Here is a 72,089-nt window from a genome sequence, read left to right on the forward strand (position 1 = left end):
TTGCTTGTTTCTTCAATGAAAACATACGCTCAAACCTAGGTATGATTGGAAGATACCACAAAGACTTAGCAGGCGGGCCCCTCTTAGCTGAATTTGCCCCTTTGCGTTTGTAACGAGATGCGCCGCATGTTGGACACTCATCCAAATGTTCATGCTCTTTTCTGTAAAGGATACAATCATTTGGGCAAGCATCTATCTTGTCGACCTCTAAGCCTAAGGGACACATCAATTTCCTGGCATAATAGGTAGAGGTGGGGATATCATTCCCTTCCGGCAAAAATTCACCTACCCACTCCAATAAGGTGTCAAAGTGTTCATCTCTCCAACCACCTTTACATTTGAGGTTGTAAAGTATTGACACACATTCCAACTTGCTGAATTTTGTACAACCGGGATACAATGGAGTTTCAGCAGCCTTTGATACTTGTTCGAACATCTGAGGTCGTTCGTCCAAGTGATCTTTCAGCCCATCCATCATCTCATTTATTTCATCATCTTCTTCCTCATCATCATCCGTCTCATTATTCTCATAAATATCATCATCACTCTCATTACTCTGAACATCAAATTGATGGACACTAGAACTTGGACGATCAGGTATTGTTTCACCATGCCAAAACCAAACATGGTAATCTTGCTTAAACCCACGGCGAAATAAATGATCCTCAATTTCATCAATGTCACCTAACCGCTTGATATTGTTACAATCACGGCAGGGACAATAGATTTTTTCGGCTTTTGTACTCCGTTGGTGTGCTAAAGCACATCTAATGAACTCTGCGACCCCACTCAAGTATTCTGCCGTAGTATGGTCACCATACATCCAACGACGACTCATTACTAATAACAACAACAAAAGGTTCCACACATAAACACATATATTAAGAAGTCACAAAATCATTAAGAAGTTCCGCAAATCTTTGGTTACATCATTTAAGTTTATCAATGCTTCACTGAAGTGATATTAGAAGTCCAAAAACAGTCATAATAAGTAAAACGGAATGGATACTTAAGCATAGAATACTAATGTACACGTTTTATTATTACACTTACTATACTTATCCAAATTTTATTTATCGTAAAAATGATATGCACTTACTGTACTATTGATTTCAACTTTCAAAAGAGGAAAAGAGAAATTTTATGAAGATAATTAGATATATCAATACCTTATGCAATTGTTGAAATTCGAACAAGCACGATGATAGATTATGCTGGCAGTACGATCATCGCCCCTCTCTTCAACCATATGCGTATCTACCCATCTTCACAATTAACTGCAAATAAAAGAAATAATTGAAAAACAGCCAAAAAAATCAAAATAAAAACGAAAATCAAAACGAAAATCAAAACGAAAATCAAAACGAAAATCAAAACGAAAATCAAACGAAAATAGTTCGAGGGCCAAATTCAGATATTTCTCATAGAATGCATGTAACAGGAAATTAACTATCTACCACATCACCACATAGCAATCACATTATTCAAGTTATTGGCATTATCGCAGCATTCAAGTGCGGAACTAAGTGCTTACGTAACCTCGGGGAAGGAAGAAGGGTAATGCCAGAATAAAATCCTGTAACCTCGGGGAAGGAAGAAGGGAACTAAGGGCCTGATACTACTGATCTAAGTGATGTATTCAACACTTTGAGCATACTTGGAAATTAAAAAAATTAAAAAAAAAAAAAGGTAATCCAAAAGCCTCTTGGAAATCAGCAAAATAACATCCAAACAACAGTCTGAAGGGGTGAGTAGCAGTCAGCAACAGCCTTAGCCCATTCCCCATTACTTGGAAACATAGTGGCTGTGTGCTTTTTAAAGAAATAGATCTATACTCGGAAACATAGCAATCCCCATTTACTTCGTTGAGTCGTTAAGTTTCAAAAACGAAAATCAAAACGAAAATCAAAACGAAAATCAAAAACGAAAATCAAAAACAATAATCAAAACGAAAATCAAAAAATAAAATTGAACCCTAATCTGAAAACGAAAATAAAAAACGAAAATAAAAATTGAACACACCATACCACCGGAACCACGACGCCGAGCAACCACCGGAACCACGACGCGACGGGGAGATGCTGAACCACGGAACCAAGACAGCGACGCAGGGCTGAACCACGGAACCACGGAACCAAGACAGCGAAGCAGGGTTGAACCACGACGCGACGGGGAGATGAGCAACCAACGGAACCAAGACAGCGACGCGAGCTGAGCAACTCTTGGGTTCGACGGCGACGCGAGCTGAGTTCGACGGCGACGCGAGCTGAGTTCGACGGCGACCTTGGATAAGCTTGGAGCTATAGCAGAGAAGGAACAGAGATATGATTGAGCGCGGTTTGTACGTACGTTGCAACTAGGAAAGTAAAAATTTTAATTTGAAACGCGGACTTGTTGCAGCGGGCATTAACATGTACGCTGCAATAACTAAGGTTTGTTGCTGCGGGCTTTTATTTTGTACGCTGCAACAAACGCATTTGTTGCGAACAACTAAAATGTACGCTGCGATAACCCTTTAAAGGGTTTGACCCGCGTTGACCGACTGGTTGTTGAAGCGTATTTATACTTGTACGCTGCAACAAGGGGGCTGCAACAGGGGTTTTTTCTACTAGTGTACCTATTAAATTAAATAAGTCAATTCAGGTCCCATAAACTTTGTGCCGCTCAAACCGGGTCGAGTATTCCGGGACGGAGGGAGTATGTTCTGTTTGCCCTTACTTATGTTTCATTAGCATCATATTAGGATTGTTCGTTTAATAGAATCATGTTAGGATTATTATTGTGTTAGTATGTAGTACTCAGCTTTGCTGATTACGTGCTTTGTTTGTGTGTGTTGATCATGGCTTATGCCTTATTGATCATGTGATGACCCATTTTGGTGAGCAGTCTCTAAGAATCAATAAGCATTGTCCATCTACAGGTTTGAAGATGATGCATCATTGGGATCGGGATTAGAGAGCTTGTATTTATTTTGTTTTGCTAAGTAACTTGGTTTGTTAATTTGGACTTTAAACTTGTCGTACTATTTATATTTCCTTATTTTCGTTGATTGGTTTTTGGGATTAAACCTGTAATCGATTATTTATAAACCTAAAGTTAATTTTATGTTTTCCGCTGTAAAATTCTGAATAAGCCGTTACGTTTTCACACGGGCGATAACGCCTTGATAATTCTCTACATTTTATATTAAAAGGTTATTTTAGAAAAGAGAGAATTGTCGGGGTGCTACAGTCGGAGTTTTCTATAAAGATGGACGCATAGAAAATGTTAGCCGACTAGAATAGTAGTTCTGTTTCTTGAACTATGTGGACATGGAAATGTCGCAATCATTTGCATAAATACTTACTTTGGGAAGACTAGTATCGGACAGACCTATGAAACTTTACTGTAAGAGATGAAAATCTTTCATAAGTAAATTTCATTAAAATTATTAGACACTAATCCTCAATACCTGAGTGATTTGAGATTACTTGTTTGAGAACTGCTTACTTTGACGTTGTCAACCGTCGCACCGTAAAAGGAGGCTATAAAGGCATTGCTCGGGTAATCACTTATCAAATGAAGTCTAATCTCAAGATCGCAAGATTGGGATTGTCCTCCCAAAAATCGGGATGAGATGCTGAAAGTTGTACAAGGCCACTCGAAGAGCTAGAAACTGTAAAATGCATGGCCGTGCTCAGATGAATCATAGGCTATGATTATCTGTTTATTTGATCAGTTGAACTATGAAAGCGAGAAACACCTCTGGACATAATAAGGATGATAACTCTTACCTTATGTTCAAGAGCAAGCATCGAGTGACAAAGGAATTAGGAAATGCACACTTGTCCCTAAGGACAAGTGGGAGACTGAAGGAAATAATGCCCTTGGTCCAAGTATGCATTTAATGGTAAGTCTAATGCGGTTTAATATTAATTATACAAGTTAATAATTCAGTGAGATCAAGTGAACTGTATGCCTAGCTAGAGGCCGCTTCAGTTCAAGTGATCCACAGCTTACTCTTGACTGAACCCGTAGGGTCACACAATGTTAGGTTATGATTCATATGACAAAACATAAATCATGCGGAAAAACCATAAAGCCAGGAAAGCATATTATTTACACATAATCATTTAGCATAGTTTAGACGCATACACTTTGTTGCGTGCCCTCCCTAGCTGCGCCCGAACCGAACAAGAACAAGTCTTTAGGACTCCAAGTGTCGTCCCTCCGTAGATAGTCCACAGCACGTCCGGATCCGCCTTAAGCTTGACCAACTAGAATCTCCCTTAAGGTAGCTTAGGAATTTCGGCTATAATGGTGCAAGTGTATGGCTGGTTTTTTTCTTCAAAATCTTACCTTTAGAATACTTCAATTGTCTCTATAAATTATGACCCTAGGCACCTATTTATAGAGGTATGGAAAAGGAACTGGAATCCTATTAGGATACGAATTAATTAAACTAGAATCCTAATATAACTCTTATTTAATTAATTTATCCTTTTAGGATTAGGAATTTAATCATATATCGAAACATGATAGCTTTAGGATTCGTATAGCACACAAACACACACACGCACGCACAGCAGCCCACGAGGGGCGCCATGCGCGCGCACAGCCCGCGAGCTCGCAGCCCATTGCCACGAGGCCCACACGCTGCCGCAGCCTTGGCGCGCGCTGGGCCTGCCTTGCGGTGGGCCTGGCGCAGCCTTGGCTGGTGCGTTGTGGCGCGCTGGCTTGCTGGGCGATGGCCCGGCTTCGTGTTGGGCCTTCGTCTGGCAGGCCTCGTCCGATGCTAATTCGTACGATACGCTTCCGATTAAATTCCCGATTCCGGAATTTATTTCCGATACGAACAACATTTAATATTTCCGATTCCAGAATTAATTTCCGTTTCGAACAAATATTTAATATTTCCGTTTCCGGAATTATTTTCCGATTCCGATAATATTTCTGATTCTGACAATATTTCCGTTTCCGGCAATATTTCCGATTCCGGTAATATTTCCATTTCCGATAATATTTTCCGATACGTACCATGTTTCCGTTTCCGGCAACATCTACGACTTGGATAATATTTATATTTCCGATACGATCCATATTTCCGTTTCCGGCAATATCATCGTTTCCGGAGTATTCATTTCTTGCTTGTGACGATCTCAGCTCCCACTGAAACCAAGATCCGTCGATTCCGAATATCCATAGATGGAGTATTTAATGCCATTAAATACTTGATCCGTTTACGTACTATTTGTGTGACCCTACGGGTTCAGTCAAGAGTTAGTTGTGGATTAATATCATTAATTCCACTTGAACTGAAGCGGCCTCTAGCTAGGCATTCAGCTCACTTGATCTCACTGAATTATTAACTTGTTAATTAATACTGAACCGCATTTATTAGACTTAATATTATATGCATACTTGGACCAAGGGCATTATTTCCTTCAGTCTCCCACTTGTCCTTAGGGACAAGTGTGCATTACCTAATTCCTTTGTCGCTCGATGCTTGCTCTTGAACATAAGGTAAGAGTTGTCATCCTTATTATGTCCAGAGGTGTTTCTCGGTTTCAGAGTTCAACTGATCAAATAAACAGATAATCATAGCCTATGATTCATCCGAGCACGGCCATGCATTTTACAGTTTCTAGCTCTCCGAGTGGCCTTGTACAACTTTTAAGCATCTCATCCCGATTTATGGGAGGACAATCCCAATCTTGCGATCTTGAGATTAGACTTCGTTTGATAGGTGATTACCTGAGCGTTGCCTTTATAGCCTCCTTTTACGATGCGACGGTTGGTCAACGTCAAAGTAACCAGTTCTCAAACAAGTAATCTCAAATCACTCAGGTATTGAGGATTTAGTGTGTAATAATTTTAATGAAATTTACTTATGACAGATTTTCATCTCTTACAGTAAAGTTTCATAGGTCTGTCCGATACTAGTCTTCCCAAAGTACGTATCTATGCAAATGGTTATGACATTGCCATGTCCACATAGTCCAAGAAACAGAACTACTAGTCATCTTGCATTCTAGTCGTCTAACGTTTTCCATGCGTCCAATTTAATAGAAAACTCCGACCAGGGACCATTTTCAACTTTTGACATTCAAGTTCACTTGATAGACATTTCTTAGTCACAGGACTGGTCCTGACAGTCTATCTTGAATATTTCGTCAAATTGAAGGGACTCATCATTTAATACTAAACCAAGATTAAATGGAATATGAAAATACATTTCATATATGATAAATGTTCAACCCCAATGTTTTACAACCATGGGCCTCAAACCCATCTTTAAAACAGTTAGTGGAATTCAAAACTATGCTTGATTTCCAATGCCACAATGTGAGTGTTGTTTCTCACTTGCTGCATATGTTTAGTTATCATGCTTTGCCAATCTTAATATCCTTTTCATCGAATAATATTCGAGATATGATGATAAGATCTTTTGAGTTTGTTTATTATGTGATCTAATCTTTCTTACTTCGATAGAGGTTCTACGCATTTTGCAATGAAGAACCATCAAGTTAGCAGACATGTGATCCACCCAAGTTCAGTGAAGAACTCTTTAATTTAAACAACCCTGTTTCATTGCTTCTTAGGCAATAAGTACTTTTACTTCGACTGTATAGGTTGCTAGTGATGCTTTGTTTGGATTTACTTATCCAAGCAGTTCACAGATATGTGGAATACTTTCCAGCTGTATCTTAGAACATAGAAATTAATATTTTAATTTCCCACGCAACAACTCATGGTCTCCAATCCATGTTGCCATTTCAAAACACGATGCTCTATAGCTCGTCCTTATCAATGGTTAACTCCAAAGTGTCTTGCTTGATCCTTTGCCAGTGTTTATGCCTGTAGCATCAATATTTAGCATATCTTTATTTCCTTGAATCAAGAATGATTCCTATGTACCTTTTCAAGTACCATAAGTATTCTTGATCTCAATCTAGTTGATCTTCACTTACATCAATAAAGATTGGTATATGTTCGTTATGCCTAAAGTCATACGATACGTTTTTGGCGATCCTTATATTATATCATACATGATAAATTCTTTTGCAGAATAATTCCCAATTGAATTCTATTCATATAACTTTAGCTTATCTAGTTTCAGTAGATACTAAATCCAGCTAAATTCTTTGACATATAATATAGGTTAAGAATCTCACTTAGATCCTTTGATGTTTAACTTAGTAAATGCTTATACATAGTTCAAACATCCTTTACTTAGATTTATTCATATGGGTCGAATGTCTCCAATGGAGTCTTTCGTGTTTGATTTAGTAAATGCCATTACTTAATCCAGAACAATATTATAAGATCTTTGTGAATGGATCTTAATACCCAGTACGTACTAAGTTTCGCCTTGGTCCGTCATTGATGAATAATTTTCAAATCTAAGTCATTAGCATTTGAATGTTATTTCACAATAGAGAGATATGTGTGTGATACACATAGGACTAATTAAGTTTTATGTACTCCCACTAAACTTCTTATATATCTATAAGAATCATATACATTTTATGAAACTAAAATACTTATTAGCTTCACTAAAATACAATTCCAATTCTCAATTGCTTGCTTAAATCTGTACTTAGATTTCATAAGCTAGCATTCATTTCAAGCATTTTTTGGATCCACAAATCCTATGACATGGTATGCACATAGTTTTCTTCCAACATTTGATTGAGGAATACGTTTTGTCATCCAATGGCCATATGTACCAATATGCAATCATTACTTGAATTATAGACTTAAGCATTACGATTATGCATGAGGTTTCAACACAATCCACACCGTGAATTTGCTTGTAACCTTTAGCAACTAATCTACCTTTGTGTGTGAACACAATTTCATGTTTGATGGTTTTTATCCTTAAAACAAACTTGCAACCAATAGGTGTGAAACTATTCTTGCAAATCAAAAAAATTTCAATTTTGTCATCAAAACTTTGAGTATGTTTTATGGCCTCTAACCATTTAAAACATTTGAGTCTATATATGGCCTCTAACCATTTTAGGGAATCTGGATTTCGTCATAGCTTTCTTACAGGTCACAATCTCATTAATCTACATGATAATAGTTTGACTGCAAGTTGTAGGTTTCTTCACTATCTAATAGAAGAATCGCATAGCTTCAGTGACCTGATCTCCATGTTTCTTCACTATCTAATAGAATAATCTCATAGTTTCAGTGACTTGAACTCTATGCCTACTTGGGTATAGAACATCAAACAAATAGAATATTAATAGCCACTTGAAAGTCCTTTGAATATTCTGTTCCCTTTGAAGCACTTGTAAAGTCTTCTAAGAGATGTTTATTTTTTAAAGCCACTTCTAAAGTCCTTAAAGAATAAGTGTTCGGATTTTCTGAAGAACTTTGAAAAGCCTCCGGAATGTCCGTTTATGTTTGTTGTTCTCCTTGAAGACTTTCGAGGTCTATTTTCTCCCACTTGTCATTTTGGAAACGAATCTCCAAAAGGACATTATTTCGAGCAAACAAACATTATGTTCTCAAAAATTCGTGGTAGAAACAATACCCTTGTATCTCATTTGAATAAATCACAATGAAACATATATCTATGCTTGGACCTTAGTTTGTTGAATAACAAACACTAAGCTCCCACTGAGTGTAGCAACTCTTTAGATATATATATATATAATTGAAAAGATATCCTGAAATTACTTTTCAATAGCTTTGACGAATTTGGTTTAGTTTGGTGGTAGTTGAGCATTTTGTTTTAGAAATTATAGGAAAAGTCTTTATGATTCATCATTGATCGAATCAAGTACTAATTGACTTCGATCATTCCAACTTAGATATGTCATAACTTATGGAGCTAGATTGTGAATTTTACTACACACAATCATTGATGATCATTCTTGACTTAAGTAATCATCAACATGATCTAACCTAGATCTTTATGATTTCTTGCCAAGTGGGATTTATACTTCTGAATCTTTGAACTAGCCAAACAGATTCAAACTTTTATCACATTGAGTAAATAAACCTATATTCACTCAAATCTGTGTGAAATAATAAAGTCATAAAACCTTTCTTTAGCTTTGAACTCTATCGTCTAGGCGTTCTAACAATAGTTCATATCTTTTGTTACTTTCAACAAGTAAGATTAGTTGTCTTAGATTGATCTAGAAATCAATGAACTTTCAAAAGTCCATCAAAATAGAGCTTTTGAATGTTAACTTGTTGATATGGTCTAAGCAACAATGCCAAAGATTAGTGGAACTCAAATCAAGGGGTTGATTTGAACCTAGTAAAGTTCTTATTGTTAAAGAGTTGTTTATATTAATCAAGCATATTGACTCAACCCGTAATTGACCATTTCATTCAAATAAACAAACAAACAAACAAACAAACAAACATTGTTTTTTTTTTTCTGAATGTGAGTCTTTCTGTGTTTGAAAACAGAAATTTAGGTATGCTGATTGTGGAATAAAATAGCCATTAAGTTCCAGCCTTTGAAAGGACTTAAAACAAACTAGATGACCCTACAACTAATGTAGCATTGCCATGCTTCATTTCCCACTTGTAGGCCATTAGTGTAGCTTAGCTTCCATAGTTTGAGTTATTACCGAAGTAAGAACCTCAAGCGGTATATGATACCAAGGAAGTTTGATTGCTAGGTCACTTCTCTTTAAACATAAACTTAATTATAGGTAGAAACGAAATCGTAAAATTTCTTTCATTTGTTCCTTGTTTTCCTATTTCTTGTACCCTTTCTTATAGTCTTAAGAATTGTATTCTTTAGTGTTGACTTTTATACTTTGTTTAGACATGTCCAATGTCACTCCAACAAAGTTCTTACCATTTATGTTGAATATTCTGTTCAACTAGATGATCTTACCAGAAGCTTCTAAAGTTCTCTAAGCATCGATCTATTCGAATGTCTAGGGACTAGACTCAATCGAGCATTAAATGGAAAAAAATTAGGTTGTTAACCATTGGTAAAGCTGAGCGTTTAAACTCAATGCTTTATGATCTCAAAACTACATTGTATTTTGAATTCACAAGCACCAATCGGTTTTCCATTCGACTTTGATGTTCGAAAACAACCATAAAAGTCGCTATAAGAAACGTACATTTAAATTGCTCATTTTCTCTCATTTCCGTGAATCGTTCTTGGATTCATTACTAATCGAGGAAATTTACTGTTATCTTTCTAAAAGGGTTTACTGCAGTGCAAGATATTTAATTATAAACAATAATTAAAACATACATTGAAGCATGCAAAGTCTAAACATTTATCATGAGTAATAACTTGAAAATTAAAGCATTCATGCAATTTAAACAAGTTATTAGCATTTTATTCGAATTTATTGTTCCGGCAGGTGTGAATAAAATGGTTCCAAGACCCTAAAATCATTGAAGAATTAAGCACATTATGTTTGACTCAATTCTAAAATATTTTAGGTAAGTAAAAGCCTTTTGCTAATAGTCTAGAAACTACTCTTGGTTGATAGGTACGTCTAAGAACTTATTAGGAAAACCTATCGAATTTGCCACGACATAAAAGGACTCCTTACTTATATCGTTGAGTTTCACCAAAACTAACATGTACTCACAATTATTTGTGTACCTTACCCCTTTAGGACCAATAAGTAACACCTCGCTGAGCGAAAACTATTACTAGATTGATGTAAAGGATATCCAAGTAAGTGTTTATTTTGGCATGGCACCTTTTAACTCAATTTTTAAGTTTGGAACTTAAGGCTCTTACTATGTTGGTTAGATTTTAAGTGAACTAAAATCCTTAATCATGCAACATAATCAAGCTTCAATCTCATGCATATTTAAGACATATTTAAAAGCAATAAATAACTTAAAGCATGCATAAGATAAATGTGATCTAGTACGGCCCGACTTCATCTTGAAGCTTCAACTTCAAAGTCCGTCTCGAAAATGGAAACTTCGTCTTGAATTTCACCGTGGGAGGCGCCATTTTCTTCAAATAGGATAAGTCATAATTAAACTAATTACAACTATTTGATGGTACGCAGACCATATTTGAATTGAAAAACAAATTTGGTACTTTAGACCAATTACATTCAAATTAATGGTACGCATACCATATTTTCTATCCTATTTGGGCCATACTAGTCACTTCATAACCTGCAAAACAGTACATATACAATATATACCATTCACCCATTCATTATCATGCATGGCCCACATAGCTGGTTAGTAAAACACGTTATGCATCACATAAATATTTACAGCAATTAATTAAGGGCACCAATAATCTACCAATTATTCAGTCCTTATTAATTCTAATCAAGTTGTTTAACCTTAAAGGATTTGTAGACCTAATCAAGAGTTTATGACTAAAATGCTCCCACTTAAACCAATAAATTCATATGCTTTACTAATTTTAAACATAAAAATGTATTTCTAGTCTAACCGGAAACATACAAATTTAATTAAAATTTAAAGCTCATATAAATTTATAATCGAATCCATTAATTTAATTTATTTCAGTTGAATTAAACGAATTTAAATTAATTCAAGATTTAATTTTAGTAAAATAATTAGCATAAATAAAATTTATAATAATTATAATATTCAAAATTAAAATCCAAGAAAACAATTTAAATTACGAATTTTAAAATTAATTAAAATCGTTTCCAAACTGAAAATTAAAAATTAAATTCAAAGCGCATCAATCGGGACAAGACGAGGCCATGGGCTTGCGCTCATGCCCCGTCGAGTCCTCGAGGCAGCATCGCCCCACGAGTGATCGCACAGCAAGGCACGAGCAGCTGCCACGCGCAAACGCAGCAAGCCGAGCCACGCTTGCGCGCAGCATCGCTCGCTGCTTCGTAGCGCAGCAGTTGCTTGGCGAGGCTGGGCGAGGCAGCGCTCGTGCTGCGAGGCACTGCTCGCTGCCCGCGCGCGCGCCTGCGATGCTCGCTCGCCTTGCTTCATCGCCCATCCGCCCATGCATCATCCCAGCACTCGACGCAAGGCAGGGCTGCTGCCTTGTGCTCGCGTGCTACTCGCCTTGCTCGGAATCGGAAATATTATCGGAATCGGAAAATACGTAAACGGATCAAGTATTTAATGGCATTAAATACTCCATCTATGGATATTCGGAATCGACGGATCTTTGTTCCAGTGGGAGCTGAGATCGTCAAAGGCAAATAAATGAATACTCCGGAAACGATGATATTGTCGGAAACGGAAATATGGATCGTATCGGAAATATAATATTATCCAAGTCGTAGATGTTGCCGGAAACGGAGACATGGTACGTATCGGAAATAGAAATATTGCTGGAATCTGAAATACTGCCGGAAACGGAAATATTGTCGGAATCGGAAATATTATCGGAATCGGAAAATAATTCCGGAAACGGAAATATTAAATATTTGTTCGAAACGGAAATTAATTCCGGAATCGGAAATGTTAAATATTGTTCGTATCGGAAAGAATTACGGAATCGGAAAATTAATCGGAAGCGCGTCGTACGAATAAACATCGGACGAGCTTGCTAGACGCAAGGCCTAGCACGAAGCTAGGCCCAACGCCTAGCAAAGCCCGCGCGCGACCAAAGCAAGCAAAGCCCAAACGCGAGAGCAAGGCCAGCAGGCGCGCGCCCCTCGTGGGCTGCGAGCACTTGCTGGGCCTGGGCTCAGCGCGCGCGCGCGCGCATGGCGCCCCTCGTGGGCTGCTGCGCCTGCGTGTGTGTTTGTGCTTGCGTACGAAACCTTGATCGATTAGGATTCGTATAAGATTGATTTCCTAAGTCTACTAGATAAATTAAGTGATTGAATTTTAGATTAATTCAGATTCACTAAATCGTTTCCTAGTAGGATTCTAATATCCGATACCCATGCCCTATAAATAGGTGATCAATGCTCACAATTTATAACGAGTTTTCTAAGTATTCATACAAGTTTTAGGCATAAAACCCAGTCATTATTTGCTGCATAAAAACCGAAAACACATAGTACCTTTGGGGCAATTCTAGTTAATTAAACCTAAGGCGGATCCGGACGTGTTGTGGACTATCTACGGAGGGACGACACTTGGAGTCCTAAAGACTTGTTATTGTTCGGTCCGGGCGCAGCAAGGGAGGGCACGCTACAAAGAGTATGCATCCTAAATTATGCTAATTGTTATGTGGCAATTAATTTGGAATCCTGGCTTTTATGGTTTTTCCGCATGATTTATATTCATTTATATGTATCATAACCTAACATCTCGACGGTACTGGAATCTGGACCCGGTTGCGATGGAGGTGGAAGATCTGACCTGCGACTGCAAAGCTTCGTTCTTCTTTTGGAGGAGACTGATGCGTTGATCCATGGCTTAAATGTGAAGAGTGACATTATTGGATGAACTTGCGTTTCCGGACATGGTGTTTGGATTGGGATTACCGAGCTGCTTTTGATTGTCAGCCCCACGGTGGGCGCCAAATTGTTTTGGACACCTTCTACTAATTAGAGTCGAACTTGTCTTTAGAGAGGTGCTAACAATCGATTAAGCAAGATAATACCAGATAATGAGAGCAATTCGTAAGAGAATAAAGAGTGTATATTCTTAGCTAGTAAATACTTATGTTTACAAGGGAGCCATTTAGGCCTTTTTATAGGCCTTGTATAAAGGTGTAATGTACGTAATTGATGTACATAATTGGACATAATTAAGCCGGTTATGCTGCACTCCTCTACACATTTAATCACCCGTTTGTAACCGTTGCCGTCATACCCAACCGTTGAGGACAAGTTGTCCAGTCATAACTCATGCCTTGCTGGCTGCCATTTATACTTTGTGGTCGCACACTTGAGACACGTCACCAGGAGGGTAACCCCCCTAACAACATCCAAGGGGCAAGTTTATTGGATAATAGGATAGAAGTACAGATGGATTATATAGAAGCAATCAATACGTTAAGGAATCCTTTTCTGGCAAGAATGGAAGTGAATATGCTAACTAAGATATCCTTCGTGTGGTTAATAATCTTTCGTATTTCTGTTGCTCTAAGTTCCTAGAAGTGTTGTTACTGGGACTCATGGTGCTAGAGAAGAAGCCTAGTTTGTTGTTTGGTTTCTCTCACTACCAAAAAAAATATAGTTTGATCTTTCGATAGTTGACACAATTTTAGACATCTCATTTTATTCTTATACATAGGAATTAATGTAAGTTTGGTACACTCAAATGACATCTTGTTACTTCTATTGAAGAAAGTTGTCAACCAATTAAGTCTTCGCTCTCTCAAACATCTCTAGATTTCAATAGAGATGCAATAAGGACCTACTATTTTCTGCAATTCTATTTTGACTCCGTATTATTTATCTGCATAAAGTCATAGTTTATAATACCATACATGAGAGATACGTTCATCTATCATGATAGGTTATCAAAATAAGACACCACCTTTCTTTTATCTCCTTATCTCCCTCCAGAACGTACTCTTTGGTCCAATTCCTTTCGCGCATAACCTTTCCAAAATCTTGAGTCTAGATTAAATTATTTTTTATTCGTGTGCAATAAGTTGTGTTAGAAATACGTACAAGCTTAACAAGTAAGTAGTACGTACTTAGTTACAAGCTTAAAAAGTAAAACTATAACAGAATTGTTACAATGAATGAAATTAATTAAGCAACAGTGAAGGCAATTACCCTGATAACTATAAACTTTGTATTACAATATATGAATGATATAGTTGATTCTAATGTTATAGTTAAAAGCCAAATAAAAGTGGTGCTATCCTAAGCAAAGGCTCAAGTGTATTGGGATGAAATTTTCTTGCAAAAAGGAAACAGAAAGAGGCAGACACATTGTTATGTAAACAATCAGATTGACTTCTAACTCGACTCAAGAACCCTTCTGAAACATCCTTCCTCACAAACGTGGTGGGGTGCGAACCAGGCTTGGACCAATCAACCCAAGTAATGCTTCTGTTGGAGTTCAAGTCCATACCAATTTTCGTCACAAGAGTAGCTAAATAATGTTCATCCATATAACAAGGAGGCCTACAATGATCTCTAAGAATTGGGTAGTATGTCACATCTGATACTACTGCAATGCTAAGGTCTCGGTGAAGTTCAAACCATTGATTTCCTTTTCTCCAATCAGACAGTAATATAGCAGGTGCCATACGCTTGTTGTATCTGCCTCGCCCTACGTTTCTTGGGTCATCAATTGATCCCACAAAGCTGTGCTTCGAGTTTATGAGGTAGTTGTAAATAGTGGTGAAGTTGAATAATGGAATGCAAGATTCTGATAGTAATATGAATCTTTCATTAGAGAAGTCTAACAGGGCATTTGCTAGTAATCTTCTTTCTGCATCTACCATGCTTGCCTTTCCCCATTCCACTGCCTGCAACCGCCAAAAAAATCAAAGATATAGTATACTTACATTAGGTCCCGTGCACGCATTAATATTCTAAATTTATTATTTGGTCCTTTTTTATAATATATTTGACTGTAATATTCAGCTTTTTAGAGTTCTTGCATAATTAATAAATCTCGCACATACTCATTTAATCAATCTAATATGCAATATAATTCCTGTCTTATTAAATATTGCATATTTTATACGCTTAATATGTTAATTTGCTTAAAATATTGAATTAAATATGTTTTCCATTATCAATATACAGATTTGACTAAAGTATTACCAAACAATTATTTTAACAAATTGTTAATATGTGGTATCTATTATTTGTCATAATCTATTAACAAATATTGTTTTTTCTATACATAAACGGTTAATATAAAAATAGAAAACTAAAACAATAAATTAAGTAGATACTACGTGTATTTTTGAAGGAAATGAATTTTTGACGGGAAATTTCTATTTTATACATGATAAAATGTGCTTCAATATATGAAGCTAATCCGAAGTTAATTAACATTTTTGTTTTAGTTTTTTGGATTTGGAGTTTTGGACATAAGAGTGTATATACAAATATATGACATGTACACCAAAAATATGAAGAAAGAGAGATTAGGGACATGTTGAAATTCTAAAAAAGAGAAGTGCAAGAATAATAGGAAGTGATAAATGCAGAAGTGTAACAGACCTTGCTAGGTATTCTACGGTTGTAGAAGACAGATGATTCAAGAGGATGGTCAACAGTGTGGAATGATGATGATGTATGAAGGTATATTGAGTAAAAGCCTTGGTGTCCCTTAAAGAACAACTCCCACAATGGTGCTAATGGTAACATCTTCCTAGTCATGAACATAAACGCCACCTTACGAGTCCTATTATACGGGTTATCTTTAACTTGAGGTACCATTGAGGCACGCCACATGAGCTCCTTATCAGACATTGAGTGCCATAATCCCCTTGGAGCTACCCAATGATCACCAAACTCATCATTCATTGATTGTTCGATGCTAGAAGAAGAAGTAGTTGGCTTGAGTTGCATTGTCGTTGTGTAGTCTTCAGAGATGAGGAATTTCCTGAGGCGACCATTGACAAAGATTCCAAGGACTATCACAAAGAATGCAATTGTAACAGTTAAGATTATTGTGCTTGTTACTTGGAAAGCTGCAATCTGAGACCTGCTTTCCTTTACCATTTTTCTTATCCACGACCCTCTTCTTACTAATACATTCACCTTATGTTGCTCCATTGTTCTCTTCTCGGAATTCAAGGCAAGGTTAACTTGGATTACCATATTAATTAAGCATGCATGTTCTGGAATAATTAAGCAAGACAACATACATAGCTTCAAAGGTTGCCAAAGATATGGTAGAAAAGTGATAAGATTCACATTTTGACACACAACAATTTTACGTAATAATGAACATTAAACACCTGACCTGACCCTTAATAATAGTGTGAATGATCAGAGAAGTTTACCTTTCTCGTGTGTAGCTTGTGTATCTTGCGCCTCAATCACATATGTTCTGCATGCTGTTTTTGTTTATCTAACCCACTTTACTTGCAATATACTATAACAGAAATTAACAAGGAAATTAATATGAAATATGGAAGAAGCTAGCTTCGCCTATCCTGACACGACACTATAATATTCCGAAACTAACACGGCAAGAACACATAATTACTAAGTAAAAACACCAATTCGCCAGTCACACACGACAGGAAATCAACCCGAACAAGCCCCTTTCTTTTAAAATCAATTTGTCTTTTAATACAATCACATACATTTTACATGATTATAACTCTTGTGAACAATAGGTTAAACACGAACACAACACGTTTGCCAATTCTAGAGAAAACCAGGCTCAATAAAAGAATCCAATGCCTAATGAAAAATCTACAAGTTTGCGAATAGTTAAAAAATTACAAGGAAAAAATACATTTTGCCATTTGACTTCTAAAATAAAACCTACGTAGTATTTTCTTTACGCAACATTAATTACTTGTAACACTTTTTATTAGTAAGAACAAAGTGAAACACTTTGAGCTTGCTTGGAGTAAAAATCTTTACACTGAGAAAAACTAGGAAGGTTACACCATCTATATACATATATAAAAATAAAATAAAAAATAAAAATAAAAATGTGTATCCCATCTCATAGATAGATAACACAGACCGATCGAAAAACAAACTGAAAATGTCATCACTCACCGACCAGCCAAATTTTCAGAGAACAAGCATGTCATGTCCAAATTTCTGGAGTATTACAAGTTCTAGTTCATTCAGAAATATTATGAGGGTGGCTAGAAACGATCAGATGACAATGGTAACATAAGATAGTTATATTGTTTGTTCAACCTGACAATCTATATCACCAAGGATTCATAGCGATGGCGTAAGTTATCTAATGCTTTTTATGTAGTCATGTTTTTTACACAATATAATGCAGCAAAGCAAGCCACAACTACCGGTACAATGAGTTTAGGCCGTCTAATCTTCATAATCTTTGATGATATCCAATCGCTTGTGTATGCACATATGCAGTTGATTGTGAAATGTAAGCCACAAGTTCCATGGAATCTTGTCAAGGACATGGCCTAAGAGGAACAAGAAAACCCCATATTAATAGTATAATTCTGGATACTCGAAGAAAAGGAAATTATCATTGAAAAGAAAGCAGAAGCAATTCATTCATCAAATATCAGATTCATCCACCATGACTATGAGATTTTTATGATGGAACAATGTTATGTTAATGACATTTACATACATAGATACAGTCTAGGAAGTATAAAGAGCAGTGCTTCAAACCTAAAGAAGTCAATGGGCCTAGAAAACGACGTCCCCTTTTTTTTATAATTTGCTCGACTCGTCCCCAAATGCTGCATTATTGTGGTTGAAAGTTTCTAAACAAAAGCCCTGCAGTCCCTCAAACAAATTGATGTTCTAATGAGTAAATCTTCATCAGCAAGATATGCATTATATTAGCCTTAAATTACTAGCCAAGTTTCTTATTAAACTTATGAATAATGATCATGATTGAAGAGATTATCACTCGGCTAGCTTTACTGCTCTTCATATAAAGATGCTAAAATGAAGCAACAAATTACTACATCTACTATTACTCCGTATTAATTATAGATATTTTTTTATTGTGCATCATAGCATGGAAAAAAAAGCTCTTTTCTAATCTTTAACAAACTCAAAAATTAATGGCATGGATTCATTTCCGTAATGGGGGCAAGTATGTAAGCACAAATATCTGAGACCATCAGATTCCAGATCCCGCTTTTGCAAAAACGTCAGTGGATTGGGTAGGACATTGATTAACAAATACGAGGTTTTCTAATAACCGGTAGAGATTAGAAATGGTATACTAAGGACAAAATAGTAACTTCAGGTGGTATACTAAGGGATAAATGATAACTTCAAGTAATAAATTGAGTCTGGAACATAAAAAATAACATTTACCTTTGACATGTGAGTACCAAATAAAAATGCAACCACGTTACCAAACTATGTTGCTTGGTACCACATGAGAAAATGCAACTACTCTTCTTCTACCAAACTATGTTGTTTGATACTAAATGAAAATGCAAACTATTATTATATTGTGTGTGTAGCATTTCCAATTTCTACCGATTATAGAACAAGACTTCCTCAACAAATACTTCCTCTATACTTTTACGTGTACCAACGCATAAACTTTGACCATCAATATTTATAATTTTGTATTAAGTTGACATATTTAAAATTTTCATTGACACAAACCCAATAACATGTTACATAATATTATTTATTTTTGTTTATTAGTAGAATATTATGGCCGGTGAAAGTAAGATGAGTGAATAATGTCAAAAGTCAAAATGGTGCAACTATTTAGAAAAGGGGCTAATATAAAACTGTTGACCAGGTATAGTTTTGGCTATATGATAAAAATAACTATCAATGAGAACATTGAATTCCTTGAACGACAATATTAGCAATGTGGACATTACCTCAGGTAGTTTGTGCTGTTGAGCTAGATGCTCGACATGGAGCTTAACATTTGATGCAGCAACAAACCACAGGCCACGATCAACTTCTTTATAAATGGTGGAAACTAAATCAAATAATGTAGTCCCACCATTTTCTATGGTCTTCAAGATTGACGATTCTCTATCTCTGCGATTCCTGAAATCAGACTACACATGTAAGAAAATTTATGACTACAATTTCAAATAATTACCATTATATAGTATCCACAAGCTATGGTGATCTGAGAAGTTCAACTGATACTAGGTATAAGTGGCCAAATGTTTTTTTTTTTTTAAATCACACGCATATGAACTAGCTAAGCCATGAAAATAAAAGATAGAAAATCACGCACATCAATTGCCACAGCACCAATCCATGTAGCAAACAATATGGTAAATGGTGTATAATTGAAAGAAGAGAATTATTAAATGCAGTTCATTGTTTCATACTTGAGATAACGACAAAGCATGTGTTTTGGCCATAGGTTGACTCTCCCATGCATAGGAATTAAAGTATTTGGGGAAAGCTCCAAGAACTTGTACGTTGTATGGAAGTAGTCCTGCAAGAAAGTAAGCATTTGTCAGGTGATGAGATCAGAATGATTGCTTAGCTCTTTCAATATGGACTATCTCTTCCTGTAATGCAATGCATGTCAACATGGAAAAGAGAAATTCTGCTTTGCTACCTTCTTTCTAAGTCTAGAAAGCTCCAGCATCACTAACTTTTGTTTTCCAAAAATTGTATACTTCTTTCAACTATACACTTATTTTTTCCAATAGAGACTCCGGCAAATATGACATGAAGCTCCCAACGAGATGGTCGTTAGTGATGGAAGTAAGAGTCTGGCACATAAGGGGGGGGGGGGGGGGGGGGGGGAGGGACACCCCTCCCCTGATTACGATGATATAACAAAGGATTAACTCCATCACTACATGTCTAAATCCCTTTTCAGTGAATAAGTGAACATCTCATGTTATGTATTCCCCTAACATCGTGCCATACAAGAGTATACTCTCTCCTCTTCCCTTTCTAAAACATCTTTGTTAATTTATAGCTCTCATTAATGCTCCAGAAGATAACTAGCTTTTGTCACGACTTAGTCCTTCACTTTTTAAACCACCTTAACCTGTCTTAGAAAAATTAACTGAAACAAGATGCTTGCTTCAATGTAAGTAAGAAAAAAGAGAAATGCTCTATGGTTATCCTTTATTGTAGAGAAAGTAGGAAGAATACTTAACACAAATAGTGAAGGGGTGTGGAAAACATAACTAACCACACATACACAAAAAGTATGATAAAAAAGAAAAAATTGGCTCATCAGACACAAATGGCTTACTCCCATATTTCCACCAGAAAAAGCATCCAGAACTGCACTACCTTGCCTGCAACATCAGTTAACAAGAAATTTGCTGATTTTGTCTAGGATCTCGTAGAAAGAGGTGAAAACTGAGAAAATCTACCAAAAATTCCCTTAAAACATCTAATCTTTCAAACATAATACTCAATAGAATATCACAAAATGTGTCAGCTAATCTTTCTTCTTTTTTTAACTGGAGGCAAACAAGCCAGTTTGACTTTCTTTTTCCTTTTTCCTGGTAAAGGTCCAAAAAATTTCCCACAAGTTGATTGTCTCTTACATGCAAATGTGTCATTTAACAAGAGTGCTAGGAACTGTATTTAACAATATGCATTTGAGTATAACGTAATTCTTTCTTAACTAATTTTGAGCTACACAGGCTGGAACTTTTCCAAAACCAAGTGCTCTAACTCATGCAAACTTGCACATAACAGAATCATAGTGTTGTACAACAATTTTAAAATAGAAATCTTGGAATATAAGTCCCTTCAGTATACAAAGAGAACATTGTACAAGTGACTACAAAGTACCAACTTATGACCATTTTAAAATACCTATTTAAATTCTCCATCGATAATGAAATTGAATTTCATAACGAAAGTTTCACATGGACATTCAGTTCTTCTTAGTAACCGTATTTAAGAAATCGTAGATCTATAGTCCTATGTATCTACTTCGAGAGGATCTTACCCAACACAGTGATCACCAACAATCAGTGTATGAGTATTGATATGAAGCAATGCCATATGACCATCCGTGTGGCCCTGAAATTGAAAGACTTTAAGCTATCAAGCTTGGGAATTATCATCCTACACAAGGACCAGAAGAATGCAGATAAACAAAATTACAAAGAAATAAAGATAACATACTGAATTGGAAGTTTGGAACCGGAATTATCATCCTACACAAGGACCAGAAGAATGCAGATAAACAAAATTACAAAGAAATAAAGATAACATACTGAATTGGAAGTTTGGAACCCAACAGATCATAAACCCTAATATTATTTTTCATGCACCTTTTGTGTAAATAAAGTTATTGATTAACATAAATCTCCCATTCCATAAGTCTCACTGAGTAGAAGAGATTCAGAAGCCTTTGTGTTATTTGCATAATGAAGCTTTGGACCTTAGGACTCCAATCACTGTCTAGTGACTCCAATCATTGCCTTATACTTGTTTGCCTCCGGTTAAAACAAGCCAGTTTGACTTTCTTTTTTTAACTGGAGGCAAACAAGCCAGTGACTCCAAGTATATTAACTAGATCAGGTCTCGTGCACGCATGGATTTTCTAAAATCAATTAGCCAGATTTCTTATAATATATTTGAATGAAATATTTCTCTCCTATAAGTTATTGCATAATTAATAAAACTTGAATATTACTCATTTAACCATCTTGCAATTTCAGTTCTATTACATGTCGCATATTTTATAGGTTTAGTATGCTAATTAGACCAAAATATTCGATATACTAATATGTTAATTTGACCAAAATATTAAGTAAATATTTTTCATTATTAATATATTGATTTGACTAAAATATTGGCAAAAATAACAAATTATTATGTAACATCTATTATTTCCATAACCATACAAATGGTTAAATAAAAATGATAGAAAATAAAAAATATAAATAACAAAAAGATTTTTTTTAGGAATTTTATTTTTGGAGGGAAAACTTTTCACCAGGAAGTGACATGTGTCATTCCAAGTGTCTGTTTTAGTATAAAGTAATAGATATTATCCATGATAATCATTATGAAGACAAACCATTGGAGGACCAGTATTCCTAACATTATATTATATCAAGAACACACTTCAGATGATTCAGGATTCAGCACAGACTAGCTTAAAAAGGAAAGAGAACAGGTTCTCTTAGTCAGTGTTTTCCCTTCCATGAGCCTTTTAGTGCTCATTAGAACTGACAATAGCTGAGCTGACTGATCTTAAGCCAGTTGAGGCACCTAGACGAAGATGATCAGGCAAGGTGCTGAATGGACCGGCTCAAGACCACGTTCAGCAGTCCAGTCTACCAGAATCTGAAAATAAAAGGTCAAACTTACTGGTCTGGTTCATGTCCATATTTTTCCAGCTTTTTAAACAAAGTTCTTAGATTTAGATCATTAAAAAACAGTTCTAGTGTTTGGGTTGCAACTGCTCATGCAGAACCTAAAACTCCAACCACCCAGTCCATCTGCACCTGGCCCATTTCAAGAACCGGTCTCTCCTGAGAGGAATTCTGTCAGGCAGGTTAAGGGCAGACTAGGCTTGAAACGGTCCACTAGCCACTATTGCTAATCCAAACATCATCAAACACCAATTGTTGACCCTTCACTAGTTCGATCGCCAAAAGGTCTTCATGTTTTTTCCGTTTTGTTTAATACAGGCCATTTTTTCTACATCTAGTTGTTTACTTGTTTGTATCTTCCACAATCAAACCTTTTCTCCTCTGAAAATTTTCCAGGACGTTCAGGGTGCCTTTAAACACAAAAGCTATACACTAACTTTTGCGTACAGATAGAACACAATGGTTGGAAGGCCAACTAACTCACTCTCTCTAGTTTGTCTTTTTATCATGCTTAAATTAAGCAATGATGGTGTTGGAGCTAAGTATGCGATTTAGGCGCCAAGTGATAAGGCTTTCTTTTGCAATTTGAGATAATTGATTCCGCCAGGCTACTAGCAAGAGTAGGATGCTGTTGCACTTTTAGCTACTGTTTGGTAAATTTTTTTGGAGAGGAAATGAGGAATCTCTTTTGGAATGATACTTGGGGCTTTCACAATATAGTCAACTTCCCGGACACAAAGCTAAGTTGTCTAAGACTCTGAGCGCATTTAGCAAGAAAATCAATAGGCAGCCTTGATAATATCAACAATTTTTAATTTTTAATAAAAGGTAAATAATGACACTAACGGCCCATTTGGGTGCCGGTCATAAATGGTGTCAATGGGAATGAATTTGTATAATTGTATGTAAATTTGTAAGGAAAATCAATATCCATTCCCATGGTAATGCTAATTCACTCAAAATAATCTCTTTTTCTTTATAAATTTCCATTACCATCCATTAGCATTTGGGGAGTGGTATTAGGTGGAAATGCAAATTTATGAAGAAAAACACCAAGTTTGAGACAAAATTTCATTACCATAATGTTATTTTCTTGTCAAATAATCCTTGTTAAAGTTGTGCACCATTTAATTGTTAAAGTTGTGCATTGGAAAATGTGAAAACTCATATGTTGCGATAGAAAAAGAACGGAAGAAGTACAATTTACTGAAATAAAGAAGCATATTGGATTGAAAAGTCAATGACATGCAGTTAGCCAGTACAATACCGGAGCAAAAATAGCCTGAAGTCGCTGGCCTCCAACATAAATTATATCCCCCCCAGCAACTGATGTATACCCAAGAGACCAGTCATCTGCACATTTAAATAAAGTTGTCACGACACTTTTAGACCTTCATGACAATGGTTACTACTGAACAAACATTTTTGACATTGTGCACAGGCTAAAGAGCTGATAAAGACAAGGGAAAAGAGACGGAAAAAGGCATCCCCTAAACTCTTACACAAGATACTTCCCAAGTTAATCTTGTGACCAAGGGAGATTCAAACAAAGAAACCTGGGAGAAATTTCCAAGGACTTGAACAAGATGCATGTGTAGCTGCCTGAGAGTCACATTCATTCCTCTGAAAAACCACACCTGCTACTATAACTGGTGCCAAAGGGAAACAGGTTGAACTGTTGAAAACAGAATTGCTTAATCACTTACTCATCAAGGATATGATCTTGAACACCAACCTAGACCACTCTCCTTCCTAGGCCAACACACCTTATTCCACCTGTTCCCCCACTACAGTCTACAGATGAAGAGATGCCAGATAATCTTTTAAAACTATTGGCAACATCCAGATGAACCTTACAAATGTCTGGAAATACAGGTGGATAGTAAAAAAGCAAAACCAAAAAGAAGGTTCCCCTAGGGTTCTTACTAATGAGATACTGACATAAGTGAGATGCAAGATATGGATCACAGTATCACACATCTGGAAAAGAAGATAGAAAGAGTAAGAGAAGAAAGGTTCAAATTGACCCGATTAATCCAGGACTTCTGGATCACATACCTACATAGTTAAACAAAGGGAGCAACAGAAGACAGGTCCAAGTCAATCACTAACCAAGGACTTCGCTAGATAAATCTTAAGGCCAGAAACCACCGGAAATACCTGAGAAACAGTAGAACATGCTTAACCCAGCAAAATGATCAGCGACGAACAAGATAGTTATCTATTGTGAACTGTGAATGAGAACAGGAAAACCCTTCCCACTATAAATCCGCAGAGATGACACAACAAACCACCGACAAGTCGTCCCCCAAAATAAACAAGAAAGAGGAGATCACCTTACTACAACCCCTGGTGGCCCCTATAAGCCCTAACCACCTCTTAGGCTTACTAAATAACAAGCTGACAACAAACACCTTCAGATTAGTGTTTAAAAGAGGGGCGCTGAAGACTCAAGGTCTGAAGGTACTGCTTCTCAAGAGCTTAGAAAGGCTTGTGCGAGATGTTTTTTATGAGCGACACTAATCACGAAAAGCATGGTGGTTGAATTGCATGGCTGCAACTGCTTTTCATGCAGAATCTTTGACTTATAAGAATTGTGCCGCACTTCGATTAGGCATGTGCCTCACACTTGCGCTGTTTTCTGCTGCCTAGGCTAAAACCCCGATCGCCTTAGTGTGCCTTGTGCCTTTTAAGACACTGCCCAAGCTCCACTTCCTCCACCTAAATCCAAACGCTTTACAGCCCATCACCTCATTCTAGAACTCTGGCTCACTCTATCGTGTGTCTTCACAAAACCAAGCTTAAAAACAATACCCTTCTTCCCAGATAAAGAAAGATAATCAATTCCATCATTCACCAATAATCATCACAGCCACATTACAGAGATAGAGACCAGTTAAGGCTTGATACGACTCTATCTCCTCAACTATTTATGAAATCTAACTTGGGCGTAGGAGGATACCTTTTCCAATACGGCGCATTGTGTTTTCATGAGCCAAGAGAATTGCATCAGGATTGCATTTTTGTATAACTGACAAACCTGAAGAAATCCACAAAAGGAGCAAGTTACAAATAAAAGACACATTTATGCAGAGAAAATGCATATGAATTTATGAAAGACCACGGTCAGACTTCCAGAAACTTATGTGTAGGAATGTCTAGAAAAGGAAAGTTACGTGTATAAAATAGAGCTTGCTTACTACTTCCACTACTTTCTTTACAGACATGCTTAACTACAGATAGTTTGGTGGTATGACGAAGCATATTTGAACCTCAACAGACATTGTCCACAGTGAGATAATGAGATCAATAAGTTTACTGGCAAATATCTCTAATTGGAGAAACTGGACCTCAAAACATGCATAATTCATGAAAAGAGGTGCCAGAACAAATACTTAAGACAGAATGCACCTAGCGTATAATTCAGTTCCGCAAATCCAGACCACAATGAATAGATAAATTTACGTAACTTAACTCTGGCTGGAGACAGCAAAGGTTAGTAGTATAATAGCAATGCACAATAACATCAAGCTCGCAGCTCGGTGTAGACAAGAAACAAGGCCACGGAACAAGAAACAAAATAGGGCTCAATCCTGGAGCAACATTATAACTCCAGCAATTAACCACTCATAAAAAAGAACGCAGGCTACATGCAATATCACTTTCCTCAATCATGTCCATGTAAGGCACCTCAGAATTACTTTTTCTAATCAGGACCAGTTCTACTGAAATATTTATAAAGTATTTATTAAAAATCAAACGGATTTACCATCCACGTGATCAGGATGGTGATGCGTTACAAATACGACCAACTTTCTTGGCAAAGCTGTAACAATATCCGCCAGCTGAAAAAACAACGAGACTCGTCAGAAAATGATCTAAAAATCTATTGCCACATCTACAGTACAACTATCAAGCCATATTGTACAGATTTTGAGTATTGCTTCATCAAGGACAGGTAAATTTTGGAAAGCAATTACATATTGACATGATATCATGTATTAAAAGGGAATATCGTATATGTTTTTGAGTAAGCATACAAGAAAAACTGAAACCAAAGTCGAACACATAAGTTTTGATCATGCATTTTGAAACCCAGTTTAACAGATGTTTTTTTCATGCTTTCTTACAGGTAGCTTTCTCTTGACCATTGACCATATGTGACTAAAACCATGAATACCTTATCATCCCCAGGAAGTGTATAACTGTCTAATAGGAAGAGAAAAGAAGTAATAGAGACTAACAAACTTTGAAAATATATAAATGTGGAAATATACCCCCTTATATTGTGAAGCAACAGGGAGGCATGAGATTTCTCCTAAAACCTCATCTAGTTACCTTGTGAAGCAATGCATGACACAATCTGTGAGAAGCTATTGAAGTAGTCAAGGAGATACGATTGGAGATCATTATTAAAAAGATCCCAAACTGGCCAACAACTCCCAAACACAGAACCGGTGAGATTGAGGGAAAAACATGTTTTTTTTGGCAAGCAAGCAAAAATTATGTATATTTCAAAACTTGACAATTTACAACCTAAATCAGGTATAGAAGTGGGACGAGCCTTTTAAGAAGGACCCTCCCAACCAAGTACCAACTAACCCAAAAGGGAAAAACATGTTGATCTGCTGTAAAACTTAAAATAATATATATAATACTATAATAGGGTTTCATAGAGAGAATTAAAATCTAAATTACTCTAATTTCTGCTTATCATGCACCTACTTAATCAAGCTTTATGTAAATTACACATATGACATCCCTGACAATGTCAACAGCACGGCAGCCCCTAGCCTGCCAAGACTATTTCCAACCAAAGACAACTATTACCAGGATTCTAAGAATCATACTATCAAGGATTCAAGGCAAAACAGAACATCTTAGCTAATGAAATTTTTTCTTTTTAAAAAAGTATTTAAAAAGAATCATGTGATACATTTTCATACGTATGAGGCAACTGCTTCTAATATAGGTTCTACTGCTTCCGCACTTTACAAGAGCGATTCCCGTCTTATGCTAAATATATACGAGGGACCCCGTCAAAAAAAAAAAAATTATATATATATATAGGACCAGGTTCTGGTGAGAACCTCCTTTAAGATGAGAACATCCCTTATAATGAGAACCTCTGATAGTTGTTGGATTAAAACAAAACGGACGGAAAGTAAACATAAGATCGGAAAAAGTAAACACAACTGCGAGTAAAAGTAAACACAATATAATCAAAAGTAAACGCAACATCGACAGAAAGTAAACACAAGATCAAAAAAAGTAAACACAGCATCGAGTAGAAGTAAACACAATATAATCAAAAATAAACACAATATTGACATAAAGTAAACACAAGATTAGAAAAAGTAAACACAACATCGGATAAAAGTAAACAAAAAATAATGAAAAGTAAACACAACATCGACAAAAAGTAAACACAACATCAGAAAAAGTAAACACAACATCAACAAACGAATAAGAACTAAAAACCCTAATTTCACTTGTTCAAAAATAAAAATTGAAAAGGGGATTACCTGGGCAACGGAAGAAACGAAAAACAAATCCCAGAATATGAATTTAGAAGAAGAAGATATGAGAAAGAAGGAGGAAGAGATTGAAAGAGAGAGAGAGTGAGAGAATTCGCAGGGGAGGAGGGAGGAAGAGAGAGAAAGAAATTCTGAAAATTGAGGAGTTGGGGGAGGTCATTCAACGCGGGTAAATTACCATTTTACCCTTACTAATTTTGAAATTTCGGGTAGCTTTACAGCCATTAGATTCAATTGATCAACGGCTGAGATTAGTTCTCAGTTCTCATCTTAAGGGGTGGTTCTCACCAGATCCTGATTCTATATATATATATATATATATACGAGGGAAGTAACAAGTTCACATATGTTCAGAGAATTAGTGAAGGCTTTTTTCAGAATGAACTTGTCTTAAGCTGAGTTGATTAGTATACCTCCTGGTGGAACTGAAATCTGCATCCTGGGTCTACTATTAATGCATCCCCATAAGCAATAAAATCTTTATTACTTTCTCTATTGTCGACAATCTGTGGAGCAATGACTACCAAGTTGGTAGTGGAGAAAGGCTTCCCAGTTCTACTTCCCATAGGTACAAGTATAACACCCAGAGGATACTCCTGTAAAAGAGACAAGTAATGGATAAAACCTCATCAGAGGAATGATTTATACAGGTTTATAACGCCAACCAAATCAGCCACGTTAAGAGAGTTGATGGAGTCAGGAGATCAAACATGAATATAGTACTCCAAAACAATATAATACATGCATCTCTATTTGTAACTTTATACCCCCCAAATAAAATTGAAATAAGTTGGCCCAATAAAAGGAACCACAATTACTGGTCAGTGGGTGGGTTCAGATTATACACATTATTGTTTAAATTGCCTTACGTGCTTACTACCTACCTCTCAGCCAATAACATTTGCCAGCTTCTAACAAACGCATAAAAGCAATAGACATCTCAAACAAAATAAAACACAACTGTTTCATCAAAACATACATGTAACACAGCAAATCCAACCTGATAATGTAAACCACGCGGAACATCCCACTTAGAGTATCCAGAGTCATGTAGTAGACCATTAACCACCAAGGGCCCTATACGATAACTATCTTGTGTCACCTCGGAGAGCCAACTGGAGCACTTAGACCAGGATATCCACTGGCATGCCACTGCAAATGAATTTACTCAGTTGAAAAGAAACCTTTGTGTAGGTTTAAAAAAACTGCTGATAGAACAAACACGTGCTTCATTATTATATCAGGCAGGCCTTGAAATAATAATATTCTCATATTTCATGCTACCATTGACCAATTTTTTAAGTTAAATATAGTATCAGAACTCGTAATCACGTTCGTAGCCACATTGAGGGCTTTTATAGAAGAATACTAATATTCTTATGGAGTAATATTATATTCTTATTTTCAGCTATTGAAATATTATTTTTGACTGCCTTAAGACTTTTGGGTTGTCTTGCCCATACCAAGTATTTTAGGTGTTGACAAGTATTACCATGATCTTCATTAATTAGGCTCAAAGATGGCAAAAATTTATCAGCTACAAGCCATTAGTTCAAATAAAAACCCAGTTTAAAACAGAATATGAGTCATTAACATATCATGACCAAAGTCGGCCAAACACATGAATCTGTTCTCGCCAATTTAGTAAATTCCACATCAAGTAAGATTTGGAGCCTAGCAATACCTTTTACTTTACATAGAGCATCTTTGATTAAACCAACACATTTTAGAGACTCACTGTATAATCAGTATATATCACTTCTCTCCAAAGAAAACAATGCTCAAAAGTCATGCATAAAATCATGTCCACTGTTTTCATATCATCAGCACTTAACTACTTGGGTACATTCTGGCTTGACATAATTAGATAAGCTACAGGAAAAATTAATATAAAAAAGCAAGTTGTGAAAGCAAGAATTCAAGTTCACATTGTACCACGTGCCCAACTAAGTTCAATTTGTACATTATCAATCACAGATGGTTTTTAACGACAAATTTCAAAACAATCCCTTCATTGGCATATCAAGTGGCATTCTCGTAATTATAATGAAAAAATATATTTCCTCCGTCTTTTAATACTCGCAACATTTGTTAGTTTCACGCATGCCAATGCACAACTTTGATCATTTATATCTTAAATTCTCTTTATGCAAAAATTATAAAAAGTTGATATTTTGAAAATACACATTGAGACGAATCTAACAAGATCCCACATGACTACGTTTTATCTTATATAAAAAACACTACAAATAGTCAAAGTAGATTATATGAATAGTGGCAAAAGTCCAAACGTTGCGAGTATTAAAAGACGGAGGAAGTACAATCTAAAAATTGCAATGTACAATATATTTGATATTTAAAAAACATAAAAATAAAAGAAAATAATTTTAATACAAAAAGAGATGGTATATGTAAATAGGCAGATTGTATATTTTGACAATTTATTTACGAAAATACCATTTGATATGCTTACCTTGCCAATCAAGGGATTGACCGGGCAGAGCTCGTTTTTTACAAGGAGTTGCATTATTTATTAATCAAAAAACTTCTACTCCCACCGTCCCGGTTGAATGGTAAGATTGCTAGTTCAAATTGCAAATCAAGGACGAAAGAAGTAACTTTCAACCATAAACATTTCAATCACGTTCTAACGGAAAAAAAAAAAGGTCTGACTAACCATCACAACTACTATCATCATCAGATGCAAAGTGACCAGTAATGAAAACCGTATGAATCGACGGCCGCGGTCCGAATTCAGGCTCTTCAACGAATTTCCAGAATCTCCACCTCCCTTCAACCAACCTCTCAATTCCTACTTGGTCTGAAACCTAAAACACAAACCACTCGTAAAAAGTAACCATTCAATTTTACCCAAAAGGAAACATTAACTTTCATTTTAATATAACTAATTATACCTGATTTAAACCCAAAGCCAGGTCAAATTTGCTCAAATCAACTTTATCAGAGTACAATTCAGCTCCTTCAACTTGAATTTCCGATTCAGCGTGTAAAATACTCAATTGAACAGAAGGAATATCCCAGAGATCGGAATCAATGTAAGAATCATACTCTTCAATATCGAATTTAGGGGGCCTAATTTGCTTTGCTACGAGAAATTCATCCTCGTTTGAAGGGTTTCTGATGATCACTGCTAGTTTGTACATCGACATTGTAGCTTAGAATTTGCAGGTTGTGTGATGTGAATGATTGAATTCTGGAATTTTCTACGATGAACAAAGAGGGTTTAGCATTTAAGAGTAGTTGGGTAGAGAGCATAAGATAGGGTAGTCTAATGTGAAAATGATGAAATTGTAACCAATGGCGTTTGGTGCTTTTTTATAGGTTCCGATACATCATTAGTCAAACCATCTCGTTTCCAAGGATTTCTAGTTTTCTACGGAGTACGGAGTATCATTTTTTTTCCATCCTCGGTTTCACACCCGTAACAAGTTTTGGGAGGTAACTTTTTGGGTCTTATTAAAAAGTTTGGCTAAACCTACACTTTATCCTTGGGTAAGTATAGTCAGCATACCCTTGTCTCTGATTTGGCTATTGGATGGTCCTGCTGCCGAGTTAGCTCTAAATTTTTCAGCTGAAATTTCAAGCTTAATTTGAATTTGAATTTTAAAAAAATACTTTTTTTTTTAATGTCGATGATTCCAAGGAAGAGGGTCAGGAGAGAGAAAACTTGAAGGAGCAGAGCTTGAATGAAGGAGAAGCCACCCACAGTCCCACACCAGTACACCACTACCACGTCGCTTTAGCCGCCACTCTCACGAAATCAGATCTAAGCCAAATTGATAAGTCTTTTTCCTCCAAAGTTCTTTGATTTTCTTTATCTAATCAAGCCAAATGACAAAGAATTTGCCTTATATCAAGAATCTAGTCTAGAAAACCATGATGTTCGTCGTCATTCTTGTCCTCAGCTGGACTTCATCGTCGTCATCTCATCGTTGGTTAGGTTCGTCGCCTTTCTCTTCCTCAGTCGGACACCGATGCTGCCATCTCATCGTCGGTTTCGGTAGATCTATGTTGTAGGCTACAACCCAACCCACAACCACGTCTCTCCGTCATCATCGTTCTTCTTAGAATTTCCTATGTCAAGTTTTCACCCAATCTGAAATTTCTTCTATGAGGTTTGTACGGGGTCATACCCCACCACGCAGATCATCTTCATCCTAGCAGGACAAGTTACCCACAGGCAGCTCGTCGTAGCATGAATAACCATGAATAAAGGTAACGCAAAGACAGTCAAGGTCGAGCGAACCGCGCAGACCAAGTGCCACACGGGCATAGCAACCTTAAAGCATGAGGTTCACTGCAGGACCACAAGAAGGCGTCGTTAGGCAACGCGACAAGAAACAAGTACATCGCCAGCATACACGTGGCGACATCTGAATAGGCCAAAGTACTAAATAGTACGCCTATAAATACCTTCATTCCCATTCATTTGAGGACACGTTCAATAACAAGTACAATTCTTAACCTTCTCTACTTTCTCTCTCTAAAATATTCATTACCTCACTTGCTGACTTAGGCATCGGAAGGGGTTTCCTCGGTTAAACCCCCGAGGGTAGCTTAACGTTTGCTCTGCTAGCAGGATCAGGATTTCTCAGAGAGTTCGCCCAGTTCCACACTCGGAACAACTGGCGCTAGAAGGAGGGGACCTTTCTGAGCTCTTCCTCTAATTTTTAAAAAAATGACCACCCCGATATTCGGAGATCCGGTAATTCAGCCAGTTGAAAACCCAGTTACGAAAACAAATGCAAAGCAGCCCACCACACAGTTCAATACTCCCCAGGATGTTGGGCAACGTAGAACATCTCCAAGCAGACCAAGACAGACTCCCAGTCAGATCGTGCAAGCACCCACATCAGCTTCGATAGAGAGGCTCACCTCTCAGTTCTCCCCTAATCAAATGCGCACTGCATTAGGGTCTTGTCTGCTCTGACAACCCCTGTTTCCCAGGCACAGGCCAAGCATCCTCCACCAAACCTCGAAGGAGAGCAGCAGAGGAAGTGACCCAGACCTCAAAAGAGTCCGAACGTGTGGGTAAGAAACTTGAATGAAGAGCTGGAAGGCGTTGAGTCGCAGGAATGCGCGGCAAAAAGTGTGACACCTATCAGAGCCAGGCACACCCATTATTTAATGTCAGGTAATCTGAACCCTCATAGAGCTATTGTTACCCCTGATGATTCTCCTTTTTGCCTTGAAATTTTATTAGAAAAGATGGAAAAGATAAAAATTCCCACTTGCAAGTATTATGGGAAAACAGACCCAACAGTTCATCTGTCTGCCTTCGGGGGGCACATGATGTTGTACACCAACACGGATTCCATGTGGTGCAAAGTGTTCCCTTCCACTCTGGATGGAATGGCTCAGAGTTGGTTCAACAAAATACCGAAGGGATCGGTTACTTCTTTCAGACAATTGGCTATCTTATTTCGCACCCATTATGTTGCTAACATTGTTAGAGAGCGGATGATGGGAGAATTGATGTCATTCGTTCAGGGATCGCGAGAATCCTTAAGAGATTACATCTCAAGATTCAATATGGAGGCATCCAACATACCTAAACTGCAGCAAGAGGTGGCCGTTCTGGCCATGATGTCGGGATTGAAGGATGGAGACTTCAAAAGCTATCTAGGAAGAAAGTCTTTCACTACCCTAGCAGAGGTCTTGGGAGAGGCCAACGAGTTCATTAAAAGTGAGGAGATCGGAAAGGCGACAGCGCAGAGGAATGTAGCAGAGGAAGGAAATCAAGCAATCAGCAAAAGAAGGAACCATATAAGGAGTATGGAGACAGAAGAGAAGGCCACCAAGGCAGGAGAGAGTGGGGAGGACAAGGTAGAGGAAGAAGTAACGAACAGCGAACTGAAAAGAGAGGTAAGTACCATGAATATACCCCTCTGACAGCTTCGCGAACGCAGATCTTTGCCATCAGTAAAGAAGATGAAAGGTGGCAGAGGCCAGCCAAGATGTACAATAAGTACAGGGACCCAAAGAAATATTGTGACTTCCACGGTGACCATGGGCACTTAACAGAAGAGTGTACGAATTTAAAGGACAACATTGAAGATCTGATAAGGCGAGGATACTTGACACAGTTCAAAGCTAAGAGCTCCTACAGCAGAACCTATGAAAACAGGGATAGCGGAGGAAAGAATGACGAGAAAAGGATGAACATCAGGCAAAATCAACAGGCATATGAAAAAAGGTCATGTGACATATTCGTCGTAACAGGAGGGCCTGTGCATACAGGAACAACAGCTAGTGGGGCAAAAGCTAGCGTGAACGAAATTTCAACATCAGGTCAACTATCACAACTCCGGCAAATGGCCCGCTCCCCCACCAATGCCACAGTGCACCTTCACTGCAGAGGATTGCAAAGGCATAGTGTATCCACACGATGACCCAATGGTGCTCGCTCTTCGCATCGCAAATAGGACAATCCATCGTATTTTGGTCGATGGGGGTAGCTCTGCTAACATTCTATTTTGGCCTGCGTTCCAAGAGCTTCAGATCAGTGAGAAGTATGTCAAACCTGTCTCTTATCCTGTCACTGGATTTACTGGAGCCTCAATAGTGCCAGAAGGAATAGTGAGTCTATCAGTACAGATAGGACAAGGCAGCAAGGAAATCAAGGATGTGGTGGTGGATTTCTTAATAGTCAAAGTCCCTGCAGCTTACAATGCGATCTTGGGCAGACCTTTTATCCATGATGCCAAGGCGGTTGTCTCTACATACCATCTAACCATGATGTACACCACAAATGAGGGCAGGCCAGCAAAGGTCAGAGGAAGTCAAGAGCAAGCAAAAAAGTGTTATCATGTTGCCCTCAAGCAACCTCCAAGACCTCCCCCCATAACAGAGCATGATCGGCCCATATCTCGAAAGAGAAAGCGAGCAGAAAGAAAAAAAGACAAGGCATTAGACATGGAGAATTCCGAACACAGAGAAGAAGAAATGTTGAAACCCACAGCAGAAGAGGAGATAGAGGACATTGAGTTAGAGGAAGGGGTGGAAGACAAAACAGTTCGGATTGGAACAGATATGGATCTGACTTTGAGGGTAAACCTAATCAGCCTGCTGAGAGAACATGCTGATATATTCGCCTTTTCCGCAGATGAAATGCACGGAATAGATCCTAGTGTGATGGTTCATAAGCTGAATGTGAACTCGGAGGTCAGACCAGTAAAGAAAAAAAAGAGAAGCTTTTCAGCAGAAAAGAATGCAACTATCCAGGAGGAGGTCAACAAATTGTTAGCGGCTAACTTCATCGAGGTATGTGACTACCCTGAGTGGTTGGCAAACGTGGTCATGGTAAAAAAGAGTAATGGGCAGTGGCGAATGTGCGTAGACTTTACTGACCTAAACAAAGCATGTCCCAAGGACTGCTACCCACTCCCAAGAATCGACCAGTTGGTGGACTCAACCAGCGGTCATGCCTGCTTGAGTTTCATGGAAGCGTTTTCGGGCTATCATCAGATCAGTCTGTTCAAGCCAGACAGAAAGAAGGCTGCGTTTGTAACAGAAGCAGGAGTGTACAATTATAAGGCAATGCCCTTTGGTTTAAAGAACGCAGGAGCAACATACCAAAAGTTTGTTGACAGCATCTTTGCAAAGCAGAAAGGTAGAAATGTGGAAGTATATGTTGATGACTCGATTGTCAAAGCAAAAATGAAGCAGATCATGTGAAAGACCTGAGGGAAACCTTCGCAACATTGAGGCAATTTTGGTATGAAGCTCAACCCAAAGAAGTGTGTGTTCAGAGTAAAGTCAGGCAAATTCTTGGGATTCTTGGTCAGTGAAAGAGGAATTGATGCAAATCCAGAGAAAGTTGATGCTATTCTCAACCTCCCAGAGCCAAAGAATGTAAGGGACATCCAGAAGCTCACAGGGAAGATGGCAGCCCTAACCAGATTCATCAGTATGTCAGCTGAAAAATCACTTCCGTTTTTCCAACTGCTCAAAGGTAACAAAGATTTCAAGTGGGGTGAAGATCAGAAGAAAGCGTTTGAAGAGGTCAAGAACCATCTGAAAAGTTTACCCACAATCGCTAGACCAGAGCCAAATGATCTGTTATAGCTATACATCTCAGCCTCACAAAAAACAGTAGCAACAGCGCTAGTTGTGGAAAAGGATAGGGTGCAGCAACCAGTTTATTTCATCCGCCATGTGTTAACGTCAGCAGAGCAAAGATACCCTCTGATCGAAAAGATGGCATACGCCGTCATGATAGCAGCAAGAAACTGAAGTCGTATTTTGATTCCCACAAAATACAAGTATTGACCAATCAACCACTAGAAAAGTCACTGCGAAGGCTAGATACGTCAGGGAGATTATTAAAGTGGGCAGTGGAATTGTCGGAGTATGATGTTGAGTATAAACCCAGAACAGTGATCAAAGCTCAGGCATTAGCAGACTTCATAGCAGAAGCTTCTTACGAGGAGGAAGAGGAACCTTTGGGCACATGGTACATTGCAGTTGATGGATCTGCCGCTGCAACAGGGTCAGGGGCAGGCATAATTATGACTTCTCCTGAAGGTAATGTCTTCGAATACGCCATAAAATTCAAATTCAAAGCCTCTAACAATGAAGCAGAGTACGAGGCGGCAATTGCAGGTATCCATATCTGTAAAGCAGCAGAGGAGAAAAAGATAATATTGAAAACAGATTCACAGTTGGTAGCAAGCCAATACAGGGGCGAATACGAGGCCAGAGAACCAGCTATGCAGAAATACTTGGCATTGATGAAGGATGCAGTAGCACAGTTAGAAAGCTTCGAAATACAGCTAGTGCCAAGGGCGGAAAATGGACAAGCAGATGCTTTGTCCAAACTGCCAAGTTCCACCCTCCAGGACTTGGTGATGAATCATATTTATATAGGGTATTCTAGGCTCATTTAGGTTGCATTTCTAGGCATTCGTCTCATTTTAGTTGCATTTAGAGTCATAATTGCATAAGTCGTCGTTATTGTACTCTATTACGCTCCGTTTGTGTTTTCTTTGATATTTCAGGTGATTTTACAATCATTTGGGTGCTTTCGGAGTGTTTGGAGGTGGAACGAATGATCACCGGATGGTTTGAGTCGGAGACGAAGTGTTTGATCGGAGAATTGAGTTTTCCGGGGATGATTAACTCGATGTATCGCTTGTGCATAGCTCTCAAGATCCCTCGTTGGCTCGCAAGATCCCTCGTTGGCTCGCAAGACATTTATCGTAGGCTCGCTACATCTATCGTCGTGCCTCATCGCTTCATAGTTGCTTGCTTCACTAGGCCAGCGAGGGATGGCTCGCTAGCTCCCTCGCTGCCTCGTTGCTCGTCGCCTTGGCCTGCTATGCATCTCACTAGGCCAGCGAGGGATGGCTCGCTAGCTCCCTCGCTGCCTCGTTGCTCGTCGCCTTGGCCTGCTATGCATCTCACTAGGCCAGCGAGGGATGGCTCGCTAGCTCCCTCGCTGCCTCGTTGCTCGTCGTCTTGTCTTGCTGCACTTCACTAGGCCAGCGAGGGATGGCTCGCTAGCTCCCTCGCTGCCTATAGCTTCGTCGCTTAGCTTGCTACACACACGCGCAGGGCAGCGAGGGATGGCTCGCTAGCTCCCTCGCTGCTCTACCTTCTTGCTAGTCGCTCATCATGATGCCAGCGAGGGATGGTGCGCGAGATCCCTCGCTGCCCATGCCTCGCCATCTATCTTCCCGTGTGCGCGGCTCGTGCTCGGGTTTGGCTGCCACATCATCGCTCCATCGACGACTTTTATTTTTTATTTTCACATTTATTTATTTATTTTATTTTAGAAAATAGGAGCATATAAATACTCAAGGGAACTAATTTATTTCTCTTAGGTTATTATTTTCCTAGAATTCTTTTAAACGTTCAGTTTTATTTCTCTCTCTACACATTATTGAGCCCTAGTTCATTCCATTCAATTAATCAATCTAGAGGTAATTCAATAATTTCTTTTGCTTTTATTCTTTCTTATTATTTTCGTTTCTTAGATTAATTCGTCCTTTGATTATGAATCTCGTTTTCATTATGTATTTCATGCTTGTTAATTCAATTATGAGCGAGTAGTTATATTCTAGGGCTAAGTTAGGGAAGCCATGTTTATACCATGATTGTTATGCAATAAAGTTTGCTAATCTATAGATTATTGCTTGAGTAATTCCAATTGATTTGTTCTTAATCGTTGATTCATGTTATCGGCCAATTTCATGGATTAATTATCTAGCTAATAGGAATTAGAATCGAAAGATCGTGTTTTTAGAGGCTTTGTACAATTGGCAATTCTGATTATGTTAGCGATCGTACTGCATATGTTGAATTGAAAGTGTTAAGACCCGACCGTAGGATTAGCATGTACTTTAATTACTCGACCTAGTTTATTCGTTGTCGAATTGAATTGTGTTATTGGATTGGTATAAGCATGGTGAACCGAACAGACGCCCTAGACCTTTAATTCATTGATAAATTACGCATTTTTATTATTGTTTTAGCTTTAGTAGTTAATACTCAAACTCAACTTTCGTTATTGAAATAGTTCGTATAATTGGGCAAAAACTAATAGAACTTGTCTCCCTGTGGGATCGACCCGTATTTGCTAAGTATCTGCTAACAACAGACACCGTGCACTTGCGGTATCACTTTTTAATTCATCAAGTTTTTGGCGCCGTTGCCGGGGAGACGGTTTTATTTTTCTTTTTAGCTTTTATTTTTGGTGAGGCTACATTGTATATATTTTTTTTCGTTTGTGTATAATTTCCCTTTTTTTTAATATAAAATGGCTTCTATTTGTTTTCCTCAATTTGAGAATGAAGTGTTTTGGAGATATTATTATAGGCTTGGAGATTTTCTTGGTCCAAATCATATTTTTGAACAATGGGAACTATGTATGGTGATTTATGAGGGATTGAATGAAGATACAAGATTGGTGTTGGATTCCATGAGTAGTTATATATTTGTGGAGAAGACTCCAGAAGAGTGTTGGGATTTGATTGAGCAATTAGCTAGGGATACATATGAGTGGGAGATGACAATGTTTCTTGAACCTACTCTGCAAAATTTCTCTTTTCCTATTCCTCAAACTCACACCCCTCCCCCGTATTATTGTTCTTATTGTCATTGTCATGACCATGATACTTCTCTTTGTCCCTATAACGAGTCATATGTTAGTACTGTCAACCCTTTCCTTCGATTTGATATGCAAAATTTCCAACTCGAACCATCTTATTGTGACATGAAAATCCTTTATAATGATGATAATGATGATGGTGGATTTGTTGAGAATGTTAGTTCATTAGAGGAAGGTTATCATTTGACTTTTGGTACTGATGAGGAAAAGTTGGACATAACGGAGACTTTGGAGGATGAAGAATCGCTAAAGGTTGTAGAATTGTTGGTTGAGAAACCATTGGTTGCGAAACTTTTGGTTGAAGATTTTAGTGACAAGTTTATTCACGAGGGTGGAATTATGGGTAAAAGCATTAATGTTGAGCCTAGATCTCCTCCCACCTATGTCCCGTTCTCGCGGAGGCTTGATCTTTTTCCTACATCCCCCATGTTAAGTCTTTCGCACTTTATCAATAGGTCTCCATTACATGATACATTTGACCTTGCCGACCTTGATGCTCATTCTAAAACGTTGACATTGCCCGAGGAGCAATTAGAGGGAAGTTGTAAATATTCTCCTTTTTCTTTTTCTTTTGATTTTTCTTTTTCTTCTTCTTATTCTTTTAATTTTAATTTTGGTTTTTCTGCTTATTTATCTAATACCCTATTTGAGAAGATGAATGTGATTTTACTCAAGCCATATGTAGTGCTCAATGATATGTTTGCAGGGGCATTTGATAAACTACTCAAGGCGTTGGATTCTTCTGATTAACAATTTGAGTAGGGTCGTGCGGGACCTTAAAAATCAGCGCTTACCGGGAGGCAACCTGGTTTACTGTTTTAATTCCTTTTTTTATGACTAACCACCTAATGTGTGCTTAAGTGATGAAATATCTCTCTAGGTACAAGCATTGTTAGGTTTCTTGGCTTGTTTCATTACCACATCGTGGCAGTGGCGTCAAAAGCCTTTGGTGCTAAGCTCCTTGTTTGTGAGTTGTCTTTCTCCCCTATTCTCATGTTGTTTTTTGCATCCTCTTTGTTCACATTGAGGACAATGTGTTGTTTAGCTTGGGGGAGGATATTTATCATCATCAGTTTGCGCATGTTAGTTGCACTTTAGTCTAGTTTTATTGTTTAATAGGTGTTGTGCGCTTTGTACCACTCACTAGGGGTGGGAGTTTACGTACAACGAAAAAAATGTACTGCTTTCCTAGTATTATTGATTAGTTTAGTTGTTTTTCTTTACTTGCATTGCATTCATATTTCCTTATACCCTGCATAGTGAATTTGACTTTCAAACTATGTTCGGGCTTTATTTGACTCTCTTGAGCTTCTTTTGAACTTAGTTATGATTCTGAAATTCAGTCGGTCATGCTATACATTGATAACTGCTTGGCATTGTGTGAACCAATTGAATGGTATGCGGTAAGATGTTGGTCTCGTATCAAGAATAGCTAGCCAATTATCTTGTAGGTCACCTTACTATGTGTTTGTGTGATTGATGTGACTTGTTATCGTATGATTTTGGCTTGAGATTCACTAGTAGTTTAGTTGCAACTCACGCATGCCGCGTATGACAGAGGCCATTCTCTTAGGAAGCCTTCAGACGAATTTAGAAACATCAGTTCCTGCCTTTCATACCCATGTTGTAGCCTTGTCCGTTTATTCTTTTAACTCCACAAAATTGAGCCCTATTAGCCCCGTTGGTTACTTATCCCGAGTCTAGCTTGGGGGAGCTTCGGTGTTCGTAATGGTTTCGTCGATGTTGATTGATTGGCACACTAAGCCAATAGTTCGTGGTTCGAGGCTATGTTTGTATTTGTGGTTCGGAAGTGGTGTATATTATTGTTGGCACCCAAGCTTGTAACAGTTAGAATTAGATTTATCTATGTACTTTCGATTTCATTCTTTAGTTTCATTTTCAAAAAAAAAAAAAAAAAAAAAAAAAAAAAAAAAAAAAAAAGAAAAAAAAAAAAAAAAAAAAAAAAAAAAGAAAAAAAAAAAAAAAAAAAAAAAAATCAAAGAAAAAAATCAAAAATACGTTTTTCGTTTTTGTATATAGTTTGAAGGCAGGGAAAGGGGATTCAACAAAGATCATTGACATTATATTATGTTTTTCCCCTTGGTCATATATAACTTGGTTGATTGTTCGGGTTTCATGGTTCGACGGAGTTGGATTTTAGGCATTATCACGCCGACGCATATAGTTCACATTTGCTCCCCAAGTTGGACCTTACTCTCACTTTTTCCCAAATTATATCCTACCCTTCCTTTCCACCTAGCCCCGTTACAAGCTTACTATAAAGACCTCTTGATCGGCATGTTTGTTTTGTGAATAAGCGAAAATTGTTTCTTGCTGTTGTCATCTTACCCCGCGTTGCATCATATATTCATATTCTACAAAGTATGCGGCGAAGACTAGCTTGATTGAGAACGGTTTGTGGCTAAGCTTGGTTGTTTCAATTGTGGATCATGATGCTTTGTGGTTCTATTTGTATCCGAGCTAAATTTCTGTCTTAATAACTTTGTTTGATTGTTTGCCCGAGAGTTGAGTAGGTTTGTTCAGGTTCAATGAAAGTCATGTGCGTCTCATTTCTCTGTTTTCGGTCTAGTGTTGCTTGGGGACAAGCAACAGTTTAGCTTGGGGGAATTTGATGAATCATATTTATATAGGGTATTCTAGGCTCATTTAGGTTGCATTTCTAGGCATTCGTCTCATTTTAGTTGCATTTAGAGTCATAATTGCATAAGTCGTCGTTATTGTACTCTATTACGCTCCGTTTGTGTTTTCTTTGATATTTCAGGTGATTTTACAATCATTTGGGTGCTTTCGGAGTGTTTGGAGGTGGAACGAATGATCACCGGATGGTTTGAGTCGGAGACGAAGTGTTTGATCGGAGAATTGAGTTTTCCGGGGATGATTAACTCGATGTATCGCTTGTGCATAGCTCTCAAGATCCCTCGTTGGCTCGCAAGATCCCTCGTTGGCTCGCAAGACATTTATCGTAGGCTCGCTACATCTATCGTCGTGCCTCATCGCTTCATAGTTGCTTGCTTCACTAGGCCAGCGAGGGATGGCTCGCTAGCTCCCTCGCTGCCTCGTTGCTCGTCGCCTTGGCCTGCTATGCATCTCACTAGGCCAGCGAGGGATGGCTCGCTAGCTCCCTCGCTGCCTCGTTGCTCGTCGCCTTGGCCTGCTATGCATCTCACTAGGCCAGCGAGGGATGGCTCGCTAGCTCCCTCGCTGCCTCGTTGCTCGTCGTCTTGTCTTGCTGCACTTCACTAGGCCAGCGAGGGATGGCTCGCTAGCTCCCTCGCTGCCTATAGCTTCGTCGCTTAGCTTGCTACACACACGCGCAGGGCAGCGAGGGATGGCTCGCTAGCTCCCTCGCTGCTCTACCTTCTTGCTAGTCGCTCATCATGATGCCAGCGAGGGATGGTGCGCGAGATCCCTCGCTGCCCATGCCTCGCCATCTATCTTCCCGTGTGCGCGGCTCGTGCTCGGGTTTGGCTGCCACATCATCGCTCCATCGACGACTTTTATTTTTTATTTTCACATTTATTTATTTATTTTATTTTAGAAAATAGGAGCATATAAATACTCAAGGGAACTAATTTATTTCTCTTAGGTTATTATTTTCCTAGAATTCTTTTAAACGTTCAGTTTTATTTCTCTCTCTACACATTATTGAGCCCTAGTTCATTCCATTCAATTAATCAATCTAGAGGTAATTCAATAATTTCTTTTGCTTTTATTCTTTCTTATTATTTTCGTTTCTTAGATTAATTCGTCCTTTGATTATGAATCTCGTTTTCATTATGTATTTCATGCTTGTTAATTCAATTATGAGCGAGTAGTTATATTCTAGGGCTAAGTTAGGGAAGCCATGTTTATACCATGATTGTTATGCAATAAAGTTTGCTAATCTATAGATTATTGCTTGAGTAATTCCAATTGATTTGTTCTTAATCGTTGATTCATGTTATCGGCCAATTTCATGGATTAATTATCTAGCTAATAGGAATTAGAATCGAAAGATCGTGTTTTTAGAGGCTTTGTACAATTGGCAATTCTGATTATGTTAGCGATCGTATTGCATATGTTGAATTGAAAGTGTTAAGACCCGACCGTAGGATTAGCATGTACTTTAATTACTCGACCTAGTTTATTCGTTGTCGAATTGAATTGTGTTATTGGATTGGTATAAGCATGGTGAACCGAACAGACGCCCTAGACCTTTAATTTATTGATAAATTACGCATTTTTATTATTGTTTTAGCTTTAGTAGTTAATACTCAAACTCAACTTTCGTTATTGAAATAGTTCGTATAATTGGGCAAAAACTAATAGAACTTGTCTCCCTGTGGGATCGACCCGTATTTGCTAAGTATCTGCTAACAACAGACACCGTGCACTTGCGGTATCACTTTTTAATTCATCACTTGGAGAGAACGGTAATGGTTGAAGTACAGGAAGAAAAGAGCATCGATAAGAAACATCAAATCAATGACATAAACACGAGCCCATAGTGGTATGATAACATTGTGTCGTACAAGTTGGGCATTGGTCTGCCAGAGGATCCAAAGGAGCAAAAGAAGGTGAGAAGGAACGATCAGTGGTTTGTCATCTATCAGGGTAAGCTGTATAAAAAGTCATTCTTGTTACCTCTGCTAAGATGTGTCTCGACGGAAGAGTCTCAAAGGATTATTGAAGAAATACATGAGGGAATTTGCGGAAATCATATCAGTGGCAGGACCTTAGCTCTAAAAGCCCTAAGGGCAGGTTTCTATTGGCCATCTATGGTAGAGGACTCCCAAGACTATGTGAAGAAATGTGATAAGTGTCAGAAGTTCGCACCAGTAATCAATCAGCCGTCCAATGACTTACAACCTATAATCAATCCAATTCCATTCGCTCAGTGGGGATTGGATATTTTGGGCCCATTTACAGCTGCCAGTGGTGGCCGAAAATATCTGATTGTAGCAGTGGATTACTTCACAAAATGGATCGAGGCAGAACCAACGAAAAGCATCATATCCAAAAGGATGAAGGATTTTATATGGAGAAACATCATCACACGCTTTGGCATACCAGAAAGCTTGGTATTTGACCACGGAACACAGTTTGATTGTACACCCATAAAAGATTATTGTGCTGAGCTCATAATTAAATTTGCATACGCGTCAGTATGCCATCCTCAGAGCAATGGGCAGGCAGAAGCAGCAAATAAGCAGATCTTGGGCGCCTTGAGAAAGAAAATAGAAGATTTTAAAGGAGCATGGGCAGACCTGATTCCAGAGATTCTATGGTCAAACAGGACAACAGAAAAGGAAGCAACAGGGGAAAGCCCTTACAAGCTAGCTTTTGGAGCAGATGCAGTTCTTCCAATGGAAGTAGGACTACCAAGCTTCCGGATACAGTACTATGACGAGAATACAAATAAGCAGCTGATGAGAGAAGCCTTAGATCTTCTACCAGAGGTACGGTTAAACGCAGAGCTATGCCTCGCCGCAAACAAAGAAAGAATGAGAAAAACATACAACAAAAGGGTCAGGCACAGGCCAATGAAGGTAGGAGATATGGTCCTAAGGCGAACAACAGCCCTAGGAAAAGGAAAGGCAGATGGAAAGTTCATTGCTAACTGGGAAGGCCCATACCAGATCATCAATGAGGTTGCTCCTGGTTCGTATCATCTAATGACTTTGGAAGGCAAAGAGCTGAAGAACAGTTGGAATGCAAATATGCTAAAAACATACTTTGTATAAGAAAAAAGAAACAATGATGTAATACGGCTAAGTGAAAGCCATATATGTTTACCCCCATTTTTGCATTTGGTAAATATAATAAAAGCTTCGTACCACGATATTCTATGTTTTATTAGTTTATGCAACAGGATAAGTACCCAAAAGGGGGAAGCAAGCAGTACTTTCCAACGCTAACTTGGTCTGATCAACCAAGCTAGCAGGAAAAGAAACTTGAACCCACCTGAGGGAAAAAATCGTCACACAATAATGGCTCTGCCAATAATTCATAAAAAGTTGATTTACAAGTTTTGCTCTGGTCTTAACCAGAGCAATTCAAAATCAAAGGCAACCAAACAATAAGGTTGGAGTAAAAATTGATTTGCGAGTTTTGCTCTGGTCTTAACCAGAACAATTCAAAATCAAAGGCAACCAAGCAATAAGGTTGAAATAAAAGTTGATTTACGAGTTTTGCTCTGGTCTTAACCAGAACAATTCAAAATCAAAGGCAACCAAACAACAAAGGCTGGAGTAGAAATTGATTTACGACTTTTTCTCTAGTCTTAACCAGAACAATTCAAAGTTAAAAGACAACCGAAAAACGACGAAGTAAAACATTGATTCACAAAACTTGCTCTGGCCTTAACCAGAACAACTCAAAGTTGAGAGACACTGAAAAAAAGGATAGAACGAGAAGGGTTTCATCCATACAAATTGCATAACAAATGACGCAACAAACGACCGGCGGCTATACCTTCATAGAATTGCAAAAGTACAGCCTTGCAAAATGGCCAGGGCATCAACACAAGCCCACACACATAGCGAAACAAAAAGAGAAGTCATAAATTGTTGGCAAAGGCAAAAACAAAAACGGACAAACTATACATTTGAAAATATCCAAGGCAATAGGCTGCCATCAAAATATAGTCACTAAAAATGCCTAACAAAGAATGATCAGGTAGGAAACCCTATGGTGCAAGAGGAACAAGGTGATAGCCGCCAAACCCATTATTCGGCATTATCTGCCTCTTCATCATCCTCTGAAAATGGGAGGTCTCCAGGATGAACATTCTCGACGCAGTAGTCCGGTACGTTATCACCCTTTGCAGCTCTGCCTCCCTCAACTACCTCAAAAGGGTGACATGCAGCCCCGCGAGCCAATCGTCCTCTACCAGAGCCCAGTTGATCTGAGGATACTTGTTCTTGATGATCAAGGACGCCGCCTTCCACCCACCATCATACCGTTCGGTAAGCAGGGCATATTGTTGATCTGAACTACAATACTCACGAACGGCGGCCGCGACCTCCCTTTGCACAGAGCTGCGTAAGTTCTCAAGTTCCGCGCGTGTCTCTGCTCGGAGGAATGCAACTGGTCAGCTAGCTCTGCCACCCTTCCCTTCTTCGACTCCATTTCTTCTCGAGTTTGAGCCAGACTCTCCCCAACGGATCGCAGAGCAATAACCTCTGCGTTAAGTCTGTCCCTCTCAAGAGACATGGATTGAACTGTGGTATTGGCAGTCATAAGGGAAGATGAGGCCCGTTCAACTTCCAAAGTAAGCTCAGTTATCCTCCTTTCACGGCCAGCTAGCAGGGCAAGATTTTGATCATTCTTGGACTGATAATGGATATAAAAGTCCGTTAGCTCTTTAACCGCAACACCAGCCTGAATAGAAAAACCAAAAACAAAGGTTAAAACCAAAAGACACAAATTCATCAGTATCGTGAACACATGATACACGAAGAAAAACCTACAAAATTTCGAATAAGTAAAAACAAAAGAAAAGAAAGAAGGGATAACTCTATGGAGTACCTCTACCAACTTCTGGCAGGCATTAGCACCAGGAGCATAAACCTTGCCACGAGGAAGATCACAAGGAAGCTGCAATCCTCTCAACAAGCTGTAGGCCAAGGTTCCACCTTTTCCTGGGAAGCTAGCAAACACTTACTCATCAGCACGAACGTCCCAATTGGGCACGAACACGTTCTGGTTGATGGGTAGCAGAGGAAAGAGGGCAGCTAGCTCGGGGTTGGTCTTAGGGTTAACATCCAAAAACTCCTTCTCCAAAAATTCGTTATTACGAATGGTCACGTAATCTGGAATCGAAGACTCAGGCAGTTGGAGTTGCTCTTCTAAGTAATTGGCCAACCCGTCGCAGGAGGAAGTAAACGAAGCATTACTTCTAGTAGCAGGAGCAGCGGTCGGCGTTTTCTCTTCCACTACAGCTTGCTCCGCATAGCGAGAACCCTCAACAACATAGTGCCTCTTACCGGGACGCTGCACAAAGGGAACTTCCACTTCTTCATCGATTATTTCAATCGACTCAGAGGCAATGGAGTTGGTGGGAGGATCACGCTGCGCATCGACAGCAGTTTCGCGCAGAACATCGACAGCAGATTCAACAATGTCAGAACTCCCGACTTCCATCTCAGCCCGAGAACGTCGAGCATCGGTCGCTGTGTTTCTCGCTCGACCAGTTTGCCCTCGACGGGCAGAGCTAGGGGCAGGCACTGCCTTTGGAACAGGACTGGGACGCGGCGTGGACACAGAACCACTGCCGCCACGACCAGTAAGGGGCGCAGAGCTACTGCCCGTTCCCCTACCAGAACGACCAACAACGCCAGACCTTCCCCCGGCATGACCACCGCCCCGGGTGGTCCTGCGCGTGCTAGCTCTGCGACCACCAACCACATCAGCAATAGTCCGATAGGCATCGGATGGAACCTCAATGGGCTCGTTGGTAAGTGGGGTCCCATCTGGAGCAAGTCCAAGACGCTCAAAGTCAAGATGTTCACGACCTAAAACATGTTGTAAAACAACAAGTAAAAAAAAAAGAGGCAAATAAAGTAAGAAAAAGCAAGCCAAACACAAAACAAAACGCAAAACGTACCATGAGGGTGAGTATGACAAAGGTGCATAGCTGATAGCACGTCATTCCTCAGAATATAGCTTGATTGAGGAAGCCAGTTTTTTGGGGCACGCCCAATGTCCTTGCCTTCACCATCGCGTTTGACAACGGAGTCAAACCAAGCAAAAGCAGCATCTTCCAAGTTATGTCCTGTGAGGACCTTCACCCCATCCATCTTCCCATTTGGGGGGACAAAGGTCATGGGCAGGGGGAAGTCAGCAGGCACTTTCATCCACAAGAACCGCTCCTTCCATTCTCTTTGACCTGTGGGGTTTCCAAGACAAGTCATCTTTCCTCGAGTGGTGTAGGTTGTGAACCAACCGACACCATCAACCTTTTTCGTTTCACTATTACGAACAATGTGCAATCTCTTGCATAAAGATAATGTTTCAGGAAAGCCTTTGAAACAATGGGATTTGTCCCGTGGACACACGAGCAATCCAAGTTGTGTACCGTCCGGTTTGCAACTTCTACTGAACAACCCAGAGGTAGCAGACCAGGGTGCGCACAGCAAAAGGGTGCAGTTGCGCTAAACAAACATTAAAAGCTTTTAAAATTTTAACAAGTGTGGGATCAAGGGGAAACCTCAATCCAAAATCGAGATGATAAGCATATAAACCAATATGACCCTCTGGAGGGTGAGTAATTCGAGCATTATCGTCAGAAATAACAAGCTCATAACCTTCAGGCAGAGCATATAGCTCCTTCCCAACTTTGGGATAATCAGCTTCACGAGCATCCCGAAACCAACTGGCATATGGCTCTGCGTTCAATGGACCAGCTGACACCTCAGGCTGGAGATAGAAGTCAGTAGAACCAGCAGGCACTACCTCGTCAACAAAAGGAGGAAACGGACGCAACCGTTCAATATCCTCCAGGATAGCATTACTATCAGCAGGACCAGTAGACATGGCAGAGCGTCGGCTGTAAATATGCACATAGTCATAAACATCGCCAACAAAAGAAGAAGCCATATCCCCAACACCAGATAATCCATCAAAGCTATCCAACCAAGCCCTTTCCGCCAGAGGCTGAACATCCAAACCAATGGGGGCATTAGGGGGAGGATTTCTCCTAACAGCCCTAGCTAAGTGTTCATGGCGTAATTCTCTAAGTGTTTGACGAAGAGAAGGAGAAAGCACGGGTTTTGGAGATTCGGAAACTCCTACACCACCCGCAGTGGGAGACTCTTCCCCAGAGGAAGACCCACTAGAAATCGATATCACAGCAGGCACAGAGCGAGATAGGACATCGTTCATTGACTTCGTCCTATTCTCAGCAACAGCCCGAGCATCTTCGTCGGATGACAAAGAGAATGTGGTTCAGAGGATTCACTCATACACCCAGGGCTACTAGGGTTAGCACTATCAGAGGTATCAGACATCGCAACTGAAAGAAAATAATAAAAAGAAAGAAATAATAAACAAATGCATGAACTGAAAGGGCGGTAAAAAAAAGAGCTTGATAAAGTACAACAATGGCGAAAATGTTGAAAATGGCGGAAGAAAAACTTAGAGATCGAAGACAACAAAACCAAAAGATGCAAAAATAGGGAAAACAAGTGCGTTAAAGTGAAAAGGAAAACAAAAGCAACAAAGAATGAGAGGAACAAACCTGGTAAGCAAGGAAGAAGCTTGAATGAAGTTCGAAAATGGCGACGAGAAGCCCTTGACAGAAAACGCGAGCCCGGAAAATGAGACGCACCTCCGGGAAAGAAAACACCACCAAAAGTTGTGCAAGTACTCAAAGTGCCGGGATACGTAAAAAAGGAAGAAGCTTGAAGGGTAAACATGTCGGAGAAAGCAAAATTCAACAATGGAAGTTTGGAAGTTCGAAGAAGGAAGAGAAAGAAAAGCGCAAAAGAAAAACCAGAAGTAAAAAAAAAAGAAGGGGGAAAAGTGACTAATGTGATGTTTTAAGGCAAAGGATAAACGGTCCAGATTGAGAGACTCCTAAACTCCCCCCCCCCCCCCCCCGAATGGAACACACGTGGTGGGTAACAAAGTGAAGGATAAACTGTAACACCCTAATAACTTTCTTTTATAAAACCATTTTCCAACTTAAAATAAAGGAATTACTAAAGCATTACCGCCACCGTGATAACGGTTAAGGCTATTACCAGAATTACGCAGCGGAATTAAATGTCAACTAACTTTTAAAAACATAATTAATGAAATATTAAGGCCTCCTACAATTTGGAACCATAATGGCCCAAAATCCAAAGTATAAATAATTCAAACGTTTCAAACATAATTAAAGTAAAGTTAAATAGTTCAAACTACGAAAACATGCAACTCTCTCGATCATCCCAAGCCACATGATTCCGATCTACCAACCTGCTATTTTATTCTACTCCCCATCAATGCAAGTGCAAATGATAGATCATCATAGGGTCATTAAGGCAAAGGCCATGACCAAAACACACAAAGCACGTAGTCAGCAAAAGCCGAGTACTTACAAGCATAGAGTGAATGAAACTAAAACATGCATCACTCACTAAGTACTAATCAACGTGCAAAAGCCATATAATAATTAACAACCAATCGTGAATACAGGACTCGACACTTGACTCGACTCTTGACTCACAATTTCATTAGAATAAGCTTCGAACGGGCCAAAAGAATATCCACAAAGGGAAAAGGTGATGGGAGCCAACCATACACCAAATATATAATAATAAAATCGGGCCATACCGGGTGTCGGGCCATACCGACGGAATTCCTGCGCATAATATAAATGAAACAACGTCTTGTATCATTAGTAGGAGTACGAGCTTTCCGGCAAGACTCCCCCCATTGTTCATACTCAAGGTATATAGTTCCAAGAGTTTTGAAGCTTGTTCTGGTTGCACTTTACGTTTATTAATATTTTATTAAAGGCGAACTCAAGACTCACCAACATGCATACATACAATTAATAAACAACAACCAAAACAATCTTATTTTAAATGCTTTAGGACTTGTGATCAACAAGGCAAGACGCTTGTGATATTACTACCATGTTCCTCCTCACCAAAGTGAGACTCCACATCATGCACATTAACATGAGGGTTGTGCCCTTGCACGACAAATCCTAATTCATTTCATACATAATATTTCCAACTGAACCCTACATGTGCGGTGGCTTACGTGAGCTAACCCTTCACATGTGGTAAAATAAATAGTACAACGAAGTACGAGTAATTGGCTCAAAGTATGCTAGACATCCCGTACAATAGCATACAAAGTAAATAAATAATTCATCCCTTGCATGTGAAATAAACCATACATGCATAAATATTGAACAACATGATTGACAATGAAATCCATACTCATAATAATTCCAACATGCTTGTTCAACAATTGATCCAATAAATCCAACATCACAAATCACATGCTCGTTCACCAAAATAAACATGATTCCACATAATGTAATTCACATCATCAACAATCATGTAATGTCATTGACAAAAAGGTGTGGTCGCCCTAGACTTGTACGTACCTTGAATACCTAAGCGTAGGGGCCACTTTGCAATAACGAGCACTCAACTAGAAATCACCTCCTATCATCAAAATAATGAAACTTAAATTATTTCCATGTTCATTAAATTTCCAGCAACTTTATAAAATTTAAAACCTCCTTTAGACTTTAGAATTCAATCGTTTTTCAATAATAAAAACGTCTCAATTTGCAAAATCAATCCCTAGTACGAAAACATACTTTTTCCGCCTTTAAAATCAATAAAAATCAACACTTTAAACCTTTATTCAAATCTGAAAATATAATTGATTATCATAATTAAAATCATCACCTAATTATGCTAATCAATTGACTCATTAGGTCTAGGTCAAAACCCTAACTTGAAAATCCAAATAACACTAGTTTATTATCATAAAAATCAATGCTTTATTCAATAAACAAATCTGAAAATTCATCCTTTAATAATTAAAACAAGCCTAATGAATCACAACACGCAAATCCTCAAACCACGGTATTCATAACCGGTTCCCAGCATTTTAATTACTCAAAACAATATTAATATAATAATTTAAAATACGGAATTTAAATAGAATAGGTAAGGAAGAAGAGAATTATACCAATCCGGCCTATAGCACGGAACAACCACGAATTAGAGTGATTGGGCGAAAAAGGAATTGAATTACGAACACGAGCAACACACACACACATGTCCGTGTGTGTGCGCGCGGGGAAGAAGGGACGCAGCAGCGCTGGCGCGCGGGACAGGGCAACATGGCACGCTGGGCGCGCGCGTGGAGGGGCGAAAGAGCAGGGGCACAGCACGCGCTGGCGCGAGAGAGCGAGCGAGGGAGAGCGGGTGTGGCTGGCGTAAGCAACGCACACAGCAACAACAACAATGGCACAGCAGCAGCGCAAGGGGCGCGCTGGCTGGGCTCGAGCAAGAGAGTGGGCGAGAACGTGGGGCGAGCAACAAGGGCACGAGCAGCACACGAGGCACGACAGGTGCTCGTGCTGTGCGTGCGGGTGAACCGGACCAAAGAGGAGAGAGAAAGAAGAGTGTTGGGCAAGAAAGAGAGAAAAGGGTTTATGACAAAATAGGGGTTCATTTAATGATGAGGAGTCCTATTTATAGGCTCCTTATTGTTAATGGGGTAGGCTTAGGAAATTAAATTGGGCTTAGGGGATTAAATGATTGGGCTAGCTTAGGACTTGAATTAAATTCTTTTGATTGGGCTCGTTTAGTAAAACGAATTGGACTTTTCATTTAAAACCCGAAGCCTTTAAAAATCATTTGCAACCTATTTAATTTCCCGACTCAAGAATTAAATTCGTTTCGTAATTAATTAAAATAATAAATATTCTAATTAATTAAAATACATTAAATAAAATGCATTTAAATATTATTTAAATGTTAATAAATCGTAAAATGCTTTATAAATATAATAAAATATACTTATAAATATTATAAAAATACGAGGTATTACATAAACGGTCCAGATTGAGAGACTCCTAAACTCCCCCCCCCCCCCCCCGGATGGAATATACGTGGTAAGTAGTAAAACGTGGTGGTTTGCTTCCCCAAAAAATAACCACCCTAACTCATGGTAAACATTTTGAAACTTTTACCCCAAAGTAACACGAAGTCCACGTAGGCATAACGGGCAACAGCATGAAGAGCACAACTAACCTTAAGCAGTCAGCCCTACTCCTGGGGACTAGTTGTATGGAGAAGAATAAAACATAAAGAGCAGAGCTAACTTTAAGTAGTCAGCCCTACTCTTGGGGACTAGTTGTACGGGGTCATACCCCACCACGCAGATCATCTTCATCCTAGCAGGACAGGTTACCCACAGGCAGCTCGTCGTAGCATGAATAACCATGAATAAAGGTAACGCAAAGACAGTCAAGGTCGAGCGAACCGCGCAGACCAAGTGCCACACGGGCATAGCAACCTTAAAGCCTGAGGTTCACTGCAGGACTACAAGAAGGCGTCGTTAGGCAACACGACAAGAAACAAGTACATCGCCAGCATACACGTGGCGACATCTGAATAGGCCAAAGTACCAAATAGTACGCCTATAAATACCTTCATTCCCATTCATTTGAGGACACGTTCAATAACAAGTACAATTCTTAACCTTCTCTACTTTCTCTCTCTAAAATATTCATTACCTCACTTGCTGACTTAGGCATCGGAGGGGGTTTCCTCGGTTAAACCCCCGAGGGTAGCTTAACGTTTGCTCTGCTAGCAGGATCAGGATTTCTCAGAGAGTTCGCCCAGTTCCACACTTGGAACAAGGTTGGATAAGGGTGTTTAGACCTAGCGTTTCAAGATTTCTAGACCTTTGGTTTTGTTTTCCTTAATTAATTTCATATTTGACAGACTTCTTCGAATTGGATTGTATTCTTGTAATTATATTTGTAATTTATTAGTTTGTTGTTCATAGTTCTTTATCCGGAATAGATTAGGATTTTTAGTTAGTTGTTTCCTTTACAGTTAGTTATTTCATATTTTATTTTGTTTATGAGTTTTAGCCCTTTTAGGATTTGTAAACTTGTAGTTCTAGATTGGTAGGTGCCCTTGGCTTGATCTGTTAAACGCAAACAATCAATTTGGAGAAGAAGGAACCCCTCTATTTTGTATTTTCTTGAATTTCTTTTACACGGCTGTTGTGCTAATTAAGTCATTAAATGACCTAAACCAATTAGTAAACTACTCTAAAATAAGCTAAGGAAATCATACATAATATTCACAAATATAAGTTCCCTAATTACATTATCCTTCCTCTAATATGATCCGAGAGTGTATTATATAGTGCAGTTTGTTGAGGAACTATGTTGGATTCGTGAAACTTTCATTTATTGGACATATTTACATAATATTAAATAATTTCTACCGATAGTTGAATTATTTCTGAGTTTATCTTTTGATTATAAACCATTAGTATGTAAGGAAATGTATCAACTTTGCGGAAATCTATTACTATATACTAAAAGGGACACCAGGAATGACACATGTCATTTCCTGGTGCGATTTTTTCCCGCCAAAATGTTTTTTTATTTTTTAACTTTTAAATAAATAAATTACATTACGTTTTGTTAGGAAACTAAGATAAAAATATATTTTAATTACCATAGATGTGTACTGCATAATATATTATTGGAGGAAAGCTAAATCAATATTATTTTTAATTTCCTTTATGATATAATTTTATTTATGTATTATTATAACTTTTTAATCTGATAAGAAATATAAAAAACATTGATAAATGAACTTCTAATGTTAGTCCATTATTAATAATATAATACATGGTAAGTGGTAAGTAAGAATGTTAATTAAAATAATAATACATGGTAAGTAGACTAACATATAAGTTTATTTATCAAAATTTTACTCAATTCAAAATATGTTGTATTTGACTAACTCGGTTATGCTCGGGTCTTTTCGAAAATTAGTCTTGAGTCATTTGGGTTTGGTTAATGTTGTTAGATCATTCTACATACAAGCAAACAACTATAATTTTTAACGTTGTATAGTAATATGCAAATTTAGTTCATTTGAATATTTTTTTACACAACTTTGAATTTATACTTTTTCATATATCCTTTTTACTTTCATATTTTCCTTATATCACAAGTCTTTTATTTACTATTAAAATAATAAATTGTTTTAGTAGTAGTCATGCGTTGCACGGGCCCTAAACTAGTACTAAGTAAAATAAAACATATAACTCTTTCTTATTTATGAAGTACTCCGTATTATTTTAGTACAATTTCTTTAATTATTTTTGAAAATTGATAGTATTTCTTTTAATATTAAAATTAAATTAGAATAAAATATTTAAAAAATAAAAGTAAGTATCTCTTATACTCTGTAGTTGGATCTACACTAAAGCATTGCATTGATATTGGTCTCGGGTTAGAATCTCCTCCATGGACTTTAATCAAGTTCACCCCTCAACTCATTTTTATTTTTGACGTGCACATATTGGTTATAATTTTTTTGGTTCTACTACAAGGAGTTCCTACCGCCTTCGGCGAGTGGACTTATCTCCCGCGAGAGTTTGTATGGGTATCTCGATGGGCAGCATCCCGACCTTGGTTAAGGAGCAAGAGACCCTTAACCACTCATGCCAACCTCAAATGGTACATATTGGTTATAATTTGAACGTACATAATTTGGATAGATTCTGATTTGGACTTAATTGTTCTGGCCTAGACGTACATGATCTAGATAAATCAATTCTGATTTGGACACGTGGACATGATTTGGATATATCTGTTCTACTCTGGACATGACCATGAAATATCGATTACGATCTGATATGAAATACGGAGTAACTAATAATGTCCTGAAATAAGGTGAACTTAGTAGAACTTATTTAAACCCCTTAATGAGTAATACATACTTGTATATGAAATATTAATGTTATAAAATTTTGAGAAGTACTTGTAAAATTATCCTTATCATATTGAACTATCTCAATGACACATTTACACTTAACAAATCAACTAGTTTTTATTTTCTAATTATTTTGAATTATTTTAGCAAGTATAATATTTGTTTTAGTATGAAAACACTTGTTTCACTAGTATGTTTTAGTTTATCTTTATTTTAAAATAATAAATTTGTTTGTGAAAGTGATTTTCTGATTTTTTTTCTTTTAAAAAAAATACGCAAGGACAAGGGCAAGGGAGGAATAAATAAAACCACCAATACTATTTATAGAAAAACAAGCAAAATATAAAGGAATGAGAGGAACTAATAAATCCATCAATAATACGTCATCCGTTCTTTTTTAGATGACATAATTATTTAGGCATGTTTTTCAATGCACGATTTCAAACATTAATATCTTCAATTATGGATAAGAATAAATTATAAAAGTTGATATTCAAAAAATATTTATTAAGACGAATCTAATAAGATCCCAGATGACTGTGTTTTTCTTAATATAAATCACAAAAGAGTGCTAAATGAGCTTGTGTAAACTGTGTCAAAAATCACATTGTGTCATCTAATAAGAAACAGACGAAGTATAACATTGTGTTTAGAACAAATGAATAAATCATACAGGCCTTGAGATGTTTGATATCTTTGAGAATTATGTATAAAGTTTTCCCCTCAACTCATTTTTATGTTGACATGCACATATTGGTTCTAATTTGGACGTCCATGATTTGGATGGAACGGTTATGATTTGGACATATTGGTTCTGACTCGGTCGTACATGATCTAGATAGATCGTTCTTGTCTGGATATATTGATTTTGATATGAACATGATAAAGATAGATCGTTCATAATCTGGACATGAACAAAATATACGGCCTGATATAATTTGATCTACAATAAAAAACAAGATACTAAAATAAGGTGAAATAAACAAGGCCAAGTTAAATCCTTTAATGAATAAGCCATATACTTGTACACGAAAATATGAATGTTTGAAATTTTTTAGAACTACGTGCAAAGTTACCCTTATCATATTAAACCATCTCAATGACACATTTAGACTTAGCAACTTAACCAAAATTTATTTTCTAATTATTTGGATTAGTTTAGCAATTGTGTAGTATTTGTTTTAGTATAAAAACACTTGTTTCACTAGTATGTTTTAATATTATCTTTATTTAAAAGAATAAAATTGTATGTGAAAGGTGTTTTCTATTTTTAAAAAAAACATATACAAGCAAACTATAAGGGCATTGAGAAATAAATAAATCCATCATTACTACTTGTGCAACATCGTGTTCGACTAAAATATACACGTGTTTCTAATTTTGGAATATATATTGGATGGCATAGAATGTCATGTGGTCGAATTATAGGAGGAGAGCGCCACATGATATGATAGGTGTAGACACCTACTTTTGTCCCCATTCCCGAAAAGGAAGGTTCGATGATGAAAGCATAAATCTCCACTTGACAACGCATCTCCTATAAAATAACGAATCTCAATTCCCCTTTTTATTTCACCCGAAACCTGCTATTTATAGAAACCTGCTATTTATGGAAACCTGCTAAAAATAGTAACTACCGTAATGGGTAGTTGTTAAAAGTAGCAAGTCATAAAAGATAGAAACCTGTCAGAATTAGGTGTTGCACTCCAACATAAATCCAAAATGAGATAGAGATTATGAGAGAATCCTATTCCTAATATGATTCGAAAATGGGAGTCACGTATTAATTAAACTCATAACGAACCTAGAGTTCGTAAAGAGCCCACACACATTCCGTCGTAAATTGATACGCACCAAATAACTCAGATTAAGTCTCTTAATGAACTCCGTACTCTAGAGTCCAATATGACAAAGAATTCTGCCAGACCCTATTTTCAACGCCCAGCCCTGGGCGCCGAAATCTTTGACGCCCAGAGCTGGGCGCCGAAAATACCTGGGACGGATTCTTTCCTAATCCGTTTCGTATTCAAATTCCTGAAAATCTATCTTTCTACGCCACTCTTTCCTATAAATAGACCCCTAAGGTCGACGTGAAACACAACAACACACAATATATTTTCTGAGTATTGACTCTAAACCCCTAAGCCTAAGCCTCACGCTGCAAAACTGATCACGCGTTCTGTCGCAATCGATCCATAAATCGAACAGAACGTATCCCGTCCCATAATTTGAGATTCGTTAAATAAAAGGAGAAATAGCAAAGTCAAAGTGGTTAGTTTTCTGAGAACCGTGACGCACCTCTCAAGGGTGCGTCGTAATGTGTCCCTTTTCCATGGTTTAATTGCTTTCCTCGCCCTTTTATGAACTGTTAAACTAACTAAATCTGATTGTTCGATCACGCCTAATAAATATGATATTTTTGGGAAATTGGATTATCATGCTAGGTCCCTTAAAACAATCTAAATCAGATAATCGCGCTCGATCTAGTATTATATGTTGCATATTGTTAAAATCGACTCAGATTAGTTTAATAGTTAACGCATGTCCCTTCAATTATTTATGCTGAGCTAGTAAGGATATCCTTCCTCTGGAGTTATCGAAGAGCGAGTACTCCTCTCGGTAGTTACAGTCCCCCGAACCCTCAATCTCTACCCTGTGGGTGTACGTTGAGCGATCCCCACCACCAGGGATCACAAGGGAACCTACGGCAGTCGTGGTCAAACATAATTGCACTCCCTTTATGTCACGATAACCGGGTTTTGTCAGTTTTTCTCATTGTCGTTAAAAACTGAATGGCGACTCCTATATTACTAGTCAATTGGGAGTAAACTCACAGGAAATCCAATTACACTTGATTTGACAAAAAGAAGCGTCACACCCACGAGGGACGAGGTCACGCATTAGCCTCGTGCTTTTTCGACCCCCTCACAGTGGCGACTCCACTGGGGAAAGTGAAGGAAATACTCGTGCTCGTAGGTAATCAAAATAGCCGAATGGTGAAACGATCCTACCCCGCGTTTATTTCCCCATCAAGTTGGGACGACCTGAAAATCAGCATATTAATGTGAACGGACAGAACCGCATAACGAATCTTGGCTCCCTTGGTGTTTCATCTCGGGAGTTGGGACTAAGGATACCCATCGCCAACCGGGGGGTGCATACGCTTCGAATGTTGTCCACTCGGCACTTTCGCTAGTAGTACACCTGTCCCAAACCCAATCGCTCGCCCACTAGGTCCCTCTCGCCTGCATGCCCCCTTGGCTTGCACTTGCGAGTTGGCCTTCTGGGACGAAATTCGTCTGTTGAAAGCACTACCCCGACCGGGGCATGTGGTGGATCTGCGATAGAAGCGGTACCAAGCCAGACGCAAATAATTACCCATAGAAGCCTATCATAAACTACATGACATATTATTATTGCCTTATGATGGGATGTTAGTTATGTGTAGCGAAATATATGATTGTGTTTGACAAACTATCCTAGAAAAACCAACGACCTTAAAAATTGCCCAAACATTCGTAAACCAATTTGCCAAAGAGTTATACCGAACTACGTGTTCCGCAAACCCGAACGATCGCCACAAAAATAAGCGACGCTCGGGATGGCCTGTAACGAATCCCACAAACGCTGCACAACGCGTAAAGGACGTTATTAGGCAAGCACGCAAAATCGAAGTCGCATAAACAAAAGTAGACGCAAACAGAAAACGAGAACCAGCCAGGGACGCATTTTCAACGCCCCTGGCTGGGCGCCAGAATTTCTCACGCCCTACGCTGGGCGCTGAAGTTGCTGCCTGGCCTTTTGGTCAGGCACAGCAGCCTCGGTGCCCACGCGTGAAGAAAATACGTAGCAAAAAAAAAAAACTTTTCGAAAAAAATTGCTGCGAGGGCGTATGAAAAGGCACTCGGTTCTAAAAGCGACTAAAAAAATAAAAATAAATAACTCTTTGTGTCGTTGTTAGGCCTCCTACGACGACAATGCTCGGCACCAAAACCGAGCATGCTAATTAAACGACCTTGAATGTCACATGGGCAAAATATTCAAAAAATAATGTTCAAATAGAGTCTTCAAGGAAAAATAATGGTCGAATAAAAAAAATAAATCCGAGTCTAGACTAGGCTATGCCAAAGTACAATCTAAATCCTGAGTCTTAGTTGTCTTATCCATAGAATCGGTCCTAATGCTTAGTGTCGTTCTGCAAATAAAAAGGTTAAAACATATCGAGTCTCCCTTCCTAACATTTAAATCAATAAGCACCCATATGTAATTGTCATCCCTTGCTAAGAATCTACGGTCTCAATACTCTCTCTCACCAATAAAAATAATATATTATAGTATTTGCAAAATGGAAACAGTCACATTCTGGAAATCATTCCCCCATAGTCGCACAACCCCCAAAGTGAACCTAAGGTGTCAATACCATTAGCAAAAAAATTAATGGCCTCAAGGCTCAAGATCACATTGGGTCACGACTATCATAGTCCTCTCGAGCCACTCGCTCCTTTAAATACTCCTAAGTACGGACTAAAAGATTTTCTATGAATGCCACATGACGAACCATGAAAATACCCAAATCGGCATGCCACAAGGCTACCATTGGAGTAAAGCAATACACACTAAGAGAGAAGCCGCACTAATGATTCTAGTCTTGTAAAAATAAAAATTCGATCTCCCCAATTAACTACCTTGCCAACATTAAGCAAAATGGCGCATGACAAATGAACACCCAGGGTTAAAATCTAAAGTGTCAACCAACGAAAGTTATGGTCCAATTAGCCTAAGTCTGAGAGTTGCTTGGTCAAGTGTTATAGGTTTACGCCACACCATTATTTTGAGTCTAGGCCACCTCCTTGTATTCATACACGGGTTATAATCAGAAAAATTAATGAAAGTTCGAGTCTAAATCACAACTTCCAATTAAATCCCAGAAACTGGAGTCTGAAAAGAAACAAAAAAATTATTTTCGATGTAATTCTTTCGTTAAATTTCAATAAGGTAAAAATAACATTTTGAATCTACGCTATTTGCACATTTTAAGAAACGACTAAATACGCTTGCAAAGTAAGACAATTAAAAGGTCCACCCTAGGCCTACTAAAGTTAAAGGTCCACCATAGGCCTACCAAACGAGGCTCACTCAGTCTCGCCTCATGACTCAAAAACCACAACCATCTACCTTTTATCCCAAGTAAAAAAAAAATTTGAAGGATTTATGTTGGGGAGAAATCCCAAGCAAAAAGAAATACTTAAAAAGAAAGAGAAAAGGGACAGCGAAAAGAGCAAGCCATGAAATACTTAGCCCGTACCTCCCAATGTGCGAAACTTACACAAGTAAAGCAAAGGAAAAGAATTGAGTCAACCAATCCAAATCATGCCACAAAAACTACATAAAGTTCTACGATGTCTACCTCTTCCAATCCTTATGTTCTTAGACGCCTTCGCTCTGGGGCCCCTGTTCAGCTCATTTAACCCACCCATGTTCTCATTGCCATAACCCAAGAAACCATTACCTCGACTCTTGTTCTTGTTGTCGAACCACGTACGGTCATTGACACGTGCGTCATGCCCATTATTTCCAAAACCTGCTCTTACACCACCATTAGCATAATGACCATATAACTTGTGTGGATACATCCTGTTGATATACCCTTGAGCCGTCCCCATGCTACTCATTGGCCTTGGTTGATGTAAACTCGTGACACTAGCACGAAGCTGCAAATTGTGAACCCTAGCAGATGTAATCCTCATGCTTGACTAATACCTATACAAATTATCCCAACTCATTCAACCCATCTTTCAAACCGTCTTGAGTCACGAATAAAAAAGGAAGACCAATGAAAAGTACAAAAAATAATAAATAATAAAAAAGCAAACTTTGCAAAGCGCCTCTAAAAGTTCGTCTAAAAAAGGAAAAGAAGCATTTAGCGCACCAAAAAAGATCCGCCCAGAAGTCATTTTCAGCGCCCACAGCTGGGCGCCGAAATCTTTAGCGCCCCAGCCTGGGCGCTGAATCTCTCTGCTTGCTAAAATTTGTCCAGAAGTGCTCGTCATTTTATTCGCACATACACGGAACAATAACGAACACTTGGGGGGGTACAACACGTATTCAGACATACGTACCACCAAAAAATACATGTACTCAAAAAAAAATATATAAAAAACAAATTTTTGGCTTACGGCAAGGCAGCAGATTAAAATAATAATAAACTTCACTTATTCTACCGTTTCAAATAATATGTTTCCACCTCAGAACGTACTTGTTTAAAATCGGCATCCTAAGGAACCATTTTCTAGGCTAAGAACTACGCAAGACCTGATTCCAAATTAAATCTATTTAAGGCGGATACGTAGGCAATCCATGATTCGGTCCAACCAATTTGCAAAAATATTAAAGCCTATAGAAAAACAAGAATAAAAAATAGAAGTCCCTTATTGAAATTTAATTACTTGCAATCCAAGTCGGAAAAAAAATTTAAATCAAAGGAAGAATCCAAGTCACCAAGATGCCAAAACGAGCATACATCGAAAAATAATAAGGGCACGTACCCTTGCCAGAAGGAGCACTCACACTCCTAGGCACTTAGCCAAGACTCAAAAGATCGCTTTGCCTCAATTGAATGGGGGCTAGCGCAAGCGTCCATGACCTCTAAAGTACTCAACTTGACCCTCCCTAAAGCGAACTAACTCACTTAAAAATCTCCTTTCACCACTAGACATAGTCGTTCGCTTAAAGACCTTCTTTCACCACTAGACACAGTCATAATCGCCAACAAGTAGTAAAGGCAGTAAGCTTGCAATAAAGAGCATTGTTCTACGGCGTCGCCCCATCGTTCCTTCGAACTCAGGGCACCAGTTCATGGTAATTCAAATGCTTGCGAATCCCCTTTGAAAAAAATCAGACATTGTCAATAGGACTTGGCACTTAACCAAGGCTCACCCTACTCAGACATATGACACGGGCATCTAAAATCGAAATCTAAAAGTATCATTAAAGGGAAGACATAATAGCAACTGGGGGCTAAAAAATTGAAATGAAAGATCTAGGGAAAGAACTAAGTATACCTTGACCTTTTGTGCAGACATACACCAAGTAAATCTAAGTCAATTTGAAAACGGTTTGTATTCCCGCAATTCTGGAAAAGATGGCCTTAAAAGCCTAAAGCATATGCCAAACGGGCACAAGTATATCTTGACGCCTGCACCCTGGCTTCCAGCAAATCCTTAGACAGCATTCCAAAAATCGTAACAGTATTTTGATTCACTCATGTAATCCTGTACGAACCCTTCGATAAGTCAACTTACTAAGGACACCTCGGATTGTACACAGTAGGACTCGGACTTCAAATAATTTTCAAAGACTTCTTCGAACATAATAAAGTGTCGTTGGTTTAGGCTAAGTATGCGTTTATCTCGATGTTGCAAGTGAGTCAAAAATATTTCTAAATATGATTATGGGTAAAGAAAGGCACCTAGCTTTTGGTCAAGGCACACTTCAACATGTGACTACCTTGACCATGGCAATGTCGCACAAATACGACATTTACAAGAGAAGTAGCAGATCACTACGCGAACGTACCTCGCACTAAACGAGTCTGGTTCAAACTATTCATGATCCATGTCACCATGAATGCATAAAGACGTATGCAAAGGATTATAGCACCAGGCCAACCCCGTAGCTACAATTAGGGGCTTGAGAAAAACACTCTAAAAATACTCGAGATGATGATTTTATCGCAAATTCTCGACGCTAATGCTATACACACGTCATAGAGGCACAATCCTAAGCTTTAATCGTGTAAAACGAACCTTAGAATGGCTACAACCCTTCCCGAATTCTAAAGCACTACTTAGAATATATAAAGTCACCCCACTATCAAGGGTAACTGAAAATCGCGAGTCACCAAAACTCCGACCAAACCACTGCACATAACGCTCGCCCTATAAAGCGCCCGTTACACAGTCTACATCGTTCCAAAGCAAAAGCGAAAGAAAAAAAAACAAGGATAAGAACTGTCAAAATATACCCAGAAATCATTTTCAACGCCCAGAGCTGGGCGCCGATATCTTTAACGCCCCAGCCTGGGCGCTGAATCTTTCTGCTTGTCAAATTTTGCCCAGATATAAAAACAAGAAATAAACATCTATGAATCCTCGCATCGAACGAAGTAATAAGCCGTGCAAACCCACGCAGAAGGTGCCACACTTATTCGAGCACCTGAACAAGGCATGATGAAGTACTCCAATGCAAATGATATCCCAACACCTGAAGGAATATTCTAAGACACGCCATTAGGCCACACAAGCCTACGTTGCACCATAAGTTCAACCGTCCCACGGTACAAGTCTAAAAAAAAAGAGTGAGGCATATTGCATTAATGCGGGCACGGCCAAGAGCAGGAGGCGAAGACTACTTATCGCCCAAATTCAAAATGCAAGCCACACGACTTCTACATTAAGGATTAAAGGTAGCAAAATATTACCTACCACGGAAGGGATAGCTCGCACCTACACGAGCAGGAACCCCAAGGCATCTTTTTCGAAAGAACCTACAAAAATCGTACGCCAAAAGGAAGCATCCCAACATGCATACTTGGGGGCTCCAAGCTACGAAATGACCATAGTAAAATAAAAATCTCGAAGCAAATGTTTGAACGATCAAGAAGGGCACGATGCTTAAGCCCACTTCATGAATGGGCCAGAACCCTATCAAGCTTCTAAGCAAACTATTCAAAATCAGTCATTGCTCAAAAAAATGATGATTCAAGCAAACTGATTAATGGACCGCACACAACGGCCATTCTATGAACGCTCGTTCGCACATACATATCATCATTCTAAGTATCGAACATTCACGAACGAACAAGAGGCCAACTGTGTCATCAAGAAACCTCGCCAGAAATTAGTATCAGCGCCCAGCGCTGGGCGCCGAAATCTTTAACGCCCAGGCTTGGGCGCCGAAAGTGATCCCAGACCCAAAAAAACAGCTCTGACTTCTATAGGGCCCTGCCATATTTATTCGACTTGAAAATTGCCGATTCCTTTACTGAAAGTCGCACCTCACGGCTTTGTAAAGTAGCACACCACTACGAAAATCGCTCGCACTTACGAGCACAATCCCAAACACGATCAAGGACATTACAGAATGCGTATCCCCAAGGAATGAGATGACCGTCAAGCACGAGTGCTTGGGGGCTCGAGAGAAAATATATTATGCAAAGTTAAAAACAATATTCCCAACTACGCTGTACGAAGTCCCGTGTTTGGATGTCTCAAAAGATAAATCCGGTTTATGACCTCAAGACAAAGGTCGCCGTTGATACTTATACATAGTCCCCTAATCAAGGACCCCAGTAGTGGCAAAGTTGAGCCGAAAAGACTAGCTCAAAACCATGAAAGATGATAACCACAAGACAATGGTCCATCTAAGCACGTTGTCAACCCACATTCAGGTTGCAACTAAATCCGAGCATCCCTCGAAAGAATTCGCTCTTACAAGAATGAATAAAAAGAAATTCTCAAAAGAAATCACGATGAACAAAAGAAATAGGGACTTGCCCACCTCAATCGGGCAAGATTGCGCCACTAACCACGCGAGTTCCATATCGAAAAAACGAATTCAGGGATGTCCACCCTCAGCGGACAGGGCTCGCCCACCTTCAGCGGGCGGGGTTTGCGTCACTAGCCGCGCAGGTCCTCAGTTTTCGAAAAATAGAATCTTCAAAAAACAAAAATGAAACAGGCTCGCCATCTACAGCCGGCGGGGTCTACGTCACAAACCGCGTATGTCCTTATTTTCAAATTTCAAAAACAGATTCGTCCACTTCTATCGGACGGGGTGTCCACCCTTAGCGGACAGGCTCGCCATCTTTAGCCGGCGGGGTCTGCGCCACTAACCGCGCAGGTCCTTAGTCGCTGCAACGATAACTTTTTTTTTGGTTTTCCATTTTTCCAAAAAAGAACGATGTGAGTAGCTTTTGGTTTTCCGTTTTTCCAAAAAAGAACGATGTGAGTAGCTTTCCCTTTTTCAAAAATTAAAGGATTGGTTTTCCGTTTTTCCCAAAAACGATGTGAGTAGCTTTTGGTTTTCCGTTTTTCCAAAAAAAAGAACGATGTGAGTAGCTTTTGGTTTTCCGTTTTTTTCCAAAAAAGAACGATGTGAGTAGCTTTTGGTTTTCCGTTTTTCCAAAAAAGCGATGTGAGTAGTTTCCTTTTTTCCAAAATTTAAAAGATTGGTTTTCCGTTTTTTCCAAAAAAAGAACGATGTGCTGGATTTTCCTTCGTTTTACGTCCCATAAAGACAAGGGGGTTTTCTCGTTTAGCTAACCCTGAAAATGAGAATCTTTAAAAACATTTTTACCTCGTGATTGGGCTTGGCCAGGCCCAATTACACTTTATAGCTTTAATTTCGAAAACATCTGTAGCTACTCCCAATGACAAAGTGAGGGAGTTTCTACGTCTCTTTAGATACTTCCAATGACAAAGTGAGGGAGTATTCTATACTATCCGTTGACAAATCCCAATGACATGTGAGGGATATGTCGACATTTCAAGTGATGACCCTTAAGTCAAATGTTATCACTCGGGGCTCGTGAGACCCTCGCAAAAACAGGTCACCATGGCTTGTGCGACGCACTCCGTCTAATACTTTGACCATCATCTTACTCCAAGACTCAGTCAAAGTGGGGGCTAACTGTAGACACCTACTTTTGTCCCCATTCCCGAAAGGGAAGGTTCGATGATGAAAGCATAAATCTCCACTTGACAACGCATCTCCTATAAAATAACGAATCTCAATTCCCCTTTTCATTTCACCCGAAACCTGCTATTTATAGAAACCTGCTATTTATGGAAACCTGCTAAAAAATAGTAACTGCCGTAATGGGTAGTTGTTAAAAGTGGCAAGTCATAAAAGATAGAAACCTGTCAGAATTAGGTGTTGCACTCCAACATAAATCCTAAATGAGATAGAGATTATGAGAGAATCTTATTCCTAATATGATTCGAAAATGGGAGTCACGTATTAATTAAACTCATAACGAACCTAGAGTTCGTAAAGGGACCAGACGCATTCCGTCGTAAATTGATACACACCAAATAACTCAGATTAAGTCTCTTAATGAACTCGGTACTCTAGAGTCCAATCTGACAAAGAATTCTGCCAGACCCTATTTTCAACGCCCAGCCCTGGGCGCCGAAATCTTTGACGCCCAGAGCTGGGCGCCGAAAATACCTGGGACGGATTCTTTTCCTAATCCGTTTCGTATTCAAATTCCTGAAAATCTATCTTTCTACGCCACTCTTTCCTATAAATAGACCCCTAAGGTCGACGTGAAACACAACAACACACAATATATTTTCTGAGTATTGACTCTAAACCCCTAAGCCTAAGCCTCACGCTGCAAAACTGATCACGCGTTCTGTCGCAATCGATCCATAAATCGAACAGAACGTATCCCGTCCCATAATTTGAGATTCGTTAAATAAAAGGAGAAATAGCAAAGTCAAAGTGGTTAGGTTTCTGAGAACCGTGACGCACCTCTCAAGGGTGCGTCGTAATGTGTCCCTTTTCCATGGTTTAATTGCTTTCCTCGCCCTTTTATGAACTGTTAAACTAACTAAATCTGATTGTTCGATCACGCCTAATAAATATGATATTTTTGGGAAATTGGATTATCATGCTAGGTCCCTTAAAACAATCTAAATCAGATAATCGCGCTCGATCTAGTATTATATGTTGCATATTGTTAAAATTGACTCAGATTAGTTTAATAGTTAACGCATGACCCTTCAATTATTTATGCTGAGCTAGTAAGGATATCCTTCCTCTGGAGTTATCGAAGAGCGAGTACTCCTCTCGGTAGTTACAGTCCCCCGAACCCTCAATCTCTTCCTTGCGGGTGTACGTTGAGCGATCCCCACCACTAGGGATCACAAGGGAACCTACGGCCGTCGTGGTCAAACATAATTGCACTCCCTTTATGTCACGATAACCGGGTTTTGTCAGTTTTTCTCATTGTCGTTAAAAACTGAATGGCGACTCCTATATTACTAGTCAATTGGGTGTAAACTCACAGGAAATCCAATTACACTTGATTTGACAAAAAGAAGCGTCACAACCACGAGGGACGAGGTCACGCATTAGCCTCGTGCTTTTTCGACCCCCTCACAATAGGGTTTCTTACAAATACTTTTAAATAGGTTGTTCATTTGATATTTGTAACACGTACAATGTTCAATAAGTCATTTTAATTGACATTGTAATTTATAGTATTTGAATGATAATTATATTACACATTTATGTATTTTTACATACTAAATTGAATAACGGCCATTAACTTTTTTATATTCTTGTAACTCTCCAAGCCCGAGTGAGTTCAAATGAGCTCATAAGTAAACATGAACGAGTTTATAGACGAACACAATCAAATGGTTCATGAGCCTAAATGACTCAAGCACACAAGAAACTCTTTATCAAATCCTCTAAATTGGTAAATGGGGTATGATATTTTGGGTTGTAATTTTGTGATACTAATTACCAAAGTATTGGTTGTAAGCTTGAATCCAATTTACTATTATAAGTAATTCTTTTCCCACCCAAATGAAATCTTAAGGTACAACCCATAGTGTCAATTTCTTTAGATTTAATTGTTGCATAACTTGGTTTTGTACTAATTTATGGCCCTGTTTGGTAACTAGAGTCTAGAGTTTAGCCGTTTACTGTTTGCAATAACAGTTAGGTGATTACCTTTTTCTTTAGCAGATTTGACTAGAATTTTATATAAACTTATTTGGTACTCCCTCCGTCCCAAAATTATAGTCCCGTTTGACCAAAAACACGGTTTTTAAGAAAAATGGAATATAGTACATGGAAAAGTGGAATAAAGTACAAATGATGATTGAGTTGCATACAAAATTGGAATAAAATACATGTGAAAAAGAATAAAGTACATAGGAAAATGGAATATAGTACATTGGTGGGGATTTCAATGCATTTTTAATTAATATAGTACATTAGAAAGTGGGGACCTTAATGGCCAAAATTAGAAACATGACTATAATTTTGGGACGCCCGATTTAGAAAACAGGACAATAATTTTGGGACGGAGGGAGTAATATCTAGAGGTTGGATAAAAGTAGTTCACAATTTGATTATGTAAAAAGATATTTATGGACATTAGTATTTTCTAGCAATTGTTTTATTTCTTATTAATTAATTAAGATGTAAAGTGTGCTTTGCTAATTTATAAAAATTGTCCGCTCTAAAAAAATACATACTTCCTCCGTTCCGGAAATATCGCATCATTTGTTCTTTACACTATTCACACTACGACTTTGGCTATTTTTTGTGATTCGTACTTAAGAAATTTTTAGTCATATGGGGTCATGTTAGATCCGTATCGATATATATTTTCTAAATATTAATTTTTTATAAAGTTTAGTTGCACACGATTTGAGATATTAAGAGTCAAAGTAATGCTTAGATGAGTAAAAGTCAACGATATTTTCGTAACAGAGAAAGTATATAACATTAATTACTAGTATTTAATATGTGATATTATTAGTCATCTAATCAATACCTCAATACCTAGTATTTAAAAAACAAAACCATCATTATTTCATTGACACATAAGCAACACCGTTTTGAAGACAAGTGTATCAACCTTATTAATCTTTCTATTGACTTTAAAAAAAAAGTAATCGTCATTCATTATTCCGTTTTATTGCCATTAGTTATTACGTAGTATACTACTAATCTCAGTTTCTTTAATTTACTAGAATTGTACTATCTCTGTCCCATATTTGTAGTCATGTTTGACTAAAAATACGGGTTTTAAGAAAAGTGGAATATAGTAAATTGATAATTGATTTGTATAAGAAAGTGAAATATAGTATATAGAAAATGGAATATGGTACACGAGGAGTTGAAATATAGTCATGGGGAAGTGTAAAATTTAATGGCAAAAAATAGAAAAATGACTATTATTTTAGGACGTTCAAAACAAAATTAGGACTATAAAAATGGGACGTAGGGAGTACAAAAAATTAGGATCGATATTCAACTTGATTATGCCTAAACAACCATTCCCTACTTCATATTCCCCATTCTTCACCTTCCCATTAACTCTCCATCCTTAATTATTTTCAATGTCAATTTAATCTATACCTAGCATTTAAAAAGGAACACCATAGATTATTAAAAGTCATGTGGCATCTCATTATTAGAAGTCATGTGGCATCTCTCCTTTCATCCATCATTTTGTTTTGTTTTTTTTAATAATTTTTCTTTATTATTTATATGATTTACAACTTCTAATGCCTCTTCCACTCCATTTTCCTTATTCAACATCAAGTTATTAATAGTCTAATATACTCATTAGTCTCTTCCACTCCACCCCTTTAACATCCAATATTTATTCAACATATAATTTTTATTATTTTTCCAACTTTCAAATTACACCTCTATTTAATTCATATATTACCAAAAATCACAAGTATCCACTAATTAAAACTTCAAAAGACATATGAAAAACCACTATACAACCGCCCGTTCTATGAACGGGCTCAAAAGCTAGTTAGCATAATATAATATACGCAAGAATATTGAAAAAAACGAAGGCAAAAAATATCTACCAATTAAGTGTGCAAATAGAATTATTCTTCGTATAACCTAATAACTCACCCCTAATAAATAATAAAAGCCCAATAGATATTTATAAAGAAATATAATAATAAAAGAAAAAAGATTCTCTTTCAAAGTCCCAAACCCACACTCCACCTTCTCCACCAACATTCTTGTAATCTCCGTCGGCATTTCCTCCATCCCAATCTCTTCAAATATCAACAATCCTTTCCACTCTTAAAGATTTCCCTTTTTTTTTTGGATAACTGGAAGGTTTTCATTTCATAGCTTTTAAAGCTTTTAGTATCCTCAGTACATTATGGAGTCAGTACCATCACAAAGGACAATAAAGAAAAGAAATGGAAGCAGGCCCCAGCAATTCTCATAATTAATTATCATTGAATATCAACGATTCTAAAACCATCTCTGATAGAACTCAACATGCAAATGACTTTGAGGTAGGAGAAGCAATTTGGTAGTGGATGCAATTTTTATTTTTATTTCTTCAGCTATATTAAATTATCAACCAAACAAATGTTTTTCCCCAATATTTATCATTGTATATACAATTAAAAGTTTAAATTTTAATTTTATTGTTGTCATCGTCTAATAGAGTTTGTAATACAATTCTTTAATTTTTTTTGCAAATAATTGAAGATTTGAGGTTCTGGTTTCTGTTAAACTTCATGGAAAAAATGCTACTGTAAATGAAAATAAAAAGAAATGATGGACATTGGTGAAAAAAGGAAAAACTGAAATTTCACAATATTTCTGAAAAATGGCGCTAAACTTCCCGCTCATACATAACAAATGGCGCAATTACTGAAATTTCTCCCACCTAACTTTAGCAAGTTTCCCCCCAAAATGAAAATTGGTTTAGCTTAGTTGACAACTTCTAATTGCAGGGTATGTTGACTAGATTTACCCCCAGGGTATATGTAGTAGCTCCCAAAAAGTTTACATTGTTGACAGTTTTGTTGGGGCATCCGCGGGTGTGGTGGTGTCAGCATTTAAAAAAAAAAAAAAAAACAAAACTTAAGAAAAAAAAATCAGAAAAAAAAAATTGACAATTTTTTTGGGTTAACTATTTTTTACCACCTAAAAAAGTTAAAAACTTACTTTTTACTACCTAACAAACTAAATCTTGTATTTTACCCTCTAAAACAAAATTAAAATTTATTCTTTACCACCTGAAAAATGAAAAAATAGATAAAAATGTTATGTCGGGAGCCACAATTATGATAATATTTCTGATATGTTCTCTTCTTCTTCAATGATTTCATGTATTTAACTCTCTTCTCTTTCAATGCTTCCTTATCATCCATTAATTCACATAATTTTTCACCACCATTAAATAAAAAAATCAACAAAATCCAATGGCGATAAAAAAGGGGTAAAAGAGTTAAAGAAAATCACACAAGGAGGATAAAAAATGGACGGAAGTTGAATTATGTAGCCATGCATAAAGGTATCATCTATTTTTTCTTTTTCATGTGGTAAAATAATTATAATATTTTTAGGCGGTAAAA

General features: G+C 38.1%; 4 protein-coding genes across 6 annotated transcripts in view; 1 reads left to right on the forward strand and 3 right to left on the reverse strand.

Moving 5' to 3' along the window:
- The window catches only part of LOC130469860 (uncharacterized), a 10,762-nt gene extending 8,171 nt beyond the window's left edge, over nt 1–2,591 (reverse strand). The window contains exons 1-2 of the mRNA XM_056839374.1: nt 2,023–2,591; nt 1,170–1,277 (exon numbers count right to left, since the gene is read on the reverse strand). The gene's annotated coding sequence lies outside the window, so the exon portion shown is untranslated. The remainder of the gene's footprint in view (nt 1–1,169; nt 1,278–2,022) is intronic.
- A 12,023-nt stretch (nt 2,592–14,614) lies between these two features.
- LOC110782561 (glycosyltransferase BC10-like) lies at nt 14,615–16,682 on the reverse strand. The gene is made up of 2 exons (XM_021986728.2): nt 16,035–16,682; nt 14,615–15,328 (listed from the first exon to the last, which is right to left on the reverse strand). The coding sequence occupies exons 1-2, from the start codon at nt 16,680–16,682 to the stop codon at nt 14,690–14,692; spliced, it is 1,287 nt and encodes a 428-aa protein (XP_021842420.2). The 3' UTR covers nt 14,615–14,689.
- On the reverse strand, nt 16,372–31,646 carry LOC110782560 (uncharacterized). 3 transcript variants are annotated; one of them, XM_021986726.2, is made up of 14 exons: nt 31,239–31,646; nt 31,001–31,151; nt 29,324–29,475; nt 28,737–28,919; nt 26,556–26,631; nt 25,749–25,826; nt 24,054–24,139; nt 21,409–21,482; nt 20,698–20,743; nt 19,811–19,920; nt 19,343–19,517; nt 17,813–17,941; nt 16,823–16,914; nt 16,372–16,419 (listed from the first exon to the last, which is right to left on the reverse strand). In XM_021986726.2, exons 1-13 carry the CDS (start codon nt 31,491–31,493, stop codon nt 16,891–16,893), a joined length of 1,539 nt encoding a protein of 512 aa, XP_021842418.2. In that variant the 5' UTR covers nt 31,494–31,646; the 3' UTR covers nt 16,372–16,419; nt 16,823–16,890. The 3 variants fall into 3 exon arrangements, with proteins under 3 accessions (XP_021842418.2, XP_021842416.2, XP_056696552.1); XM_056840574.1 differs by lacking the exons at nt 16,372–16,419; nt 16,823–16,914 and adding an exon at nt 18,156–18,263 and having other exon boundaries at nt 17,726–17,941; nt 31,239–31,641; XM_021986724.2 differs by lacking the exons at nt 16,372–16,419; nt 16,823–16,914 and having other exon boundaries at nt 17,524–17,941; nt 31,239–31,644.
- Nucleotides 31,647–33,552: 1,906 nt separating this feature from the next.
- On the forward strand, nt 33,553–34,736 carry LOC110782540 (uncharacterized). The gene is made up of 2 exons (XM_056839375.1): nt 33,553–34,209; nt 34,254–34,736. Exons 1-2 carry the CDS (start codon nt 33,553–33,555, stop codon nt 34,734–34,736), a joined length of 1,140 nt encoding a protein of 379 aa, XP_056695353.1.
- Nucleotides 34,737–72,089: the final 37,353 nt, after the last annotated feature.

The sequence above is a fragment of the Spinacia oleracea genome, chromosome 3, assembly GCF_020520425.1.
Source record: "Spinacia oleracea cultivar Varoflay chromosome 3, BTI_SOV_V1, whole genome shotgun sequence".
NCBI classification, from domain to species: domain Eukaryota; kingdom Viridiplantae; phylum Streptophyta; class Magnoliopsida; order Caryophyllales; family Amaranthaceae; genus Spinacia; species Spinacia oleracea.

Bases quoted from the DNA above. Each gene is read 5' to 3' on its own strand.
- LOC110782561 (XM_021986728.2), bottom strand. From the start codon at position 16,682: ATGTTGTCTTGCTTAATTATTCCAGAACATGCATGCTTAATTAATATG. The intron at 15,329-16,034 runs GTCTGTTACACT...TGGCGGTTGCAG, and splicing joins ACCGTAGAATACCTAGCAAG to GCAGTGGAATGGGGAAAGGC.
- LOC110782560 (XM_021986724.2), bottom strand. From the start codon at position 31,493: ATGTCGATGTACAAACTAGCAGTGATCATCAGAAACCCTTCAAACGAG. The intron at 24,140-25,748 runs GTATCCTCCTAC...TTAAATGTGCAG, and splicing joins AATGCGCCGTATTGGAAAAG to ATGACTGGTCTCTTGGGTAT. The intron at 20,744-21,408 runs GTAAGATCCTCT...CTGATGTTGCAG, and splicing joins GTTGGTGATCACTGTGTTGG to GCAAGGTAGTGCAGTTCTGG.
- LOC110782540 (XM_056839375.1), top strand. From the start codon at position 33,553: ATGGAAAAGATAAAAATTCCCACTTGCAAGTATTATGGGAAAACAGAC. The intron at 34,210-34,253 runs GTAAGTACCATG...TCGCGAACGCAG, and splicing joins ACAGCGAACTGAAAAGAGAG to ATCTTTGCCATCAGTAAAGA.